Source organism: Lactuca saligna, chromosome 9 (genome assembly GCF_052625555.1).
Source record: "Lactuca saligna cultivar CGN05327 chromosome 9, ASM5262555v1, whole genome shotgun sequence".
Lineage (NCBI taxonomy): Eukaryota > Viridiplantae > Streptophyta > Magnoliopsida > Asterales > Asteraceae > Lactuca > Lactuca saligna.
Window position 1 is genome coordinate 29,405,605 of NC_136425.1, and position 72,089 is coordinate 29,477,693.

The following is a 72,089-nucleotide window of genomic DNA, read 5'->3' on the forward strand; positions in this document are numbered from 1 at the left end:
ATGATACGCATTGAAGGTTCGACTATTGACCGTGCTAGTAAACCCCCTTCTATTTTTTATGATATATCCGTACATAAAGTGTACAAATAAAATTAAATATTATAAACATTTAAAGTTTCAAATAAGTAACTCAAGAAATAGAGAGAGAAGTTTTTGCAGTGTTTTTTTTAATTTATAAGAAGGTATTATTTGGATCAAGTGTTTGCCTATTAAAATATATTTAAACGAAATGATAAATAAAAAAATAAAAAAATAATAAAATAATAAAATCTTTGATTTTGATACAAGACCAACAATCAAAATGATAACACTTCTAATAAAGAAAATGTTCTTTCATATAAAACTTATAAAAATTCAACATAGTAGAACAAATAATAAATAAGTTGGATGTGCATTATTGAAATAAGATAATATAATAGGATTCAAAATAATGGACTTAAAAGTTGTTGGAGTATTATTTTTTTTTTTATAAAGAGAGGCTTTCAATGAAATTTTACTTCCTCGTATTCTATGTTAACCACCTTGCATAACTCCTCCTCTCCATACCTCGTAGTCATTAGGTCCGCCATTCCTGGTTGTTTACCTTGATACCGGCATTTTTAGCAATATTAGAAATAAAAATGAGGGTAATAATATGTTTTGTATAAGTTAATTTCTTATTGCTACATTAAAACTTTAGCAGTTAATATACAAATTATCAAAATAGGACAAGGGTATAAAATAAAATCAAAAGTAGTTGAATGAAACTTGTTACTTTTTGGTGTAATAAATAGTGTAATACATGTAATTTAGTTTTACATATAAATATCTATGGCTAAGAAATATACCAATTAGTTTCCTCTTTTGACTGGATTTTTAAAATATAACCGGCCCCTTTAACACTTGATAACAACGAACTTTATATATATATAACTTGTTACGTAAAAAAACAAAAAACAAAAATAAAGGTATACAACGAATTAACATCCTTTGGCATAAACCATATAACTTTTCTATTTTTCAAAAGTGATTGCGGTTGAATCCTTAACTACAAATACTTATAACCATTAACCCTAGCAAATTATATAGAACCGAAACCATATACAAGTAAATCCAGAAATCTCCAAACACTTATCCCTTCCAAATTGCCATTTGGGTTTTCTTCGCTTCCTTTTGGGCCGAGTTAATTACCAAAATATCAAGCCACATGTTAACATGACTAAAAAACAAATTGTTGCACATACATTAACTCCAAAAATCCAAAATCTTTAAAACTCAATGTCTTCTCAAAACATAACTCTTCTCCAGCTTCACCAATTGCTCAAGTGTTACAAGAGACCACTTATCTTCAATCTGAGCATACACCTTCTGATTCAAAGAGTCTATAATCATACTAACTTTCCCAAATCCATAAACCTGATGTCCATCTTTCATTCTCCCCACTTTAGGTTTAAACATCAAATTATTTTGTTGTGCATGAACCTCAATAACCTCCTTCAAACTCATAACACCACCACCCATCTCCTCTGTCGCACACCCCTTTGCCACCTGTGCAGCCGCCTTCTGAGCCTCAAACTCCCTCAAACTTGACTGAATCACCTCCAGCCCTACAGCCGCTTGGTTCATCATATTCAGACCCAAATTAAGCCGATATCTTACATGCTCATTTGATAAAAGCTCAGATGGAATCAAATCCTTCCAACTCAAATACCACTTTCTCACTTCTTGAAAATCCGGCTTTGAACATAACCATTGATACAAAACCTCTTGCCATTTGTTAAAAAACACATCCATTATGTGAAGCATGTGATGAATCGGAATCACACAAGCCCAAATCCTCACCCAATAAAACTGGTCAAGCTTCTGATCCGCAGGGTTGACTTCGAATTCATGCATCACAGCCAATAATTTAGGAATGATGTATCGAACCATTATCTGTTCCCATCTTATTGGATCAAAAACCATCTTCCATGGCGATAAAATATAGTATGCTGACATGTCACTCGGATGCCACGCGTGCAGCACACTTTCTAGCCTGTTTTGTATCGTATGATATAAAGTCTCGAGCTTCGAGCCTAATAAAGGAAGCCATGGGTGGACCCACAAGTGTATAGGAATGGTTTCGCGACGTGGGTCCCACGAATCAACAGCAGATGTTAACTTAGGCATGACAATGTTGTCGAGTATGGTTTGAAGAACAGAGTGAGGCAGTAACTGTTCCCAAGAATCTAGGAACCTTAATAACGGCTCCGGGTCCCGCGCTTGCCAGGTGTCGGTGCCAGATAATCTAACAACAGCAGGGAACACAACCTCCATGAAAAGCGAATCAAATATCTCATCTTCTTCAAGAAGATCCTTCCATAACGACATAACATTTAACCCATGTGTTGGATTTTGGAGTGGGTCCCATCCCTGAAATTCCCTAATGAACAAAGGCAATGCGAAAGAGGAAGCGATAGTAGCCAAACTGAAAATCTTGTACTCATTGGGAAACCTTGTATGCAAGTCAACGAATGACGTGGCAAGAGATTCTAAAGTCGATGTTCCTAACAAGCGTAACCGTTCCATTACACTAACCATTTCTTCAATGGTGTCGAGTTGTTTCTTCTCAAGAGCAGCATTGTCTTTTAGCTTCTCTTTTTCGTTATGTAAAATGACAAATGTCTCCCTTTCGTTTCTCAAGTCCTGGAGGATTTTCTTTTTATCAAGTTTTGCCATGTCAAAGATTAGATTGATATTATGTTGGAGCTCCGGCATTGGCTTATTATCATTCTCTCTTAATTTTTCTTCAGAGTTTAAATTTTCCAAATTAGTCAACAAACGAACTTGTGGGCCCCTCATATTCTGAACTACATCAAGACCCTGTTCTTGTTTCTTCACGAAGAACTCATCTGCAGTTACGTACTCTTTTTCCTTCTTTTTTGAGCTACCTTGTTTCAGCAATGGCTTCTCTTTTTGTTGAATACCAGAAACCTTAATCTCATCAACTGATTCTTGCAATGTTGGAACATTAGCCGACTCTTTATAATGATTAAACCCCATTCCCATGTTCTTGGGGCGCAATTTGGCTTGAATTGGAGCAACGATCCCCTGTGCGTTCTTTCCTAAACCACCTCCTTTATATCCCATTTTCTCAAGCAACTTCGTACCAATTCCCTTTGTATGTTTTTCAAATGCACCGATATTATCTTCATCTTTTGCTTGTCGCTTTTTGAACAGATCATTCCTGCCTTTTTTCTCGATGGAGCCACCTTCTGAATCGGTGTCGGAGTCATCAGAAGCAAACATGTCGTAGAAGACCACATCATCTTTGCTTCGCGATCGGCGCCGTTTTGCCCTGCGCTCACCGGAGTAAAACTCTCCACCACCGAACCCGGAGGACTGTGTGACACTAATCATCATTTAAATCGTCGAGTTTCAACTTCAGGCGACCGGAGTGATAAAATCCCCCTTTGGTAGAGTGGAGAATTGAAATCAACTTTTGGAGCCTCGTTTCTGGGAAAATGGATATTTGAAAAGCTACTACCCTGATCCTTATATATATGAGAATCTAATCAAGAAAACGAAAATATCGATCTGGGAAGAAGGCGATATCATCGGAAGCTAAAACAAGAAATGGTAAAAATATGTAAATAAAGATATTTAAAGATACAAATACAGATATGTAAATATATCAACCGTGAGGTCCAAGTTTTAAGTGTATAAGTCGGCTTGGGCCTTACTTCAACGTGAAGACCAAGTAATAAGTTTTTACTAACTTTCGGCTTGTATAAGTATGTGTTTGAATATTCCCTAGCTTTATTGCAAATGAATAAATAAACACACAAAAAATTATGGTGTGTGTTTATAAAGATATTGAAAAAGCAATTTGTTTCTTTTCTTTTTCTTTTTCTTTTTCTTTTTCTTTTTCTTTTTCAGATTTCTTACCGTGAATGCATGCTTTTTCAATTACAAGTTTGAAGAAGAAAAAGAAAAAGAAATGAAACAAATTGCACAATAAGACGAATGATCAATTCGTAAATGATGATATAAAACAACAATACACTTACACTTACAGATTGTTTTCAAAATATGAAAATTCTTTTTGACCACTTATAAGACATCAACTAATATCTTTAAAATTACATTTGATATTAGGTATTAAAAGCTGCTCAACTAATATGTGAGTTTGACCCTAAAGAAATCACACAAGTATAAGCCATACATGTTTTATATATAATGGCAATTTTTGAGTGAAAATGATTAATGACTAGCCCCCTTTTAACACATGATAACCGAAACCAAGAACTTTCTATAAAACTAAAAACGAAATTGTTGCACATAACATAATGATTGAAATAAAAAATGTATAAATTAATTTCATAAACTCAACGCCTTCTCACAACAGAGTTCTTCTCCTGTGTCACCAATTGCTCAAGTGTCACAAGAGACCACCTATCATCAGTCTGAGCAAACACCTTCTGATTCAAAGAATCAATAATCACATTGACATTCCCAAATCCATAAACCTGATGTCCATCTTGCATTCTCCCCACTTTCGGCTTAAACAACAAATTATTATGCTGTGCATGAACCTCAATAACCTCCTTCAAACTCATATCACCACCACCACCCATCTCGTCCACCCGTCCCTTTGCCGCCTGTGCAGCCGCCGCCCTCTGAGCCTCAAACTGCCTCTGTTCACGCGCCTTCAAGTAACTTATATTCTCCCTCAGCCCTGGCTGAACCACCTCCAGCCCTTCTGCCGCCTGGTTCATCATATCCAAACCCATATTCAACCGATACCTCACATGCTCATTTGACAAAAGCTCAGCTGGAATCAAATCCTTCCACCCCAAATACCAATTTGTCACTTCTTGAAAATTCGGCTTTGAACATAACCACTGATACAAAACCTCTTGCCATTTGTTGAAAAACACATCCATTATATGAAGCATATGATGAATCGGAATCACAGAAGCCCAAGTCCTCACCCAGTAAAACTGGTCAAGCTTCTGATCTGCTGGGTTGACTTGAAACTCATGCATCACACCCAATAACTTAGGAACAATATACCTAACCATTATCTGTTCCCAGCTTGTTGGGTCAAAAACCGTCTTCCAAGGCGACAAAATATAGAACGCTGACATGTCACTCGGATGCCACGCGTGCAGAACACTTTCCAACCGATTCCTTATCGTATGATATAAACTCTCAAGCTTCGACCCCAACAACGGAAGCCATGGGTGGACCCACGAGTGTATCGGAATGGTTTCGCGACGTGGGTCCCACGAATCAACAGCAGAGGTTAACTTAGGCATGACAATGTTGTCGAGTATGGTTTGAAGAGCCGAGTGGGGGAGTAACTGTTCCCAGGAATCTAGGAATCTTAATAATGGTTCTGGGTCCCGCGCTTGCCACGTGTTAGTCCCGGAGATTCTGACAGCTGGAAACACGACCTCCATGAAAAGCTGAGTGTAAGGTGAATCGAAAATTTCGTCTCCTTCTAATAAATTTTTCCATACTGACATTGCGTTTAACCCGTGTGATGGGTTATGAAGTGGGTCCCATCCTTGGAATACCCTGATGAATAAAGGTAATGCGAGAGAGGATGCGATACTAGGTAAGCTGCAAATCTTGTATTCGTTTGGGAATCGTTTGTGTAAGTCGGTAAATGACGTGGCAAGGGAGTCTAAAGTTAATGTTCCTAACAAGCTTTCGTTGGTTAAATTGTCCATTATAGTAACTATTTCCTCCATGCTATCGAGTTGTTTCTTTTGAAGGGCAGCATCGTCTTTTAGCTTCTCTTTTTCTTTTTGTAAAGTGACAACTGTTTCCCTTTCGTTTCTTAATTGTTGGTCGATTTTTTGTATGTCAAGTTCGACTAAGTCAACGATTAGATTGAGATTATGTTGGAGCTCTGGCATTGGCTTATCGTTATCTCTTAGTTTTTCTTCAGCGTTTAAATTTTCTAAATTTGTCAACACGCGAACTTGTGGGCCCCGCATGTCGAACACTTTCTGGACTACATCGATTCCTTGTTCTTGTTTCTTCACCAATAGCTCCTCTGCAGTTACGTATTGTTTTTTCTTCTTTTTTGAGCTGCTTTGTTTCATCCATGGCTTCTCTTTTTGGAGAATCCCAGGAGTCTGAGGTAAAACCTTAATCTCATCAACTGAATCCTGCAATGTTGGAGCATTAGACGCCTCTTTATAATCATTAAACCCCATTCCCATGTTCTTGGGGCGTAACTTTGCTTCAATTGGAGCAACGATCCCCTGTGCATTCTTCCCTAAACCACCTCCTTTATACCCCATTTTTTCAAGCAATTTCATACCAATACCCTTTGTGTGCTTCTCAAACACACCAACATTGCCCTCATCTTTTGCTTCTCGTTTTCCCAAACCTGGTTTAGTTGACTTTTTGTTTAATCTGGACTTCTCAATTTCCTTTTCGCGCCTCTGAAGTGCACCTTCTTTGATCATTTTACCAAATGCTGTTGGAAGAAAGTCAATGGTGTTTTCGTTGACATCTTTGTTGTCATCATTGATGTTGTTTGAATTGAAACCGAGGCCTTGACCTAAACCTGGCATGCTGTCATCATCTTGATCTTGATCATCTTTTTGGTTCTCTTGTTTTGTGTTGCTATCGATCTCTTCATTTGGCATTACAATCCCACTTGATACAAAATTGAGCGGTTTAGTGAGATCTTGTTGTTTTTTGGATAAACCTTTCTTTCGTTTTTTCTTGGAGTTACCTTCAGAATCACTATCTGAGTCACCAGAAGCAAAGATACCATAGAGGACATCATCTTTGGTTTGATGACGTTTTTCTTTGCGTTTTCCATAGAATTCACTACCAATCCATTGGCCATCTTCATAGTCGTTTTCCATCCCAAATCTCTCCCTTTCCTGATCATCTTCCATGATTCCTCAGGAAAATAACCTGTAAAAAGATCCAAACAATTGAAATTTTTTTTGAAGAAGTATCTAGGTTACCAAAAACTGGATCATCAAACAAGAACTCAATAAAAAAAGCAAGAAATTTCACTTTTGGTTCCCAATCGAGGCAACTAAATGAACAAAGAATTATAAAACAACCACGCTTTTAGTTCAATGCAACCTAATCAAATTCAAATATTGTAAATTTGATCACTTCAATCTAAAATTGAAGAAAACGAAAAGGCATATGCCACCATCTAACAATTAGAAAAAACGTGAAGAAAGGGGAAACTCTTTCAAAAACTTTCAAATTATACAAACTGTTACTTCACCCTAGGAACTCCTCGAGAAGCTTTCAGATATGAAGAGTTGTACATGAAATTGAGGCACTGTTTGATGGTTTTGTCAATGTAATGTCACAGAAATATAAGATATCTCCTCAAAATTGTATGGGTGTACATATTAAGATTTGCAAATAGACATACCTTCTGAACAACGAATTTACGATGAATAGAAACAGACGATACGATGGAGTGGGATGAACAGGTGATTAATAAACAGCAGGATAGTGAAGCCGTGAACCAGATGGAGCGAGAGAGACGAAGAGAACGAGAGCCAGAGTTTTAATTTCGAATTGTGAACACAAGAACTGAGCCCTAATTTCATATTCTAAACACAAAAATTAAAGGGATCCCAAAATTAAATTATACTAAATAAATAATTATTAATAAAAATAAATATATAAAATATAAATATACACGTCTAAGATTTTTACATAATTAAAAAACATCAAGTTTTCTAAATTTAGTATTCGAATTCGTATAAAAAAATAGAGTAAATTACGCGAACGGTCCCTGTGGTTTAGTGTAAATTACACGCTTGGTCCCTAACTTATTTTTCTAACTCGGACTGTCCTCAACTTTTAATTATGTAACCCGCCTAGTCCCAATTCTCACATTCCGTCAATTGTTTCCGTTAGACACCCCACGTGCCTTGCACGTTGGGGGTATAAAAGTCTTTTCATATTTCCAACGATCTTCAAATACTAATTTTTCATTAGGATCGAACCTAATTTAGAGTTTCTTTCAATCTTCCATCGTTTGAAGCGGTTACACCTAATCTCCTTCAAATCAAGGATGGTTCAATGCGATTGTGGGCGTGCTGTTGTAATTCAGACTTCAACTACTAACAATAATCCAGGAAGACCCTTTTACGCATGTCCAATTAAGGTATGTTGTAGTTGAGAATTTTGTAATCGTAACCCTAGATGGGGATATCATTGTATGCGATTATAGGTATTGTAACCGTGGCTTTTAAAATTGACATGAACCACGTAAAGGATTTATTGCTTGGGTAGATGATGATGAAAAGGATCATGGTGACAGATTGACAATCTTCTGGCTTGTGAGGTTGAACAAGAAGCTGAAAAATGAAAATCTTTTCTTGAAAATATGTTTATTTATTAGTTGGGTATTGTTCTTGGTGATACTTGTTTACAAGTTGTAAGGTGGGGATGAGTTGTTATTGTAATGGTAAAGTCTTCTGTAATGGTTAGGTTGTAGCAATGTATGTGATGGTATCATTATCTGTAATTGTTAGGTTGTAGCAGTTAATGTGAAGGTATCATTTTCTATAATGGTTAAGTTGTCTATGTATTGTAATGCAGATGGTTAAGATTTTTAAGATCAATGAAAATGGTGTTTATGTATTGGTTAGGTTGTCTATGTATTGTAATGCAAATGTACTGTAATGGTTGTAGCAGTGTTGTATTGATTATGTTTTAAAGTGATGTATAAGCAGCATATTGACCATTAATTAGTACCAAACTATAACAGGGCAATGAGGGTGACATCATAAGAAGAATATAACAATCTAATTTAGTACCAAACTATTATGGAAAATATAAATGTAAAAATCAATATAAACCAAATTATTATCTACCCAATGGTGTATCATAAGAAGAAAACATTCCATTAATTAGTACCAAACTATTGCAGGGCAATGAGGGTGACAAACTAGTTCATCCAAAAGTGCCAACATATTGGCTAAAACAAGTATCAAAATACTGCCCTTATTACAAACTATTCATAAATAATGTACCAAAATATTAGCCTTATTACAAGCAGCAACATAACACAATCCATTCATATTTAAAGTAACAAAAGACTAGCCTTATTACAAACCATCAAGTGGTTGCCTTCCCTTTCCCTTTTCCTTTGACTTGTGATTGTCCACCACCCCCACCAATAATTGGTCTTTGCCCTTTGCAGGTTCTTGCATTGTGACTAACATTGTTACACTTCGTACATGTTACTGATCTATGGGCCCTCGATGTTGTGTTTCCTCTAACAAAGTCCTCCTTTTCCACAATTGATATTGTTCTCTTCTTCTTTGGTCTTCCTATGGGAACACGATGTTTTGGAGGCAACAGAGTTGTTGGTATAGCTGACTTCTCCCACATGGACCTTCCATTGATTGGACTAACCTTAAAAGAATACATCTCTTTCCAGCTTGATAACCAGTAACATGGATGCACAAATGATTCTGGGATTCCCACATCTTTGTCATTCCTCCCCATGTCCCAAATAGCAGCCACACCATGTTTGCGCGTAATTCCTGTTAATTCCCACCTTTTGCACGTGCAACTTTGTTGACCTACATCCACAATACACTGATCTTGCCATGGTCCAGCAACTTGATATTTTCCAGCACCACAAAATGTTGCAACATACTGTTCTGCCTTACTCTTTATCTTATCCAATATTGTTGTAGCTGTAGGAGTCAAAGGACCTACAACTTTCTGAATTTCCTTGTCAACTTTGACTATCTTCTTCATAATGTACTCTCTGATGAACTCAATGCAGTTAATAATTGGTGCATCACGACCATCTTCTATCTTGCTGTTGAATGCTTCACACAGGTTATTAGTTAGAGCATCACAATGTGCTCTCCCTGAACATAAACAAATTCTATGCCAGTATTCAATTTACCTTCTTTTAAAATTATTAAGTAGAGATCGAAAGTCATTATACCAGTAAAGTGGGAGCGAGCCCAACTTTGAGGAGGTATTTGTTTCAGCCACTCATAACCATTTTGTTAAGCTTCTTTAGTTTTTCCATTGCTTGATGAAAGTGTTGTACATTAGAGGTCGTGGCACATTCCCAAAGAAGATCCTTGAACACCTTTCCCCTCCAGTTATTTTTCATGTTGTCGTGTATGTGACGAAGACAATAGCGATGCTCTGCACATGGAAATAGTGTTGCAATTGCAGGCAACAAACCCTAGCAATAGTAACATGTTTGTATGTTAGTATAACTGCATCAATAGTATAAAATTATAAAACCTAGTTTGGATAGGTTCCAATAGCTTTTGCCTGTCACTCATAAACGTGAAATTGGAATTTGTTCCCAAACCTAAGCCATCACCCAAATTACTTAAAAACCAAGTCCAAGAATTCAATGTTTCTGATTCAACCACAACATAGGCTAAAGGATATATCCCATTATTACCATCCAATGCCTTTGATAAGAAACATAAATTACCAGAAAACATTGGTCAGTTAACACTACTTAAAATAAAGAACATACAATACAAAAAGAAATAAGATCTTACCACAACAGACAAAACTTGGCCTGGATATGGACCTTTCACGAAGGCTCCATCAAGTCCAAGAAAGTCCCTTCTTCCTACTGCAAAACCTCGCTTCAAAGCTCCAATGCAAACATAGATACGCTTGAATGTTCTTGTCTCAACAGTTGGATTCGCTTCACTTTCAACATCAAATTTAACCGTAGTATCTGGGTTACGTGCTTGTACCTCTAAAACATAATCCCTTAACAACCTGTATTGGCTGGCATAATCTCCTTGAACATGCTTTAAAGCTTGCTGCTTTTCCCTAAAAGTTTTCATATGCGAAATGTCCATCTGGTACTCACGTTGGAGTTGCTCTCGTAAAGCCCTAATAGGAATCTTTGGGTTTGTCTCAATAACTTGTACTATATGCTCTGAAAGGAACTTATAGTGACATGCTTTGACTTTCCTTGTTTGTAGACATCGATGCTCCTTCGTGTATGTCTTAACCATCCAATCTATGTCACGCTTCCACTTACTACAATATATAACCCATGGGCATTTCTCTTCTTCATTAGTAGCAAGATTTGGTATAGTGCCCTTACACACAAACCTAACCCTATTCTTATCATTTTTCTCTAATTGTATTTCCCTTCTTGTTCTTATGGAATGTAGTTTCACTTGTGTCTTAAAGTCCTTAGATGAACTGAAAGTTTGAAAAATGTAGAAGGTCTCACTAACCAAAGCTGCATCATTTTCATAAGCCCTCTGTATGGCCCTAATAGTTTTCCTTCGCTTACCATCATTTGCCTCATCTGATGAAGACCCAGACAACAAAACCTCTGTGTTGATCACTTCTAAGTCACCTTGTTGTGTATCTTCAGGTACATTACTTTCAGAAGAACCTCCAACCCATTCTACATCCTTGTCAATATTCATATGTAAATCTTTCATATCCACATCAACATCGTGTATGAGATTGTCCTCATCAATAAAAAAATCACTATCTTCACTCTCACTATCATCATCAAACTCATCATTTCCACTGCCATTGTTGTGTCCACTACCATCATAATCATCCTCATTCTCTACATTCATTTCAAATTCAATATGGTCGACCAAAGATGGTTCTTTGTCCAAATGACTATCATTCTTAACTTCTGTTAGGTCTGGAACACTCTCATGCTCAATTGGAGAGTCATTCCACTCCAAGAACAACTGTTTGGAGCAAGCTGGTGGCTCTTTAATTTCAACAATTTTAACCTTACTAAGGTTGGGGGACATAGAATAAGTATGTAAATTTGTTTTCCCATGCTCAATATATACATCTATTAGCTTATGGTTAGCAACAAATGTACCCAGATGATGAACATCCTGATCTGAACCCAAAGCAAATAACCCAAAATCCAAATTGCCAAATGGTCTCAGGAAATGATAATAGAGTAGTGTTTCGTCTGAATCAATATGCCCAAGTTCCTCCATCATCTCGTCAATGTCGTGAATGGCAAAGGTGTCAATGTCTAGTAAATCAACATAATTTTGCTTGCCTTTGATGTACTTTCTTCCAGGGAACTTTGTAAACTGTCCACCATGGTGTAATCGGACAGAGAATATCATCGGATGTCCGACTGTATATTCACGGAAAGATTGGTTAGTCACATTTTTCTTTTTAAGTTACTAACTGATTGAGGGAGTAAACACTTACCATATCTATGAGCAACGTCAATCTCGTCCATGGTAGCACGTATCCTCCAAGGCGCCATCGTCGTTTTCAAATGTAGGGTTCTTTCGATCAAGGGTTTTCAAGGGTTTTCAAAGGTTTTGTCTGTGAAGCTTGTGTCTGATCACGTTGATCAACGATACGTCCTTTTTTTTCTTGGCGGTATAACATTGGATATGTGAAAAGACTTTTATACCCCCAACGTGCAAGGCACGTGGGGTGTCTAACGGAAACAATTGACGGAATGTGAGAATAGGGACGTGGCGGGTTACATAATTAAAAGTTGAGGACAGTCCGAGTTAGAAAAATAAGTTAGGGACCAAGAGTGTAATTTACACTAAACCACAGGGACCATTCGCGTAATTTACTCAAAAAAATTATTAAAAAAAATGTAAAGTTTTCTACAATTCGAATAAAAAAACATGAATCCAAATTTGGAGTATACAAAGGAGATTGCCAATAAAACTTTAATTCTTTTGAGTTTTTACAATTTAACTTTTCGAGTAAATGTCCATGTTGCTCTGTCAAAATTATACTTTGATCTAAGATCAATGACAATAAGCAAGATGCAATACATGCAACTACTCTCTAACATTTTATCAATCTTAAAATCCAACTCACAATATTTTATTTGGTCCCTGTCTATACATAGTAATTGAAAAGTATTGTTTAACACTTATAAAACAATATAGCTCGTAGGCTTTGAGTTAATTATTAGTCGCAATAAATATTAAACTAAAACTTAGCAATAATAATGCTAGGTTTTGTCGAAGGAAAAAACAATTGTTAGAAGTAAAGCGTTGTTCGAATTTCGAGTCATCACTTTAACAAGTGAGTGCATAGTTACTTTCATCCTATACATAGATATGGGGTATTTAACATAAATTACATGCTATGTGTGCATATTATTTGTGTTCTTGATGCCTATGTTCTATGAACAAAATATACATGTTTTATTCGATTTAAATTGTATATGTATTTTATACTTATAATTATGATAGGTAAAGATGGGTAGATAAATGATGAGAAATAAAAAATGATATTGATGATGAGTGATGGAAGATGATGAACTATATGTTCACCAGATGTACCTTAAAACTCTGGTAGCTATGGACTTAAGGTCTTATGAATGAACGTTGACAGCTATAGATTTAGGGCTCTATAGATGATCATTGGCAATTATGGATTTAGTGCCTTACAAATAAACGTTGTTGTTGAGCGTGTCAAACCCAACAAATAAAGGGGTAAAATAACTCCTTAAACACTACTACTTCGTACTAGAAATGTAATACAAGGTAAGTAGGGTCGATCCACAGAGACACGGAACAAATGTTTATACCTTTTTGCGGAAGGTACAATAATGGTCACATAAATGGGGGATTGGTATGCAATGATTTAAACAAGAGGATAAAGCAATAAGTAAATGATCAATTAAATGAAACAAATTCAGGATTTGTGAGAACTCCAACTCTATGCAAGACAATTTAACAATGTGATTCCGAGGATGAAATGATATCTACTCAATGCCACCTAAGTTGGTACTTGAAAATGTTAACACGTTCTAACACTTCCCATTCACCAAGTTGTCAAATTCAAAACAAGCTCTTTGAAAATAACCTAACCTTCTAATTTATGTCTAAACAAGCTCTTAGATAGAAATCAAAAGGTTGCAATAAGATTCATGTGAATGTTCCCAACAACACACAATACTCCTCACAAGCTTGGGAGTGTAAGAGTATGTGAATAAGATTTACACTAAATTCATTCAGTGGAAATCAATTTAGTGTTTGTTACTTAGTTCAATTCACAAAACAATTACGGATTTTGCAATTTGATAACTTGAATGACCTAACCCTAATTCAAATGGCCAATAAGAATCACAATTAGAATCAAACATTAAATTGAAACAAAATCAAATTCACTAGGTAGGAATTAGAAGCAAACATCAAATCACATGATTGAAATCACAACTAAAAAGTCAAGACATGAAGTTGGAGAAACTAGGGTTCTAGCCACTCATGACTAGAACAAGATCACAAATCTAGAAAATGAAATTAAAGTTCTTACAAAATGAAATCAAATGTTCCCAAGTGTTAATCAACTTCAAAATCCTCAATAAATTCGCCTCCTCTACTCCAAAAGTCGACCCCCTAAGTAAAAAGTCGGTTCCCCCTAAGTAAAAAGCTGGTTCCCCCATTTAAGAATGGTGAAAAATTGCTTTAAAACCCACGTTTACGTTTACATGGCCCGCGTAAATTAACATTGTCATTTACACGGCCTGCGTAAACGCAAAAATATACTGCGCAGAAATCTACGTTTACACGGCCCGCGTAAACGCAAGGCTTCCATTTACACGGCCGTGTAAACGCCTGTAAAGCCAAAATCCTCATTTCTTTGATATCTTGCTCCTCGGTGTTCCGCAAGTCCTGAAATTTTGTCCGCAACTTTTATTTACCTCCTCCAACAATATCCTTCCTCCAAAAGTCCCTAAAATATCACAAAAGTATTTGAATGAAATTGCCTCATGAAAAATCCCGAAAAACATGCAAAATGCATGAGTTTAAGCCTATATGCAATGTACTTTTATAAAATAAAGCTACAAAATGGGTACATGAAATGCACCTAACAGTTGCCAGCTATGGATTTAGTGCCTAATAGATAACATCGACAACTATGGACTTAGTGTCTATTAGATAAACACTGACAGCGATGGACTTCGTGCCTATTCCTTAGGATAACCCTTAGGAATGAATGAATGAAGAATAGATGATTCTTAGGGTAGATCCTTTAGAATAAAGAAGACAATGGGGATGGGAAGTTGGGTTAATTGTTTGATGATTAAACATAATTATATTATTGTGGGTTGACAACGTTATGTACTCACCAGGTTACCCAACCTAACCCACTCAGTTTATTTGTATCGCAGGTATCGATGCGAAGCTACATTACATTGAGAGATTAAAAGAGATGTAAATCGTTAGTCTAAATGAATGTAAGGTCTGTTTATGCTGATGTTTCTGTATTGACAATGACATCCCAATGTTTTAACATAAACAAAATACATTTCTTCGGAAATGCTTTGATAATATATTTATCATGTTTTTTGGGAACAAATTGCACAATATTATCCTTTAAAATGGATACTCTGATTTTTAAATAAGCATAAATAAAAATTTTAAAATGATTGTGAATTTTGGGATTTCACATTGGACCTTTTGAGGATTTGGGCCATGAGTTGTTGGGTCAGATATGGGAAGGGTAAAATAGTATTTTTATCCATTGAAACGATAGAATATGAATTGGACCTTGGATTAAGGGAATTGCCTTAGTTATTGATTTCATTAGGGATAATTTAGATGTATTTTGTGTAAGGAGCTGGTAGTAGCAACGCGTACGCTTTGGTTATCTCTAGATTGAGGTGAGTCTCCTCACTGTACACTGGGTCGAAGGCACCAATGTTGGCCCACTAGGATATGATATGTGCTTGTTGTCTTTGTGACTCTTGTTGTATGTTTGTATGCATGTTTGTTATATATATATATATATATATATATATATATATATATATATATATATATACGTGGGGTGAAATAGACCCGTACGGTTGAGAAAATAATGACTGAGTTGAAATAGACTCTGGGGTTAAAATAGACTCGGTACAACCTTTAGCTGACATATGAGTTGAAATAGACTCATGGTGAAATAGACCTGGTATAATCTTTAGCTGCCATATGAGTTGAAATAGATTTAGAGTGAAATAGACCCGGTACAACCTTGAGCTGACATATATGTATGGTACGTGATATTTTGGGAACTCACTAAGCTTTGTGTTTACAGATTTATGGTTATGGTTTCAGGTATTTCCAGTTCGAAAGGGAAGGACCCGACTTGATCGCAGTGCATCCACCTATGTTTCCACACTTTATGATTTTGGGATTGTACTCTGATAACTATTTTTACTCTGATACTTTTGAATGGTTGATAAGAGTAAATGGTGTTTATGGGTTGAATTAAAAATGAAAATTTTACCTTATGATTTTTGGGACGTTACAAGTTGGTAACAAAGCCTTAGTTTGAGGGATTCAGGTACACTCTCGGGTGTAACTAAAATCAAACTATAGGATTGATAATCTTTTGAAAAAAAAAATTGAAAGATTTTTTTAAAGGTGTGATGCGTGCAATCAACCGAGCTCAAGTAAGTGATCCCAAGAATACCCATACATGTTGATATGATATATGTTATGAGAATTGCATGCCAGATTAGGGCTAATAACGTGCTCAAGATTTCATGTTAGAGAGATGTATTTGTATGTCTATTGCTTAAGCTTTTAGAATTGCATGCTAGTATGGATTTCAGATGATTGAGATAGAATAACCTGATTAGGTGATGTGATGGTTAGTTTTTCCGATGTTCGAATGTTGCATTCTTTGTGCTTTGTGAGACTCATACTAATGTGAGCTAATGTTGCATGACAATTTTTTCAAAAACGTAATTTAGTGGAATTAAAAAAAATCCATTTTATTTAATTTGATAAACCAAACATAAATTTTAGTAGAGTTCACATTTAAAATCCTCTTAATTCTTTTGAAATAAGCCAAGTAAATATTATCCTAGTTGTTAGAATTAGAATCCATGAAGGTGCACATAACCAAATAATATATGCCAAGTTGGGGGTGACCAATTCGGACGGTCTTCTTGTGTTTTTAACTAATATGATATTCGGATTAACAATTTTTTTATAATACGAAACAACAGAATATGATATCATGTGTTGCTTATTAACATGAAAATACTAAAATAAAACATGATAAAGACGATCAACATTAAAAAAAAGAAAAAAAAACCTTTAGTTTATTTAATTCATAATTAATCTTACAAAATACGGAAACAAAGAAACATTTTAATATCATATAACGACGTATCGAATTTTAAACACAAATACATTGTAATGGTATGTTTTTGACATTTATATATACGGTTTACACATAAATATGAATTCTTATATATATATATATATATATATATATATATATATATATATATATATATATATATATATATATATATATATATATATATATATTAAAGGAGGATACTTTTTAGGAATAGTAAACTTACGTGGCTTTTGGCAAGAATAGTACTCTGGTTATGTGTTTGTGTTCAAATCCATCTTTAGGTTATTTTATGTTAGTATCCATATTTTACGCGGACACGTGTTGGGAATACTTTAGGTTTCCCGGTCATTTTGTGTTCAAATCCGTCTTAAGGTGCAATTTTTGTTTTTTAAAACAAATATATAAAAAAAACAAACTTTTTACATCCTATAATGAAAATGAATATGTAAAAAATAGGAATTAATTTTTTTTTTTTACAGTCATTCTTAACCTGTCGCATTCGACCCCGCAACGCGGGGTTCCCCATCTAGTTCCAATTAACCTACACTCTAATAGTATTATGTTTCTTACATTTACATTTTAAAGGGAATATAACTTATCAACGTAATTAACTTTTCGGTATGTTCATATCTGGGTAATTATCTTTTTTTTTGTACATATATAGGTAACAAACTTTTTAGAAGTGTTCACATATAACCATTATGACCTGCTATAGCAGGTTAAATCCTAGATGTGAACGCTTTCAACAAGTTTGTTACCTAGATGTGTAAAAAAAAAATAGTTACCCAAATATGAACATAACGAAAAGTAAAAATTAAATTACATGAATGGTCCATGTGGTTTGGGGGAATTTGTGTATTTGGTCGCTAACTTATTTTTTTAACTTAAATGGTCCATAATGTTTATTTTTGTTGCGCGTTTGGTCCCCGTCTTACCTAAAAATACTATTGTGCCCTTATTAATTTATTTTATTTAATTAATTTTGTTATCTATGTATTTATTTTTTACATATTTAAAAAAATTAATAGACCACACATATTTGTATCTCCTCGGATGATCCCTACTATTTATTTTTTAATTAATTTAATTTTTTAACTCGGATGGTCCCTACTATTTAATTTTGTTACGAACTTGGTCTCTGTCTTACCTAAAAAGACTATTGTGCTCTTATTAATTTTTTTTAATTAATTGACTTGTTTATGTACTTATGCTTTATATGTTTAAGAAAAATTAGTAGATCCCATATATCTATATCTCCTCACCATCTCATCTTTCATCATTCTCAACTTCTATTTATTTTTCATCTTTAGTAATATCAACGCCTTCATCATCACTTCTTTTTTCGGTCCTTCAACTCCGTCGATTCAACACCACAACCCACTAAAGATGAAGAGACAGTAGGTTATGGTGTTGGTTCGCCAGAGTTGAAGTACCAAAAAAAAGGACGGTGAAGACGTCGATGTTACTAAAGATGGAAAAGAAATAGAAGATGAGGAGGATCAGAGATGAGATGGTGAATGGTAAGACTCAAATTAAATTTATCAAATGTGGTTTCAGTTACGGTGATGAGATACATATATATGGGGTATATTAATTTTTTTTATAAAAAATAAATACATAAATAAGAAAATTAATTAAAAAAATTAATAAGGGAAAAATAGTATTTTTAGATAAGACAGACACCAATCGCGTAACAAAAATAAACAGTAGGGATTATCCGAGTTAAAAAAAAATTAATTAAAAATAAATAATAGGGATCATCCGAGGAGATATAAATATGTGTGGTCTATTAATTTTTTCAAATATGTAAAAAATAAATACATAGATAAGAAAATTAATTAAAAAAATAAATTAATAAGGGCACAATAGTATTTTTAGGTGAGACGGGGACCAAACACGCAACAAATATAAACAGTAAGGATCATTTAAGTTAAAAAAATAAGTTAGCGACTAAAACCACAAATTCCCCCAAACCACAGGGACCATTCATGTAATTTAATTTTTAATTTTCGTTTTGTTCATATTTGGGTAACTATTTTTTTTGTACACATCTAGGTAACAAACTTGTCGAAAACGTTCACATTTAGGATTTAACCTGCTATAGCAGGTCATAATGATCATATGTGAACACTTTCAAAAAGTTTGTTAACTAGATATATAAAAAAAAAAGATAATTACCCAGATGTGAACATACCAAAAAATTAATTGCCTTGATAAATCATATTCCCCATTTTAAACAAATTCCAATTAACCTACACGCATAGGATATTTTTTTTAAACCGACTCCGTTACGCGATTATCCATTTTATTTTCGCGTTTTAGTTGGTATTTGATGCAGCTTGCCCCCACCAAAACTCAGAAGTAGTCGCATAATTGAAGTTTCCGATTTATTTTTAACCTCGACGACTACCGCCACTAACCTGCTTTGCGGATGATGGAAGAAAGAGGAGGAGAAGCCGCCGCCGCCGCCCCAACCACTACCACCACCACCACCGGCAACGAAGTTGAACATACTGGTGCCAGTAACATCAAGGTTCAAGTGTCTTATGGTTCCAACAATTTCGATGTCTTCGTCCTTCCCCAATCCACTTTCGGTATAATTCCTTACTTTCTTTCAAATTTCAGTTGTTTATATTACTTGTAACATGTCTGTATGTGTTTATGGTGATGTTAATCTATGTATACAACTTCAGTCTTCAAAATAGAACCGCGACTGGATGCTTACCGTGTTATATTGCCCTCCTTCCTCCAAACGTAATCCCCTTTTGATATTAGAGGTTTAAAGTAATGCTTTTTAGTTTTAAAATCCTAAAACATTTTCAGTTTGTAAAACCTAATTTATTTTTATAGTTTTAGTAGATTCATAGTAGTTTAATATATTTATCAAGTCTTTTGTTTGACTCATCTAGGTTCCGCGTTGATCTGTAACTTGTTTCACACTCAAAAGCAAAGTATGAACTTACTTTTTGCCAAATTAGGTCAACGTCGATGCTTAAATCATCATTTTTATAGCTTATTTTCTCCATTTCCCCAAATCGACATTCAATATGTTAGGATTTGACATGGGATTTTTTCTCCTCGACTTTCTTTTTTCCTTCGATGTCCCTCAAAAACGACAAACATATGAGAGTTATAGAAAAAGAATGATCTTCATTCCTGTAAGGAAGGTTTACCATTTAGCAAACATGACATTTTCGAAACTTATGTTATCACTTTCCAAAACCCTAAAAGACACTCAACATTTTCTGTTTTGGGAAAATTAACTGTATATGAGTATATCTTCATGATTCCTCTTTAAGTAGGCAAGTAAGATATCGTTTGGCTGTGCTTTTCTTTTAGAAACTTATTTATGGTTTTCAAATGTGTAATCTGTAAATGGAAGTGTTAGGTATTTATCAGTTTCGTTTTAACTTAATGAATCAATGAGAAAAATTGACATAATGGTTCATTCAAGTATTTTCTTATACTTATGAAATATGTTTATGTTAATGAAGGTGATTTGAAAAGGGAGATTGCAAAAGCAACTGGTTTAGAGCCTGAAGCTCAAAACTTGTTATTTAGAGGAAAAGAAAAAGATGAGAATGAAAGGTTGGATATGGCAGGAGTGAAGGACAATGCAAAGGTGATAGTAACTGAAAATTCACCTACCAAAGATAAAGATAAAGATAAAGATAAAGAAGAAGAAGAACATGAAGAAAAAGAAGAAGAGAATGTTGAAAAGGTTGAAGAAGAAGTGAAGGAGATATCAAAAGGGGTTGAGGCTGTTAGTTTAGTTAGAAAGGAAAATGATGAGTTTGCAGAACAGGTAATGATGAGGATGTGGAGGGCATTTTCGTCTTTTAATTGTATTTAAATTTAATAAAAACTGTATTGTAGGTGGGAAGCCTAGAGGCAGTGGTGTGTTCTGGGACTCAGGTTTCAGATAAAGATTTTCTATTTTTAACCGAGATGCTGATGAGGCAGCTGCTGAAACTTGATGGAATTGATGCTCAAGGAGAAGGGAGAATACAAAGAAAGTTGGAGGTTAGTTTTCTAATGCTACTATTGAGAAGAAGGGTATTTTGGTCATTTCACATTTAGTCAAATTATCGTATTGTGTAAAATTCCAGGTGCGACGCGTACAGGGCCTTGTGGAGACGTTGGATGATCTCAAGGTAAAAAACTCGAACCCAAACCCAAACCCAAACCCAAGTAGCAATGTTCCGGAAGCTTCTGCTACAAAGGCGACTCAAGAATGGGAAGTTTTTGAATAGTTACAGTCACCAGGGGAAGGTATTCGTTTTGAAGTGAAACCATTATTTTTGATGATGAATATAATTTTAAATTGGTTGGAATATTATATCAAATGAAAATATAGATTGCTTTATGTCCTATTTGTTTTTGTTTTTTTTTGGTTTTGTGTATGTGTTTTGGGAAGAAATATAAATATGATTGTGGGGTTTTCTTATTTCTTGATTTGACAAGAAATGAAAATGTGATTGAAAATTGATAATTTAAAAAAAATGACAGACAGATAGAACCGGCGCTTTCTTAGGTGAATAGGTGGCGTCTGTTTTCTTAGACGCTCTTCTGTATGCCGGAGGGTTGAAATTTTTACTGAAAACTGTTTTTAGAAGACCGAGAATCTAAAAAATTTTGTGTCGTATTATGTTATAACATCCACTTTTTTATAGTTTAAACTAATGTAATAAACCATAATTCATCAACACATTTGCTCAAGATAAAAACCCAGGAAAACTCTTTATTATAAACTAAAGTCAAATGAAAAACGTGAATAGAATTATATAGCAGAAGTCTTAAACTTTAAACCAAAATACTAAATGTAAAATGTCATAATATAGTAGTCTAAACTCTAAATTATAAATGTATGTACAACAACGGTCATGTCGTGCCCTTTCCTGTAACTATCCCGGAGGGTCCTGAAAAATATTAATAAACGGGTAACTATAAAGCTTAGTGAGCAAAGAAGACTATATATATTGTCATATGCACATATAAGCATGTAACTGATTCTTCTCATCCCTTTCAAGAGCAAGGCTTGTAAACTGATTCTCCTTGTCTCTTTCGAGAACGAGACTATAACTAGTTCCTATTGTCTCTTTCGAGAGTAAGGCTATAACTGATTCCCTTTGTCTCTTTCGAGAATAAGGCTGATACAACTACACATATAAACATAACGCACGAGCACATACCACATAGCATATAATAATATGTAGAGTCATGGCACTTACTTGATATGATAATGTCCGACAAAGCTGATGAAAAAAAGTTTAGGGGTGACTAAGTTCTGATTAACCTACACAGAATACCAATAGTCACTACTTTGGCCATATTCACACTCTCGTACTTGATAATACTTGTATAATATTTATTTTAGTTATATTTTGGTACACCGGTCTATTCATGGACCGAGTTACCCTTCCATTTGTTGGTGAGAGACTCTTATAGATACAATGTAAGAGAAAGGAACTGTAGTAAAATATTTTCACCTTCCCCTACAACCAATGTAAATAGCCATAATTTTTTTTAAATCAAATAAGATAAAGTTAATAAAGAAATTTTGATAGTATACCAACCCAAGCTGCCAATCGGAGAAAACAACCTCGATTCTTTGCATGCCATAATAATCTACACAAGCTTTCCGACAAGCAGTTGGTAAGCACCGTGATTCTTTTTTTGTTACAAAGTCACAAGTCCATATGATGTTCCATTCAAATTAATAGTAAAAGGACTTGAATCAACATAAATTAGAGTATAATAATATGAATCGACAAAAAAATACATGGATTTGATTTGTGAACATTGGAATCCAACCATCTCTTACTTTTATAGCATCTTACAAATTTAGTATAAAACAAACATCAAAATGAATTTTCAATAGTAAATGACCCTAAAATCCCCAAGACAAAAATACACCAAGAATTTTGAAAAAAACATTATTAACATGAGTACATGAGAGAGATGCATATTTAGTGGTAACGGGTGTGTAGCTGGAATAAAATCATAAAATACAAGAATGAAAGAAAGAGAAAGCAAGATTGTCGATAAGAAGGAATTGATGAAGAAACAAACCAATCAAATGAAAGAGAAATTGATCATAAAAAAAAATTACAAAACTGTTTATTCGGAAAAAAAAAAAAACGAACACAACGATAATGTAACGTCCCAAAAATAATAGTGATTTTTTTTTCTCATTTTTAGAGGAATAAAAGTAGTTTCTAAATAACCATGAGTCATCAAAACATTGTCTCATCAGAGTATCAAAACATAATCTCTCTCAAATCATAAGACTACTGGATGATGTGTACAATCATGCATTCACCATGTCTCCGTCCTCAAAAGTACCTGAAACATTTAAATTCACACCGTAACCCAAAGTTTAGTGAGTTTCCTAAAATACCGCACACAACAATACACATACAATGCATGTATACAAGGCCTACAACACGAGACTGGACCTCCATCTGAAGCCTACAACATCCAAGTCGAGTCGCTCCCATTTGGCCTAAATATAAACTAGACCACCCGGGTCTCTTGTCCTGCAACACACAGCTGAACCGCCTTAACCCAACTACAGTATATCGACATGTGTAAATAACAATAACAAGCAAACACAAGTATTGATAACAGATCTACCAGTCTAACAGATCACTACAACATATTAACATCCTAACATACAAATGATATACACTAAAATATAAAGTATAGTAAGAAAACTCACCTCACAAATGAAAACATAAATCCCTACAACTCGTCACATGCAATAAACCGATATCATACCCACCTAGATAAATAAGAGTAAATTCTCAATCTAAGACCTGAACCCTAAAGTGTGACCTCAATTCAAACTTAGTAAAAAAGTCAATGGTCAAAAATCAACAGTTGAGTCACCACGCCGTAGCCAACACAATGGCCATAACGTGGTGGCTAAATGCCAAAATAGTCACAAAATCCCTCGCTGCCACATTGTGGTAGCAATATTGCCACACTATGGTAACGTCCTGACCAACTTAATTCTTTACACTCTTAATCCTTATTTTCAGAGCTCCAAAGCTCAGATCTGGACCGATTAAGTCCATGCATGGATAAAGTTTCCAACTTTATTCCTTCTTTAACCTATAGAAGCCTAGATCTTAAACCCAAATTAAAAAAAGGGACGAAATGACCCTAGATAACTCATGCATGGTTGATTTATGATCAAGATACAAACTTTATGGGACCACAAGGTCCAAAAACTAGCATGTATCTCATCCAAAGTTCTGGAGTTGCTTCAACCTCCAAAGATTCATTTCCAAGAACACACACACATAGTTGACAGTGTGTCGCAACGGCTAACAAACAATTAATATAAATAAAAATGTTGCTCTAATTCACTAAGGGGTAGTACAGGAAAGCATATTGTCGAATCCACAGGGACATTTCCTAAGGTTTATGCCTCTCTTGCGTAAGGCACTCACTAAGTTGACATAAATTAAAATGGGGGGGGGGGGGGGGATTTGTTGACTGATTAAAACTCTATTTGATAGAAATGTATAAAATAAAGAAAACTCAATTTAAACTCTAAAATAAAATTCAAAAGATAAAAGCAATTTCAATTTCGCGGTGACTCTCCTAATCATGCAAATAACCTTCAACACGATTCTTGAACTGGTATTGAAAATCCTTAATAAGCTCTAACAATTTTCTTTTACTAAAATATTTAAACAAAACAAGCTTTTTGAATTAAACTTTACTTTTTACTAAATTAACCAAATAAGGTCTTAAATTAATTTAGAAAAGTAACATTAAGCAAAGTGTAAAATTCTCAGTAAATTACAATACTTCTCACAAGCTTGGAAGCGTAAAGACTTGTTTGATCAGTTTATATTAGAGTTAACCCTAACATAGAATTATTCCAATATTTGTTACTTTTACTGATTAATACAAACAATTACGGATTCAGACAAATCAGATAACTGGAATGATTTTTAAACAATTAAAGTGGCCAACAAAATCTGAATAAAAATCAAATGTTAAATTGAGTATAAAACTGATCAAACTAAATAGTAAAGACAGTCAATAATCGTGCCTAATGGTTACTTGCACAAAAAGTTGAGTCATTTGCGAAACCGAAATCTAAGGTTTTTAACCTGACATGGGTAAAAACAAGTTACAAGAAGTAAAAACGAGATCTAAATGACTAATCTTACTAAATGAAAGTAAAACTTGAACCGTGTTCATTAGATCTGTGTTTGGCACTTGAAAAGCTCTCAAAATCGCCTCTCAGTCGTTTGGGGTAACGAATTAGGTTAGTGGGATCTTTTTGGAGGCCTTTTATATGTCCAACAAAGAAAACACATGTAAATGCGATCATAGGTAGCCACATATGTGATCACATATTTTTATGAAAACGTGTGGCGGGCCAGTTTAATGAAGTACATTGCTATTCTGAGACTTTTTTGGCAACATGCGATCGCAAGTTGGGTTATATGCGATCGCATGGATTCCTTTTTTCTTCCACCTGAATTATTGACATGAAAAATCCTTGAAGCTCCTCTGCGACCAAACATGTGATCAAATTGCGATCACATGAACATCATATGCGATCGCTTGACCATCATATTTGATATCAACTTCATTATTTTGTCTTTTTTTTTTTCCGCAATTCTTCCCTCCAAGCTATTCTTGATCATTCCTCAACATCCTTCCTTAGTTTCATCTCCAAGTGAGCTCCAAAGCTTCCAATAATGCATCCCGAACTTACGTATTCATCCATGTGTTCCAAATGGCCCTGAAAATCATAATAATCGTGAGTAGTACGGGCATTATGCAAATATAATGGGAAACACACAATTTATAATAACATTAGGGAGATAGTTAGCTTTTTACATATAAATATCGAGGAAAACGTGCTAAAAGATGCATATAAAATGCATCTAACACATACACACACTAGGGATTCTCTCAAATGGATGCAGGCTGGAGTTGAGAGCAAACCCTAACCATAAAGTTGTTTAAATAAGGCTCGAGACCCGAATTCAGGGTTTCTCATGCTGTCGCCGCCATGCTTTGGCCATTGCATGACCACATAATGGTGATTAAAAACATACGTTCCTTGTAGATCTTAACGACGTCATGTTAAGCCTCATCTGATGGGTTTTGGTCATAAGACATCCTATGTGCTCATACAAACCCTAATGCTTAGATCTAGGTTTCTCTATTGTACATGCTTTGAATCCAAGACTATAAACCCTAATTCTAGCATTCAAGTAATCATATTAATATGTAATTAGGTTTAAGATCATACCTTGATTGTTATGTAGCAATAACAATCCCAACACTCCTTGTAATGACTTTGGAATGCTTAGAGTCACAAGTGTCACTCCTCTAATGGCTTACAAACACCAAGAGCAAATGGAGAAGGTATAAAGAGAGAGGAGAGAGGTTAGAATTCGTCCTTAGGACTTCTTGGGAAGGGATACACGAATTCATGTGCCAAGGGGTGTTTATATAGGTGTTCAGATAGGGTTTCAGTCATTATCCTTATCTAGATGCTTATCCACAAAGCAACCCATAAGATAATCTTTGAATCCTTATCATAGTCGAATTCTAAGGCCTTATCACCTCAAATTCGTTCACCCTATATTTAAGATAGTCCTTACCTTATTTTGTAACTATCACATAATTACAAATCAACCCCTCTAGTTTAATTAATTACACTTGATCACAAAATTAATTCCTAATTAATTACTGACCAATATTAATTAAACAAATATGATTTCTCCTTTAATATATTATTCTTATAACATATTAATAAATCATAATAACCTCTCTCTCTTTATTTATTTCTCCAATCAAGTTGCTTTGGTGAAGGCAACCCAAAAGGACCATGCACCATCGGGTCAAGTACATACCAAAATAGTTATGGACTTAGACACTAATCCAACATCATCACCATGTCGTGGCACCCCTATATTCAATAAAAACCCTCAAAATTAAAATGGTTGGGTCTCAAGAGCAATATCTGGAAATAAATGTTACAAAGAAGAAGAAAAGAAAGATTGATCCCTAATCAGACGCAAGAGAAACCGATAGTAGCTTTGCTCACATTTCGTTCTTGAGTTAAAGGATTTGACAGAGGCGATATTTAGGCTTATTTAGGATGGAGTTCTTGATAATTTGGAACAAGGTCTTCATTTTTATAGAGAGGTCCTATAGAGTATACAAAGAGGTCTGATAGAGTGGGGGCATTAGGAAGTGGGGGAGTTGAGGATGGAGTTATGGGATGCTAAAGATAGAGTTGTTGGTGCCATGGGAGGTCCATTTCCATCATGGGCGAGAAAGGGAGGAAATAATTGTAATAGAGACTTTACACGGTTAGGATCAGAAATCGAAACAAATCAAATGGTTATGATTTGTTTGCTGGTTTTTAACCGACCGTTGTTAGCAATATATATATATATATATATATATATATATATATATATATATATATATATATATATATATATATATATATATATATATATATATATATAGAGAGAGAGAGAGAGAGAGAGAGAGAGAGAGAGAAGTTTAATAGGGAACCATTATTAATCAATGAACCAATCCAAAACATAAAAATTTGAAGCGATCGACGACCAAAGAAAGGATCGTAGATATGCACATTGGACTCGCATGCACTAGATTATACCAAAAACCTACTATTTTTTTTTAATTTTAATTTTTTAGGCCATCTGTTTTGTCAAAAAAAAAACCCGAATATACCCATTGTTTATGTTTTTCGTCCTCTTTAAATAGATATCAATATTAATGTATAAAAAATAATTTTTTTTTCAAAAAAACTCACTTCATTTTTTGTTTTTTTTTTTTTTGTTTTTTTTTTTGTTTTTTTTTTTACCTAAAAGAGTAATAAATATATCAAAATTCATATTTTTTTTGGTACTCTTTAAATATAGATTCATATTAATGTAAAAAAAAACAATTTTTTTTCAAAATTTTAGTTTAGATTCACATTTTCAATCTGTTGAAAACTGAATTATATTCAACGCATATTCATAGTATGAATAATAGTAAGTCAAATTCACATTGTGAATTCTGAAAACTAATTTATACACTTTTTAGATTTACAATGTGAATAAATTCAGTTGTTGATTTTACAAAACTAATTTATGATAAATTAAAATATTATAAAATTACATTAAACTATATTTCGATTCATATGTAAATTTCACTAAACTAATTTGTAAATGATCAAAGAATTGAAACAGTAAGCCGGATTCACATTTTGAATGTTAAAACTTAAATATTTACAGTTCAGATTCACAGTATGAATCTCAACAGATCAATGTGTTTTTTTTTATCGATGTCTATTAGTAGATGACAAAAATTAAGATTTCTAGTATATGTAGTTTTTTTTGAATAAAAAATAAACCTAAATATTGCCAAAAAAAATAAAACAAAACAAAACGACTTAGTTTTTATACAAAAAAAAGTTTGTTTTTTATATATTAATATTGATATCTATAGAAAAAGGATAAATATTAAGAATTTTGGTATATATTTTTTTTTGATAAAAAAAATGGTCTAAAAAAAATTAAAGGAAAAAATATGGTGAGTTTTTTTTTGATATAATCAAGTGTGTATGCGTTTAATGTACAAATCTACAATCATTCATTTGACGATTGATCATTATGATTTCCGATGTTCATGTTTGGTTCTTTGGTTCATTGTAATAAAAATAGGATGAAATTAAATTCGTTTTCATGAAGGAAAATTCAAGATTACCATAATAGTCTTTTTTATGCCACTATCAGCCACCGTCAACACCATCACCACCACCAACCCCATCCCCATCGCTACCACCACCGCCGTCACCTCCTCCACCACCAACCCATCACGACCATTGTCATTGCTACCACCACCATCACCACCATCGTCACCACTTCCACCACAACCACCACCCACAGGGTCGACTCGTTGATTTTAAGGGCTCTGTACCAAGAAGAAAAATTGTGCCATAAATACCGTTTTTTAATATGTAAGGAAAACAAATTTAAGATGGTGAATTATTGTTAAGGAAAACTTAAAAGTAAATAAATTAATTAAAAAGGAACATATCAATTTTTATAAAAAGTTCAAGAGCTAATTATGTAATTTTTAAAAACTGATTTATTGAACATATTGGAAGGAGGGGTTGATTATGAAATATATAAACATAAAATGCTGTGAAAAAACATCGAACCCACATTGACTTTAAATAGAGGAGGCATCTTTACTAACTGGGCTACCCAAACTTTGTACAATATCTTGAATAAATTCATATATATTTAGTTGTTAAATATATAATTTAATTAAAACTCGAACCCACGTTGACTTTGAATAGAGGAGACACCTTTACCAGCTGGGCTACCCAAACTTTGTACAATATCTTGAATAAATCCATATATAATTAGTTGTTAAATATATAATTTAATTAAAATTCGGATCTTAATTGATTTCACGTTTTTATGTTTTTGAAAAAGAAAAAAAAGGTAAGTTGTACACCTCAGTGGGGTAAACCTGCACCAATATCTATATGAGAGGTTAATAAGTAGAAAACTAATAATTTTCGGACATTCCAAGGTTAGACCCCTAGACCTTCTTGTGTAAAACCATTAACATTTATATTTGTCTCATTCTGTTTTGTAGGGATTTAAAAAAAAAAAAAAAAAAACATTTCTTGGTTGGTCCTAGTTATTTTTATATTTTTTAATACTTTTTGTATTTATTAGGATTTCCATGCTTAAACATCAACCAAATTCAAAAATCCAATTAACAAATTTTGTTATTTTCACTTTTCGTTTCCATATATGCCAGATGAATAACAGTATTCTGTGCAGGGTATCTAGAAAAAAAAAAAAAGCGATCGAAGAAATAAATTGAGTTTAGGAACATGTACTTTTCAACGTCTGTGAGCTTATAAAGTTTTACTTTTTATTAGTAAACTGCACGAGATGCATAAAACTCCCAGCTGTTCTTCACCATTGTTATCCAACCACCTATATAAAAGTCCCATCTCGTTCCATCTACCAAAAGTTTCAGCAACTTCTACACGTGTACAGTCAAGAACCAATTAGCCATGGCTACAGAAGCAAAAGATCTCAGAAAACTGAACCTCGATGCACCATTATTATCAACAAGACGACCCAACGCACTAACCAGTCATGTGAACTCACGACGTGCATCTTGGGACTCACGTAACAGGGTTCCGTTTTCATGGGAACTAAGTGCAGGTAAGCCCAAGGACGCCGGAACTGATCAAGTCCCCGATGATTTTCCAATCCCACCACCACCGGGAAGAAAACTTGTGGAGAACGATCAATATGATGGTGATGACGACTTCTCAGATGCCATCGATACATTTTCATTGTCTGCAGCCATAGACATGGTGGAGTCAGCAGAGATGGCGAAACGGAGTACTGGTAACATGTTAGCAGGCATGAGTTTGGAGCCATGTGGGAATGAGTCGCCTAGTTTCATCATTCAGAGGTTTCTTTCAGATGCTAAAGCTCTTGCTATTTCATCTGGTCTACCAATTGCGAAGAACATTAGTAATCAACAGGAGAAGTCATGTAAGCCTCAAATTATCCACACTTCGCCTAAAGGGTGTGGGTTAGGACTCGATGCTTTGTTTCCTTGGCGTACGAAGCACAGGCCTAGGCCTAGGCCGCCTTGTGGTGTTAAAAGTCCGGTTAGAGTGACAGCTGCTAGCGTTAAATCTCAATGGGGTTTCAAGCCTAAGCCAAAGTAGATATAGATGATTCCATTGGTTTGTAGTTTTAGTGAAAATGGTGCGTGTATTGTTTTCTTTTAAAACCGGAAACTGAATTCATTCACAAACGAGTAACTTGAGTATAGAAACCTAATGTCGCACATCGATATGAGATTGAAAGTCCATATCTTTAGATTGACGTTATGTAAAGTCTAACAGGTTCGGATGCAACTTGTGGATGATTGTATGCAAAGAGTTTTATTTGTACAAATTAAAACTACTTACAATTGTAAATTAGTTGTGTTTTCTTTTATCATTTTTTTGACTATTATATTTATTGCTAAATAAATCTAATGTGTTTATAAAAAAATTCACTTTCATGCTTTTGGGCGTGTGCGGCGAAATTAACTTGTAGCATTTTGTTAAACACTACATGAAGTGGCATCTGAATCTGAAACATTTTGTTTAAACTAAATGCTAGAAAATTGTAGTGCAAACAAAGACTTTTTATTCAAAACAGAGCGTTTTGTCAAACGTTAGAAGCTAGAAGCTCTCAAACGCTTCGTATCGAACACGCTCTATGTTAAAAATCATTTTAATAGTGGACAATTTAACAACCACAAATTTCAGAATCTTTCTGGCTCTAAATGTTCCCATACATTCCAATAAAATGGAAAATACAACATCATCCACACTCTCTAAGCATCCACAATACATTGAACTCCATAAAATTCAATTAATTGTCACATCATCAATTCTGTATTTCATACAACTCTATTAAGTTTTACTATAATGTATGAAACTCTACAAAGCTAAATGGAACATTACAAAACCTAATTTATAATATTTGTTTAAGAACTAGAAACTTTTTTTTTCATTGAATAGTTCAATGACCATTGGAATCCAAATTCATTGAATGTCAATATGACATCTTATAATGATGGATTTTCATTAACTGAATTACAACTAGGCTTGCCACCTCATTTAACTCTCATTTTGAACTCACAATTGTGGATGCTCTTACTATTAGAGAATGAATTGAGATATTCTCATTGATTTGATAAGGATAATGTACAAGGGATATACATACAACCAAATACAAAGGGCACATGGGCTGAATACAATAAATGTGCCATATACATAAAGGATTATGCTATACATACATACAAATTACTAACAATCCCCCTCCCCCGATAATTGTAACAAGAGAAGACTTACAAATGTTTAAACAAGAACGGAAAACATAGAAAAGATATAACGATAAACCCTTCGTCAAGATGGATGCGTATTGAGCGGAGGATGGGACATGGAGAACATAAATGTGACCAAGAACAACTTTGTCCCTTACAAAGTGAATATCCATTTCAATGTGTTTAGTGTGTTGGTGTTTCAACGAATTTGAAGACATATACACGGTATTGATATTGTCACAATAAATCAAAGTGGTTTTCTTCAGAGGACACCACAACTCAAGGAGAAAGTTACGAAGACAACATGTCTCGACAACAACATTGGCAATGCCACATTATTCTGCTTCTGAACTGGAACAAAAGATGAAACCTTGTCATTTTGAGGACCAAGAAATGAGGTTGTCTCCTATAAGACACAGTATCCAGAGGTAGAGCGTCAGCTGGTCGGACATCCCCTAGTTCGCATCTGAGTACACCGTGATGGAAGTGGTAGTAGAAACATGAAGTTGTAAGCCATGATCAATAATATCAAGAATGTATCTTAGAATCTGTTTGAGAGCATGAAGATGTGGCTCTCTAGGATCATGCATGTAAAGACATATTTACTAAATATTAAACACAATATATGGGTTGGTGAATGTCATGTACTAAAAGGCCCTTACAAGATTGCTATAAAGAGTTAGGTTTACAACTGGAGTACCTGAGGCATCCAATTTATGATCTGGTTCAACCGGTGTGCGACAGGGGTTGCAGTTCATCATGTTTGCACATTGTAGTATATCAATAACATATTTTGTTGCAACAAAAATAGACCAATGGAAGATCGAGCTACATAACTCCCAGAAAAAATATACAACTCCCAAGTCAGTCATGGAGAACTCACGACAAAGCTGAGTGATAATATATTGAATGATCACATAGGAGGAAGCCATGAGAATAATGTCGTCGAATCATCATGAGTATGTGATATAAATAAAGATGGATCAGAGCGACTTTGTTAGAAGCTGATAGTAGGTGTTTGCTTAGCAAACCGGTGGTACCATGCTCTTGGGGCTGTTTAAGGCCATAAAGAGATCATTGGAGGAGACATATATGATCTAGAAGCTGTGGATCACGAAAGTCTGGTGGTTGATGCATGTAAGCTATCTCCTGTAAGTGGCTGTGAAGAAATACATTCTTCACGTCATGTAACACCATGTTCCGAATCACTTTCCTAATTTGGGGTTGTGGCCTGAAGATAGCTTATCATAAGGCTTAGGGCCTTTAGAAAAGAGAGATCTAGACCCATTTAGGTATGGATAATGTAATTGAGGTGATCCGGGAGTTTGGGTTGTGTCTTGGAGCCAATGGGTATATCGGTAAAGTGGTAGTTCGAGCTCTTTATGAATTTTGGATTTTTTTCGGAAAGTTTTAAGGTGAGGATAAGTTGATATATGTGTACAGCTTCTCACCATCTTTCTGTGGATATAAAGAATATCAAAAATGGAGTTGAAACGAAGAAGTTATAGCCGTTTGAAGTTGGAGTAGTTTAGGTGAGTGATCGTTGACTTGTTGACCAAGCTCATTTAAGGCTCACGACGTGAGCATGAAGTGCATACACCTATGTTTTCTGCAATATGTGATTTCTGGGAATGAACTCTGATAAATGTTTTATTTTAAAATGTTTTTCAATGTGTGAACCAAGTTACAAATGTGTTTTAGTTATGTTAAAAATAAAAATTTTGGTCATGAATTTTAGGATGTTACACGTCAAGCTAGTGTATGGGCCACTGTCTGGAAACTATGATGCTGAGGAAAGTACAAATAGCAGACGGTGACAACCAGACTAAATGTCTCATCGTAATCAACTTTTTTTTTGTTGATTGCATCTATTTTCAATAAGTCGTTCTTTGTAATGAGAAGGAGATCCATCTACATAAAATTTATGGTGAAATAGCCACATAGATCTGACAATATTAACGCCTTGAGGTCATGAGACTAGAGTCCAAGTTCTATTCGAGAATAAAGAATTATACTCATCATGTATAGACTGCGCTAGTTGGGGTCCTACAAGGCATGCATATGAGATTTAAAGACATGATAATGAGAAGAGGGATAAAGATTTAGGCGATGGATAGGTTTAACTATACCACTACGATCTATAGTGGTCATAGGGTAAGTGGGATTAGGTACATATGGAGACGATGAAGATGAATGATTGTTTCGGTCAGTGTTTGGGGAAACCAATAGCAATGGAGAATTGAATGGAGTGGACTGAGTAGAGGGACTGAACACTGGAGAGGATGTGGAACCCGATGGAGTAAGAGGGTTGGATGGTGGTGTAGGACCTGAGGGTATGGTAGGAGATGTAGGAGTAGGGTTTGATAAAGTGTGGAAGCTATAACACTCGCAAATTGAGGCTACACATAATAAGTAATATTATTAAAGTTAAATCCTTGATTATGATAATCTATAGCCGTGCCCATTGTAGACTATATAATACAAGTTTTGTATTAAGGAAAAATAGGAAAAAATCAGTTGAATCGTATGTAAGTCGCAAAAATAACTGCGCCAAAGCATATATATATATATATATATATATATATATATATATATATATATATAGAAAATATATGTCATCCTGATCCCGAAAATATAAATTTCATAGAAATCCGACTTCGTATGAATTAGATATGATTTTTATAAAGATATAAAAATCAGTCGGGCAAAATGAATGTGTGACGTTAAAAGGTACGAAGAGAATGATTGACTTTTGGGCAAAGTCACCAAAGTGAAAGTCGTAGTACTCTTTAAGATAGAAATTTTGGTAAAAGGAAAACCAAAATTGAAGTCCGTACGAGAGAGTTATGATTTTTGCAAAATCATTAAATCTTATGAAAGTAGGGATGAAAAATAAATTCAGAATTAGCTGATAGAGTCTAAAGGAAAGTTGTAGTACACCTCGAGAGCTACACGTGGAAAAAAGAACATCAAAAATGGAGTCTGTAAGAAGAAGTTATGGAATTTACAAAATCTACGATTTGTGCCCTGTGTAGTGCGTGACGTGCGCTTCTAAAAAGTAAAAACGTGGACCACAGAGAGGCTGAAACGTGGCAAAAAGTGGCTGCAAAGATGTAGCCTTAAAATGTGCAACGTTCATCCCTTTTGCACATTGTGCACCCAAAATTTGGCTATAAATAAAGCTTCATCCTCCATTTCATTCCTCACACTTTCTCTCTTGACTTCCTTCGATTTTTCCCCATTTTCCCTTAGTTTTAGACTGCAGCAAAGCCCTACGACACTCCTAAATACTCATTTGAGTAATAGCCTTCGAGTAGGAGATCCTGAGTCACTATTCTGCCTGCTTAGATTCGGGTTTTCATCAAGAACCTATGTAAGTTAAGCTACACTCTATCTCTTCCATTGTAACTTATATTTATAGTTATAAGTTGTTATTATGAACCCAGTGTTGTAAAACTCGCCGAGTTGGCCGATTACTCCTCCGAGTACTCGCTACTCGGCCCCTTACCTAGGCGAGTTACAAAATCCCGAGTACTCCCCAATCGGCCTATTTACTAAACTGAGTAGTTTTGTAAAACATGGTCAACTCGGTGATTAATATGTATAATATACTTAATGATTTATTATTTAACACATACATATGATTATTACTACATATATATCTTAAATTTTCAGTAATTATTCGCGAAGTAAGACCATTATGTGATTTTTCAGCTTTTGTGTATTCACATGTATATAATTTTGTTATATATTTCAATCAACTTATGATTTTAACTTATGATTTTGACATATATAATTTCCCTAAAAATATTTCTACATGAATTACCGAATCCGAGTACTCCCGAGTACTCCCGGGTACTCGCTACTCGGTAGTCGGCCGAACAGGTACCGAGTAACGAGTTCTGCAACCTTGTATGAACCTATAAATAAGATTTATCAGTAATTTCATATCGTTATACTGATTGATCTACTTATGTGGATAATGTCTAAGTTGGATTTAGTGAAGTGTTTAACGTAGGATTTCCAAACAGTATACTATATATGCTAAACGGACCCTACATCTGATATGATCCTACCTCGTTATCCCTTATAAGCCATAGATAAGTAGAATTTGGAATTAATGATGGATCTAGGATATCTTTATTCATAAGGAATATTAGTCTAATACTTAGTGTTAATTGAACCTAGGTCACGTCAAAGGAAAATCTATGTGCTAAAGCAAAGCATTGCCCGAGTTTCGAGTCATCACTTTAACAAGTAAGTGCATAGTTACTTTCATCTTATATATATATATATATATATATATATAAAGTATTTAAGATAATTACATGCTATATGTTCATGTTATTTGTGTTCCTGATATCTATGTTAGATGAACACTATATACATGCTTTATTTGATTTTAAACTGTATATGTATTTTATTACCTATAAATATATTGGGTAAAGATAGGTAGATGTAAGATGATATAGATGTTAAGAGATGAAAGATGATATAGATAATGAAAGGCATATTAGATAAATATTAGCAGCTATGGACTTCGTGCTCATTAGGTAAGCACCGACAACGATGGACTTTGTGCCTAAACACCAGCAAAGATGGACTTTGTGCCTATTCTTCAGGACAAATCCTTAGGAATAAAAATAGAAAAAAAAAACTTACTAACATGTATTGTGGAGAAATACCTATAATAGTACTATCAGCAACGATCATTAAGATGATCATTAGGGTAGATCCTTAGGAATAAATATACAAGAAAACCTACTGACAAGTATCATAGAGGAATCCCTTAACTAGTGTTGTCAACATAGATGATCATTAGGGTAGATCCTTAAGAATAAAGAAGATAATGAGAATGAGAAATTGGGTTAATTGTTTGATAATTAAACATATTAACTATATTATGATGGGTTGAAAACCCTATGTACTCACCAGGTTTCCCAACCTGATCCACTCAACTTCTTTGTATCACAGATAGCGGTATAATGTTGCATGCATGAGGAGAGATTCAAGGAGATTTAGACTGTTAATATAATGAGACATTATAAGTCTCCTCTTATGCTTATGTTTTTGTATTGATGAAGACATCTCGAGTTTTATAAATAAAACTAGGGCTGTAAACGAACCAAACGAACACGAACAAGGTCTTGTTCATGTTCGTTCGTTTAAGTTAGCCGAATAACAAACGAACACGAACGGATAAACGAACGAGATTTTCTTGTTCATGTTCGTTCGTTTAACAAATTACTTTGTTCATGTTCGTTCATTTATGTTCGTGAACATGCTAAACGAACATAAACGAACAAACATAAACGAACAAAGATAAAAAAACACAATTAAACATATATGAACATAAACGAACATACTCCCTCCGTCCCAAAATTATTGTCCACTACCAAAAGTAGATATACACTTTTACCATATTACCCCTAACATTTAATAAAGTAAACTTGAATAATTACAAATGCACATTTCCCATTGGTTTTGGAAAAAGGCAAGAGAGTCATTTTACTCAAAAAGACAAAACTAATGATTGCTTTTCTTAATCTATGTTTTTTTTGTCTGTGGACAATAATTTTGGGACAGATGGAGTATAATATAGCAATATAATAAAAAATAATTGAATATAGATGAATATAAATAAACTTAAACGAACGAACATACACAAACGTAAATGAACATCGTAAACGAACGTTCACGAACATAAATGAACGAACGAGATCATTGTTCATGTTCGTTCATTTAACTAAACGAACGATAATTTTTGTTCATGTTCGTTCATTTATTAAATAAACGAACATAAACGAACTTCCCGCCGAACAGTTCACGAACGGTTCACCGAACGTTCAGTTTGTTTACAGCCCTAAATAAAACATATTTCTTCAAAAATGTTTTGATAACATTATCATCATGTTTTTGGGGACTAATTTCGCATAAAAATCTTTTTAAAAAATACTCTGATTTAGTAAGCTTGATAATACGTTCACAACACTACTAAGAACTTTTTTTCCTTCAAAAGCAACGAAAAACACCAATATGAGATTAAAAATGGAGGAGGGAAAATTAGGGTTTCTTCAAGGGGCTTAGGAGGTGATGGAGGTTGAGGGTGAAGGAAACCCTAACCCTTCACTTCCTTTAAATAGGGTCCAAGTCCGAAAATTAGAGTTTGCCCCTGATCATGTGTCATGTTGTGACCATCATAGTGTCACGTCATCGTGACAATTAAATGAGACTTCCCGATTTTCACGGCCATGTCACGACGTGGAGATGTTTCCCTCACGTCGTGACCCACCCAAAACTCATATATTACTTAAAATTTCGTACCTCGAGGATCCGGATGTTACATACGATACATGTAATTTCCTATTTATCTATTTAATGAGATAAATCAGTTTATGGGAAAATAATATATTTCAATATTCTTAATGGTTGTTATATGTATGTTAGGTAGTTTTCAAACAAATTATACATAATACCAAGAAGAAAGACATTAGAATGAAATTGAAATCCTAAAAAAGGCTGTGTAGAGTATATATACTAGTTTTTACAAGTCTATAATGCTCTATGTGTGATGCTACATGTAGTAGCACACAAAACCAATAACTTTCAAATCAACTTAAAACTATGGTCGAAACTACTTGTAGCCCACAACTTAGGATTTATAAGGGGATTAAAGTTTGAGAATTCACATAGAAGGTGGGTCGGGATATCACAAACTAAGTATCAAACTTTCGACATCTTATTTGATTTGTCTCCAAGCCGAAACTCTAACTAATGGAATTTCTCTCCATTCCAACACCATTTCATTATGATCATCTCCTTCAACTCTAATCTTGTATGGAGTTTCTCCTTCCCTTACCATTTCTCTAGCTTCATTCCGGCTTTCCATGGTCATCCGTTCACCTTTTAAACCGAAACCCTCTTGGAAAACCATGTCTTCTCTTTGTTCTTTCCATTTTTGGAACCAAGAGAAAGATGATACATAAGGCGCAAGAAAAAGAGTCTCCATAGCTATCCTCGCTTCATTGAGATAACTAGGAAAACCCCATTCCATTGATTCGTACAGCGCTTTGTAGTGTGCCAAATGTTTGTTAAAGAATGAAGCGTAGTCTGGGGAATTCCCCATTCTTTCACTTTCTTCTCCATCTCCAAAGGTTATGATGCCTTTGTTTTTCGCTAAAATTCTTTTGGCTATATTTATAAACTCTAAAACTTGAGTTGTTCTTCTTGTCCTTCCCATATGTGGAAGGCCAACCATACAGTTAAAGGCCAGGAATTTATTTCCAGAATTTCTGCCTCCAATTCCTTTCACCATTTGTGACAATTCCATCTCTGCTACCATCAAATTTAGACAAAAAGTTCTTGCATAGTTAAGAAGCTGCCTCTTCGTCTCCTCAAATCCTGAGACATGCTCTTCTAGTTTGATACTTGTGATGGTTAATGATCTTTTTGCTCGTGCCATGGCTTCAATCACAGGAGGCCATTGAGTTCCTTCGCCTATGTCGAAGTCAATTATGTGAACTGAGTCAACATAGGTGGGAACTGCTTGAAGGATGACTGAACTCGATGTAAAATGAGCAAACCGACCATAAGGAAAGATATCGTAGAAGGCTCTGAATGCTGGATTGAAGTTTCTTATTGATTCTTGTTTAAGGTATGCTTCTCCTTGATTTTCTTCTGGCTGGAACAAATTGAGGGCTAAGCGTTCGAGGGGTGACCCAATGGTGTTGGTCTTTTCACTTATGCATTTCACTATCACTGTGGCAAGTTCTCCCTGTCCCTTTCCCATAGCATCTGCATAAGCCATTAGTAGATTATGTATTCCTTCTTGGGACTCACTTTCCATGGAATCATCTGTTTGTTCCATTGGTGACTGATGTTCTGATGGTGCACATACGGAAGACGCACTGGATTGGTCGCTTTGGTTGGGACTCATCAATACATGGTCACCTCCGATAGACCTTTTGGTTGGAATCTCTTCCATCTGTTGATCATCAACACACAACCATCCACAAACATCACCAAACCCCTTCATGTTAATTACCGATGACGGGTTATGCATAAGATCATAATCAGAGGATAACGTGGGGAAGTTGGCCGATGAAAATTTTGAGGAGTTTTCAGACTCGGAAGCGATTAAAGAAGAAAAGTCGTGATGTTCCCCTTCATAAACTTCTATTTTTGGATCATAATGATCAAGATCTGAATGAAAAGAAGAGTGAGGTCGCCAAGAAGGTGAAAGCAGAAGCTGCGACGACATCATATACTTTTATTGTTTTTATGATGATCTCAAAGTTAAGTTTTGAGAGAGTTCTCTGTGTCCAGTTGTGATGATTTTGGGTGTTCCTTGATGTGTTTTTATATATCATGTTGGTTGAAAAATGTCAACAAAAAAGTTAGAAAACGGCGTTATAAAACAAGGCAGGTTAACTACTAAAAAAGGACACTGTTGGTCTTCCTTCATGTATGCCTTGGATTTTTCTTTAAAGTAGGTCAAGGTGCCCCCATCATACTCAGATTACAATATTAAAATGGGTAAATTCCAAGACATAACCATGATTTTCTTAATATTAATCGGGCAATTTATTTTGTTTTTACTGATGTACTTAAAAAAGTTATATCCATACTACGAATGTACTTAAAAGTAGCTTTCATGTAAAATAGCAGCTGGAAATTTCAAATGTATTTTATTATTTACCGGTGATATCAATATATATATTTATAATTCTTTGCACATAATATTAACTTACTTACAATTCCTTATTCATAATGACATTATGCATATATGTTACAAATAATAGTATTATAGTAATTAATATGTAGTAACTTGCAACTTGTAGGCATTTAACAAGTTTCAAGTTATATAGTTTATTATCAGTAGATTATTCTTTGCACATAATATTAAATATTTAAATGTAACGGTGTTACTAGCTATTGTAAGTAAAAAGTAAAAATACGTTACTATTATGGAGAAATAAAAACAAATTAATTGTTAAAGAAAGTAAAATGGGTTGGCTATTCATGGGAATTTGATTGGATAACAAGCATGCATCATGGTTTAGTAATAGTATAAAATTAACAATTTGTATAATGATTAATCAAAGAAAGAAAAATAGTTTTACTCCCATTTTTGCACTTTTATTTCGAAATCTATTGAGAAACACTTTCAACGTATTCAAATATGTTTTTCTTCTTCATATGGTTTAGATTCAAATAATATACTTGGATTTGGTATTGCGAAATTAGTTTTGCTAGTCCTTTGCTTGTAAGACAAGTCTTATTGCAATGTACGAAGTTATCCCGCCCACACAAAGACGCTAGCCAGACATGGCATCTATTGTGCTTCCAAGATAACTTCAACACGCCGTGATGATCCTGAATGTCTGACAATACTTCTCGATAATGTTTGCGTCTTTCACGTTGTTGGTGCTAAACCAATGCTAGCTACGCTTAGGCATCCAATCACACGTTTAACAAGGATATAATCATTTGAATATTTGCTACTACCACCAAGATTCGTATCGACAGTCGCTCCGCCAAGGCTCACGCCTAAGGTTTTACAGCGACCGTCGCACCCTCTTACTCATCAGGGCTTGGCACGGCCGGGTGTAGGTCACGCTTTATTTCGAAATCTATTGAGAAACACTTTCAGCATAAACGTATTCAAATATGTTTTTCTTCTTCATATATGGTTTAGATTCAAATAATATACTTGGATTGGTATTACGAAATCGGTTTTGCTAGTCCTTTGCTTGTATTTTACTATATATATATATATATATATATATATATATATATATATATATATATATATATATATATAAGGCGAATGTCCGTGCGTTACGTAGAAACACCTATATAGTTGAAGTTTTTACAGATAGATATTTTTTTTAAATATAAAAACAACGTTGTTGTTAAATTTGATATAATAATTTTTATACTGAATTGATATAATATTGATTATTCTGAATTATATGATAACATATATATATATATATATATATATATATATATATATATATATATATATATATATATATATATATATATCAATCGTTTGAATGATTTCTACCTACGAGTTTACACATGAATAAAATTAAATATAATATATGATTTAATGTTAATTATACTTATAATAACTGTTAATTAATTTTTTTTAAAAATTATTTGATTGATATTTTAATTTCTATCATTATAATTATTTAAAACATCAAACATTATTTTTTGCTTTTAAAGGTAACAATATAATTATTTATGTAGAGTTAATTTTAACTATTATTATTGTAAGTTATTTTAAACTACTAATTTGGAAACTTTTAACAATTATAAAAATATCTTTAGGAAATGTTTTAGTTAAATTAAGATTACAATTTAGTCTTTTGTATTTATCACTACAATTTATCACTTTTAACTCTATATAAAATATTCTTTAAGTTGACATTGTAATGTGCAGAAACATCTATATAGTTGAAGTATTTACAAATATATGTTTTTTTAAATATGACAATAACGTTATGTTAAATTTGATATAATAATTCGTAGACTAAATTGATATAATATATTTCTTATTTTGAATTATATATAACATATGGTTTAATGTTATTTATAGTTGTTGTTATTGTTAACTAATTTTTAAAATTTATTTGGTTAATGTTTTAATTTCTATCGTTATAATTATTTAAAACACCAAACATTATTTTTTGATTTTAAAGGTAACAATATAATCATTTTTATAGAGTTATTTTTAACTATTGTTATTGTCAGTTATTTTAATTTATTTATTTGAAAACTTTTAACAATTATAAAAATATGTTTATGAAATATTTTAGTTAAATTGATATTACAATTGAGTTTTTGCATTTATCACTGCATTTGATTGCTTTTAACTATTTACAAAATATCCTTTGGTTTTTTAAGTGAAACTGAAATTTATTTTAAGTTGAAATTGTAATGTTATATTTAAGTTAACAATTTAAGTATTTTATTCAAATTGTTCAAAAGTTGTAACTTTAAACTGATAATGATCTACATATAACAACATATTCAATCTAATAAATTAAGTATAATATGACAAAAGTTAAATACATAACTTTATAAGTGGAAATAAAGATATTATTTTAAAATTGAAATTTAATTTATTTATGATTACATTTTAGATTTGATATTTATTTAACTTTATTAACCAACTTATAATTATTATTAGAAAGATACTACAATTTATCACTTTTAACTATTTATAAAATATTCTTTGGGTTGTATAACTTAAACTAAAATTTATATATATTTAAGTTGACCCTATAATGTTATATTTAAATTAATAATTTAAGTATTTTATACAAATTGTTTCAAAAGTGTATCTTTAAAATGATAATGGTTTACATCCAATAACATATTAAAACTAATAAATTAAGTATAATATGTTAAAAGTTAAAAAAACATAACTATATAAGTAGAAATAAAGATATTATTTTAATATTGAAATTTAGTTTATATATGATTACACTTTAGGTGTGATATTTATTTAACCTAATGAACAAAGAGTTTCAAATGAATGTGCTGAAAGGAAAAATACATGGGAGTTTCAGATGAATGTGATGAATAAAACTCTACATCAACCCAATTTGAGTTTATATGAATTTATATTTGAAAAGTTGCAATTGTTTTCTTACATCTTACATACTCTTCAAACCTTACAAATATAATTTATCAGTTGACATACATGCAATATACAATCTGCAAATTTCTTATATAGGCTAATATTTCATTTAACTCATCAATTAAATAACATGATTTGAAGAGTTTTAAGAGTTACAAATCATAATATTTTAAGTAATCATAAATTAATTTGTATAAGTTGAATAGTCTTAAGAGTTTCAAATGTATGAGATTTAAGGAAAAATGGTCTTGAGAGTTTCAAATGCATAACGTGTTGCGCAGAAACACCTATATAGTTGAAACCTTTAATAATATATGTTTTTTAATTATAACAATAACGTTGTTGTTAAATTTAATATAATAACTTGTATACTAAATTGATATAATATATTGATTATTTTGAATTATATGATAATATATACATCTATTATAACTGTATAATCTCAATCGTTTGAATGACTTCTACCCGCGAGTTACTCATGAATAAAATTAAATATAATATATGGCTTAATTTTATTTATAGTTTTTGTTATTGTTAATTATTTTTTTTTTAAATTTATTTTTTTAACGTTTTAATTTCTATCATTATAATTATTTAAAACATCAGACATTGTTTTTTATTTTATTTTAAAGGTAACAATATAATTATTTATATAGAGTTACTTTTAACTATTGTTATTGTAAGTTATTTTAAACTACTTATTTGAAAACTTTTAACGATTATATAAATATCTTTAGGAAGTATTTTAGTTAAATTGATATTATAATTTAGTTTTTTCATTTAGCACTACAATTAATGATTACTTTTAACTATTCACAAAATATTCATTGGGTTTTTTTTAAGTGGAACTGAAATTTATATTTAAGTTGACACTGTAATGTTATATGTAAATTAACAGTTTAAGTATTTTGTCTAAACTGTTCAAAAGTTGTAGCTTTAAATTGATATTGGTTTACATACAACAACATATTAAATCTAAGAAATTAAGTATAATATGTTAAAAGTGAAAGACATAATGTTATAAGTAGAAGTAAATATATTATTTTAATATTGAAATTTAGTTTATTTATGATTACACTTTAGGTTTAATATTTATTTAACCTTATTAATCAAATTATAATCATTATAAGAAAGACACTACAATTTATCACTTTTAACTATTTACAAAATATTATTTAGGTTGTTTAAGTTAAACTAAAATTTATATTTAAATTGGTCCTGTAATGTTATATTTAAATTTATAATTTAAATATTTTATACAAATTGTTCAATAGTTGTAGCTTTAAAATGATAATGGTTTATATTCAACAATATATTTATAATTTATATTTAAGTTGATCCTGTAATGTTATATTTAAATTTATAATTTAAATATTTTATACAAATTATTCAAAAGTTATACCTTTAAAATGATAATGGTTTACATCCAATAATATATTAAAACTAATAAATTAAGTATAATATGTAAAAAGTTAAAAAAAAAAACATAACTTTATAAGTAATCGTAAATATATTTCTTCTTAATATTCAAATTTAGTTTATATATGATTACACTTTAGGTTTGATATTTATTTAATCTTATTAAGCAACTTATAATCATTATTATAAAGAAATTGAAAAATCATGGGAGTTTCAAATGAATGTGATGAAATGAAAAATGCATGAGAGTTTCAAATGAATATGGTGAAAGAAAAAATAAATCGTTTATAATATAGTATGATATATATATATATATATATATATATATATATATATATATATATATATATATATATATATATATATGAATAAGTTCAAATGAAGACAGTAAATAAAGTGAGGATGTGAAGACACTACTTTTATGTTATTATTCTGTTATGAATCTTATATATACTGTCTTATATCTTTATTCGGTAATGAATATATGAATAATCAAATTTTAATATTAACATTATAACTTACTACAAATAAATATATAAATAATCATACTCCAAATATTCACATTAGAATAACAATAATAGAACATATATGTAAAATTATATACCGGGGGGGGGGGGGGGGGTTCAAATGAACACAGTAAATAAAGTGAGGACGTGAAGACACCACTTTTATGTTATTATTCTGCTAATAATTTTACATATATGTTCTATTATTGTAATTATAATGTGAATATTTGGCGTGTGATTATTCATATATTTATTTTTAGTAAGTTATAATGTTAATATTAAAATATGATTATTCATAATTCATTACCTAATAAAGACATAAGATAGTATATAGAAGATTAATGACAGAATAATAATATAAAAGTAGTATCTTCAAGTCGTCACTTTATTTACTGTCTTCATTTGAACTTATATATATATATATATATATATATATATATATATATATATATATATATATATATATATATATATATATATATATATATATATATATAATAGCCGTTTACCCGCGCCAAACATCGGGTGCGAATATATATATATATATATATATATATATATATATATATATATATATATATATATATATTCAGAAATTACTTTCTAGAGACAATTAATTCTTTTATGCAAATAATTTACTACATCTAAATAATTATCAATAAGAGACATGCTAGCATAAATGAAATCAATAAGAATTAAAAATGAAAAGTTGGGATTATATACAAATATACATGAACACATGATTGATTGCACATTATTAATCGTGCAACATTTTTTTATACATCACATTTGATGTATAGACTTCACTGTCGTTGAATTGTTTGTCATGATTCACTAATATATTTGTATTGGCAAGTGATATCCCTCTGGATAATACCACATAAAGTTGGTCATGAGGTAATCTGAGAGAGATTTGGTTTGGTTAATTCATTTCATTATAGTTAGGTGGAAATGGATTTTCATCCCTAATTTTTTATAAAATAATTTGTTTTTATGTCAAAAAGATCTTAATGGTCGGTAGATATCCTCTATGTAGGTACATAAATTGGAAAAAGGCAATCAATGATGAGTTGAAATTTGTTTTTCTTATCAAATAAGTTAATTAGAAATAAATGACTAAAATGAAAGGGTGTCCATTAGGAGCACATAATGGCAGATACTCGCCTAAATAACATTGAATCCGTCACAGAAACAGAAGTGATAATTCCTAAAATGTTGCAACTAGCTGCACGACTATTTAAATTTTGTAACCTCTATGAAGTCGGTCAGAATAATACTAATACAATCGGTTTGCATATCTTACGATTTCATCTTTATCTAATTTTAAGAATTTAATGCAATATCGTAATTTTATAAGCATGGTCCACCATCTTTTTTCACAATGTGAGACAAACTTAAGGAGTTTATTGTTCCCCTTCCATGATCAAGCTCCCTAAACTCCCAACCATGTTATATTTTACTTACATATACCAAATTGGGACTCTTAAAAAGGATATTTGATCTCGAAAATGACTCAATGCTCCAAATAATCATTTTGATTAAATAAAGATACAAATGAATGTGAAGTAGAAATGTGAATATCAAAATTTGAATAGGATGCAGGTTTATTGGAATTTGTTAAACCATCTTTACAACACATATTAGTTAAATTATGCATGTGCACTATACAGATAATCAAACTACCGAAAGACATATACCACAAAGTTAGGTCGGAAGTGGTGAAATACTCTTCATTTTTGTCTTGGCATCATCGATTGCAATTACCTCTTATGAAGATAAGATATGTTTCTGAACCTATCGGATACCAAATTTATAATAATAATAATAATAATAATAATAATAATAATAATAATAATAATAATGAAGATTAGATATAAAAAAATGGCATATACATATTCATAAATATAAATATACACACACTATAAGTGGTCAAACAAAATTTAAAGACTAAAATGAAATTTATCTTCCAAACACACCCTGATACCATATGCGATCAATAGAGACCAAAAGAAGCACAAAAGACCATTTAGTGCAACATTGATGTAAAATGTGGACGAATGTAAGACCAATAGGCCCACTGGATCAAGAATTCAAAGACTAAAGCCAGCCTCAATTGTAAACTTTTTCAAAACAACTCAAATCCAAGTATCATTTTTTTTATAAAAACATGAAGCACAAATCCATTCGGATTTTCGACACTTAAGGAAACAAGTTAATGCCTCCTTCCCTGCAAAATCCATTGCCGACCCTTTCCCAACATCTATCATATCACATCATCATAAGCAAAATAAAGGACAAAATTGTTATTTTATCTCATCAAATAAAGCTCAACAAAAAAATTGAATACTTTTTAATATATGCATTACAAAAATATAGTTTAATAGTAATATGCTTATGGAAATCTTACATATTTGGTGTCTATAGTATGTTGCTGTTTTTTTTCTTTAGTTTTGGTTCTAAGGACATGATGGTCATTTTAAAAAATTTAGCAGCATATACGTTTTTGATTAAATAGTAGCTTGCAAGAATGGTCCCTGTGTCATATACTTAAAAAATTAGCACATGGGTTTTGTTTTCGTGATTGCATGATTTGAACTTGGCCAAAACCAATACACTAAGTGTATAAGGAAATGGGTTTTCTGGAGGTATTAAGAGGACTACCAATAACATTTCATAAAGTTGTCTTGAAATTGGAACTTTATGAAAACCACCTAATAGAAGACATCCTAAACACATATAGATAGTTATCCTGTTAATGTTTACTGATAAATCTAAATAATATGTGGTTGTCATTTACTCTATTGATAAAGAACAACAAACCACATAACATTGGTCATGACCTCTTATAAAATAAGTCATCAATATCCCACATGATATTAAAATGACATGTATGATTAAATGAGAATGAGTTATTAATGTGAAACTTAATCGAAAGAAGACGAAATGTTAGGTCAATGTATAACCTTGATTTAGATAATAAAGGTCACATATTCAATAATAATATTGTCATCGTCTTTAACCATGAAACCAATAAAATAAACACCTGAGTTGATTCATAATTTTCTAAATTAAAATATCTTTATTTTATTGCAATGATTTATTCTTAAATTTAAACAAAACATAATAGTTTATGAAATTTTTTGTTGCATTACAAATATGTCTACATGATCCTAGTGTGTTTGGTTGGCAACAATTTACTAACTTAGCACTTAGCACCGAAAATACAAATATTTTGGGAAATAATAGCATAAAAGTGTTTATTTAATGACTTTTATTCCACTTAAAGGTTACAAAATGAAAGTTGTTATATTTTTTATATTTGTAAACCTTCAACGTGCGTCGATATGTCCGAGTGGTTAAGGAGACAGACTCGAAATCTGTTGGGCTTTGCCTGCGCAGGTTCGAATCCTGCTGTCGACGTTTTTAATTTTTCACATAAAATTCTTCACCTTATCCTAGGTCCAGGGATCTGATTATTTTCGTTTTTTACTACTCTCACTGTATAATTTTACTGATCATCCGATTTCGAAGTGGATTCAAAGCAATTTAACTCAGTGGTATTGTTTAAATTAAGTTCGTGTGTATTGTTTTTCATTTGATTAGAGTCTTTATTCGAAATGTGAGACTGTTGTAATTACAGAAATCTACTATTCTATTTGTTCATTTCCGTTTCTTCATGTCTATCAGTTATCTTTATTGTGTAATTCCAAGCAGTTGATCCTACTTGATGTTTGTATATGGTAGTATATGTATAAGTTTTGCCCTAATTTGTGTGTATTCTGTTTGCATACTTTTTGTTTGTATATGGTAATATATCCAATTATCCATCGTCTCCGCGCAGTGTTATTGAGCTTTTTCCTTCATGAATTGGCCATGTCCTTGTCTTGTTAGAATCTAAACTGAGTTGGTGTTTGGACTTGTTATATCAAAGTGATTATTGCAACTTATAGAATCAATTAATCAGGTAATCAGTCCTTTAAACCTAGACATAATTAGGTAATTCCATGTTTACCTCAATAATCAGTTTTCTTCCATTTACTCCTTACCTGAATTTGCAAATTTTGAAGAACTGCTATGTGTGATGATGTTATTATAACGTTTGAAATTTGCACAACAAATATGTTTATCGGTAAAGAAGATGCAGTTTCTGATCTCAAATTTAGGATATCATCATCATCATCATCTATTTTAAATGCACATATTACTTTCAAATACCTAATTTTTGTACACATCTATATATGCCTAACTATCAAGATTCTGTATCTTTCACTTACACCCAAGCAGAAACTTTCACTAATGGAGTTCCTCTCCACTCCAACACCATTTCATTCCCATTTTCTCCTCCAATTCCGATTCCATAAGGACTTTCTCTTTCATTCACCAATTCCCTGGCTTCATTCCAGCTTTCTATGTCCATCGACTGTCCTTTTAACCCAATACCCTTCAAAGAAAAAACTTCTTCTTGGCCTTCTTCCCACTTTTGGAACCAAGACAAAGATGATATAGAAGGTGCAATAAAAAGAGTCTCCAAAGCTATCCTCGCTTCAGTGAGGTAACTTGGAATCCCCCATTCCATTGATTCATATAAAGCTTTGTAGTGTGACAAATTCCCATCAAAGAATGAAGCATAGTTTGATGAATTTACCGTTTTGCCACCATTTTCTCCATCACCAAATGTTATGACCCCTTTGCTGTTTGTTAACATCTCTTTGGCTAACTTTAGGAATTCGATAGCTTGAGTTCTTTTCCTCATGCTTACCATATGTGGAAGGCCAATCATACAATTGAAGGCAAAAAATTCTGTGTCTAATTTTCCTTCCATTACTTTTACCAATTGTCCCAATTCGACTTCTTCTACCTTCAACTTTACACCAACATCTCTTGCATAGTTAGATAGCTGCCTCTTTGTCTCTTTAAAATTGAAGTCATGTTCTTCCAGTTTGACACTTGTAATGGTCAAAGTCAATGATTTTCTTTGTTGTGCTACAGCTTCTATCACTGAAGGCCATTGAGTTCCTTCACCCAAGTCAAAGTCAACTATGTGAACAGATTCTACATTGGATTGAACAGCTTTGAGGATGACTGAATTTGCTGTGAAATGGGCAAACCTTCCATAAGGAAAGATATCATAGAAGGCTCTGAATGCTGACTTGAAGTGTCTCATCAGTTCTTCTTTAAGGTACTCATCTCTTTGATTTTCTGCACTTTTAAACAAATTGAAGGCTATGCGTTCGAGGACTGGACCTATGGGGCTTATTTTTTCACTTATACATCTCACAATCACTTTCACAAGCTCTGTTTGTCCCATTGTCATAGCATCTGCATAGGCCTTCAGTAGATCCTCCAGTCTTGTTTCCATGACATCATCTGATGTCATGGAAAGGTCTGGACTCCATACATGAACACTTTCAGTTTCAGTAGACTTTTCCGATTGAATCTCTTCTATTTCTTGATTGTCATCACATAACCATTGGCACACATCATCAAGTGTGTTGATGTTGTCAACCATTGAAGGGTTTTGTATCTGATCATAACCCAACAATGGAGATTCGACATATGGCTCTGATGAAATCAATGAGTTTTCTGGGGAGCTATTGATTGAAGAAGAAAATTCATGGTAATAACTCTCATAAAAATCCATGTTTGGATCAAAATGATCAAGATTTGAATGAAAATAAGATTGAGTTGGCCAAGAGGTCTGAAGTAAAAGCTCAGACTCCATCTTTTTTTTAATTTTCTTGATGATGATATTGAAGGTAAGTGGATAGAACTTTGTGGCTTGAGTTTTGATGAGTGTTGGGGTGTTATCTGATACGTTTATATATATCATATTTGTTAATAGAAGTTAAGAGAAAAGTTAAAGTGGATATATGAATAAGAATTTGAATTAATTTAACTACTTGGAGGCCTCAATTTGTCTTTCTTTATGCCTTGGAGTTTTCTTAAGGTTGGTCAGCTGTACCCATCAATCTTAATATTAAATTGTTAATATATCCATCAATCATTTTGTCCGAATACTACTCACTTCAAAAAAATTCAACTTTAGTATATCCATATCAATTGCAAACTTTTCATTTTGCCATTTTGGTAAATTTTCAATCTTTAATAGCTTTTATACTCATCCTTGTCATCAAAGGTAGTGGATGATATTGATTTTGCGTCTCATCATTCTCTCTATTTCGTTATTGTTCAAAGATGTGGTAGACAATTCACCATTTTAGAACCCTTTTCTTGGAAGAATCAATTCCAAAATCCCAAATAAATGCTTTTATTATGACTTGATATGCTCCATTAGAAGCTATAGGTTGCTCTATTTTTGTAAATTGATCACTGAAAAATGATCCAATGGTCTTACTTAAATTACATGTCTAATCAAACTCATGAAAAATGTGGGAATATGCTTTTTCAAGATTGTCATTTTGATGCTAGAGGTTATGGGTTTGCTTTCATCCAATAAAAAAGCCACACCTATTTCTAGATAAATATATATATCTTATCTTTTTGGTATTAAATTATTGTGGTAATTGGGTATTAACTTGTTGGTTGAATGATATTGTGGCTGTTTGCTGTCTGTGGTTCCCCAATAATTTCAATTGTTTATTTAACAAATGTTCATATAATGTTGACATTATGAAGTGTTTGGATTCTTAAAAACTCTTTTTTGTTATAATCGTACTATTTTATTATGGATGTGATGGGTGATGGTTGTGACATCATATATTTTTATGAAGTTTAATGTGTTTTGCATTCTCAGAATTTGGAATTAGCTAAATCGGATTCTGTTTTGAAATATGTTTTTTTTTTCTCTTTCCTTTGATAAATGTTTTCGATATTCTTGTTGTATATGATATATTTAGGCACTTTGTCTTGTTTCAGTTTTCTTCCTAAAACTATAATATCTTCTTTTGATTACACTTTATTTTATGAATTATCTCTTGTTTATCATGCAGTACAAAAGACGTATTTGCCCTCCTTATCCTCATCACCAAAAATAGCCTTAGAAAGCCATGGAATGGAATCTTGATTTATTGCAAACTCTTTTTTGATATAAGTCTTGTTTATTATGAATATGAAGGTGACTGATGCAACATGTCCTTTTTATTTGGCTTATCATTGATCATTAACCCTGTTTTAAGATATGATTTTTGTCTTCCCTTTTCATTCCTCTAATTTTTTGAACCTTTTTCTTTAATATCATATCACTCTTTTCACAATCTAGAAATGTATATTTAACTGTGTTAACTGATATAAATGGATGGAAGTAGTGAGATAGTTGGAAACAATTGATTTGTATTAGAAATCTTTGTACAAAAGATATTTTCATTACGTAAGAATAATTAATTTTGTGCAGATTTATAATTCTATCTAGGCATGTATATTTCTCTACCTACATCCAAGCAGAAACTCTCACAAGTGGAATCCCTTTCCATTCCAACACCATTTCATTCTCATTCTCTCCTTCAACTCTGATTCCATATGGGCTTTCTCCTTCCTTCACTAATTCTCTCACTTCACTCCAGCTTTCTCTACTCATCTTTCTTCCTTTTAACCCAAGGTCGTTTTGGGAAAACATATTTTCTCTTCCTTCCTCCCATTTCTGCAACCAAGATGTCGATGATATAAAAGGTGCAATGAAAAGCGTTTCCATGGCTATCCTTCCTTCATTCAGATAACTAGGAAAACCCCATTCCATTGATTCATACAATGCTTTGTAGTGTGATAAATTCCCATCAAAGAACGAAGGGTAGGTTGGGGAATTTTCCATTCTTTCACTGTATTCTCCGTCCCCAAAGGTTATAATTCCTTGGGTTTTCACCAATAACTGTTTTGCTACCTTAAGAAACTCCATAACTTGAGTTCTTCTCCTTGTCCTTCCCATATGTGGAAGCCCAAGCATACAATTAAAAGCCATAAACTCATTTCCGTTGACTATTTGACCCAATTCCTTTTCTTCGACTTTCAAATTTAGACCAAAACTTCCTGCATAGTTTAACAGATGCATCTTTGTCTCTTCAAATAATCCTGAGTTATCATCTTCTAGCTTCACACTTGTAATAGTCAATGATTTTCTTCTTTGTGCCATGACTTGTATCACCACAGGCCATTGACTTCCTTCACCCATGTCAAAGTCAACTATCTGAACTGAGTCAACATGATTTGGAACAGCTTCAAGGATTGCTGAATTTGCTGTGAAATGAGCAAATCTTCCATAGGGAAAAATCTCATAAAATCCTCTGAATGCTGTCTTGAAGTTTCTAATGGACTCTTGTTTTAGATACTCTTTTTCATTCTCAGAACATGGGAACAAGTTAATTGCTAAACGTTCAAGGGTTTGACCATTGGGGTTGACTTTTTCACTTATACATTTCTGAATCACTTCAGCCAGATGTGTCTGTTTTAATCCCATGGCTTCTGCATATGCCATGAGTAAATTTTGGATTCCTGTTTCGGATTCCATTTCCATGGTTTCTGAATCACGTGACTCACTCGAGGTCATGGAGATGGTTGGGCTCCATATGTAGCTGTTTTCGGTGGATTTATCGGTTGGAATCTTTGATTCCATCTTTCGATCATCATCACACAACCAACTACACACATCATCCAAACCCTCCATATGATCATATTCCAAAAATTCATTCATGGACAAAGATGAAATCAGTGAAGAGTGTTCATGGTTTAGAACATCTTGATCTAGAACTGAATGAAAATAGGCTTGAGTTTCCCAAGAGGGTTGAATCAGAAGTTCTGATTGCATCATGTTTTTGTTTCTGTAATGATCTAAAGCTAATGGGAAAAAAAAAGAGAGAGAGAGAAATGTGTTTCCTTGAGTTATGATGATTGTGCTCCTTTATAGAAATCTGAATTTCCGAATTTGAAGCAAGTTATCATTTTTGGTCTTCCTCTCTTATATTATATTGTTTTATTCTCAATCAAGAAGAGATTTTTTTTTGGGTATTAAATTGAAAGTTGAACGATGATATGGCTGCATTTTGTCTGTGGAACCCACAGAATTTTTATATGGTCTTTTTTTTGTTTGAATAATTGTCTGACCTATTAGAAGATGACACTTGTTTACCATGTGAACTGTTTGGTTTCATCAAAGTCTTTCTTGGTATATCTTTATTTGTTATTTTATGAATATGAAGGTGATTGGCGTGTTTTATTAGGCCTATCTTTGGTTGTCCTAATCTCTTTTATATATGGTTGTTGTATATGTCGTCCTTATTATTCTTCTAATATTTTTATCTTTCATACATATTACATTCAATTCTGGATTTATGTATCGAAATATAATTATTTTTCTAGGCTCTTATCTGGATAAACATATATAGAAGTCATGATGGAATTGTTATCATCCAATAAAAAAGGAACATGTAATTGAGTAATAATTTGTGATCTTTGCCTGATTCAGTGAATTTTCAAATGATATTGACATTGTGAACAGTGTTTGATGTTTTACAAACTTTCTTGTTTTACTAGTTTATTATGGATGTGACATGATATATTATTGTAACGTTTAATGTGTTTTGTATTCTTAGAATTTGGAATTAGTTACTGTTTTGTGTGCTTTTCTTTCTTTTTATAAATGTTTAGATATGCTTGTTGATATGATATCTTTAGGTCTTTTGTCTTGTTCTTAGTTTTCTCACTTAAAATATAATATCTTCATTTGATAAAGCTTAATTTTTTTATGAATCGTCTCTTGTTTCTTGTTTGGAGCTCCTCTAATGTCTCATGATAATTAGTATATATAATTGGAAAGAAAAAATATATATTTCCTCCCTGTGTTTCCTTTGACTATCTGTGCCAATTCCATTTCTTCTAGTTTCAAATGTCAACATAAAAAGTTAAAAATGTGGGGTTTATAAAAGTTTGGAATTTGAAGAAAGTAAATTTCTTAAAGAAGTTGGAATTTACCATTCTACCTTCAAGTTTACATACTTGCATAGTTAATGAGTTGCCTAAGTCATCATCTGCTTGAAGTTTCCATAAAAGTTCTTCTTCAACATACTTGCCTCCTTGATTTTCTGAACATTTGATGAATTAAATCTCCTCTATTTCTTGATTCTCATCACACAACCATTGAAGGGTTTTGTATCTGATCACAACCCAACAATGACTTTTCTGCTGTACTATTGATTGAAGAAGAACAATCATGGTATTTACTCTCATAAAAACACATGTTTAGACCAAAATGAAATAAAAATAAGATTGAATTGGCCAAGAAGCTTGAAGTAGAAGCTCAGAATATGCATCATCTTGTTATTTTTTTGATGATGATTTTGAAGCTAAGTAGATAAAAGTCTGTGCTTTGAGTTTTGATGAGTAATTGGGTATTTCTTGATAAGTTTATATTACCGTATTTGTTGATAGAAATCAAAGAGAAACATTAAAGTGGATATTACGAATAAGAATTTGAATTAATCTACCTACTTGAGGACCTCATTTTTGTCTTTCTTCATGCCTTGGAGTTTTCTTAAGGCTGATCAGCTTTACCCTTCAATCTTATATTAAATTGTTAATATCCCCATCAATCATTTTGTCAGAAACCTACTCATCACAACAATTTTTAACTTTATTATGTGCACATATTTCATTTTGGCAAATTCTCATTGTAAAATAGATTTTATGCTCATCCTTGTCTCCAAAGTTAGTGGATGATACTGAATTTGATCCTCACCAGTCTCTCTATTTCATTATTGTTGAAAGATGTGGTTGACATTTTACCATTTTGGAACCTTTTTCCCACAAGAATCAATTCCAAAATCCCAAATGAGTCCTCTTATGAATTTATGACTACGTATACTGCAATAGAAGCGCTATCAATTTCTATGTTTTTTGAAAATTCACCACTTAAAAATGATCCAATGCTTTTTACTTAAACTACATCTGTAGTCAAACTTACAACTTCTATGAGTATACCAAAAAGATTACTTGTGAATCAGAATACAATAGTGATTGTTTCCACATGTGTGCTTTATTTTCTTATCTTTGATTGATACCCTGTTTTAGATATGATTTTTTATTAAATAGTTTTGGTCAAGAAAGTGAGGAACAATTGATTTGTACTATGGATCTTTGTGCAGAAGATATATATTCCTTATGTATGAATAATTAATTTTTGTACAGATGTATAATTCTATGATTCTAGGCATGAATGTTTTGTATATCTCTCTAACTACATCCAAGAAGAGACTCTCACAAGTGGAATTCCATTCCATTCCAACACCATTTCATTCTCATTCCCTCCTTCAACTCTAACCTTATACATACTTTCTCCTTCCTTCACCAATTCCCTCACTTCATTCCAGCTTTCCATGCTCATCTTTCGCCCTTTTAACCCAAGGTCATTTTGGGAAACTATTTCTTCTCTTCTTTCCTCCCATTTCTGTAACCAAGACATTGATGATATAAAAGGTGCAATGAAAAGGGTTTCCATAGCTACCCTTCCTTCGGTTAAATAACTAGGAAACCCCAGTTCCATTGATTCATACAATGCTTTATAATGTGACAAATTCCCATCAAAGAACGAAGGGTAGGTTGGGTAATTTTCCATTCTGTCACTGTATTCTCCATCCCCAAAGGTTACAATTCCTTGGGTTTTCACCAATAACTGTTTTGCTACCTTAAGAAACTCCATAACTTGACTTCTTCTCCTTGTTCTTCCCATATGTGGAATCCCAACCATACAATTGAAAGCCATAAATTCATTCCCGTTGACTATTTGACCCAATTCCTTTTCTTCTACTTTCAAATTTAGACCAAAACTTCCTGCATAGTTTAACAGATGCATCTTTGTCTCTTCAAATAATCCTGAGTTATCATCTTCTAGCTTCACACTTGTAATAGTCAATGATTTTCTTCTTTGTGCCATGACTTGTATCACCACAGGCCATTGACTTCCTTCACCCATGTCAAAGTCAACTATCTGAACCGAGTCAACATGGTTTGGAACAGCTTCAAGGATTGCTGAATTTGCTGTGAAATGAGCAAATCTTCCATAGGGAAAGATCTCATAGAATCCTCTGAATGCAGCCTTAAAATTTCTAATAGATTCTTGTTTCAGATACTCTTTTTCATTCTCAGAACATGGGAACAAGTTAAGTGCTAAACGTTCGAGGGTTTGACCATTGGGGTTGACTTTATCACTTATACATTTCTGAATCACTTCAGCCAGATCTCTCTGTTGTAATCCCATGGCTTCTGCATACGCCATGAGTAAATTTTGGATTCCTGTTTCGGATTCCATTTCCATGGCTTCTGAATCAAATGACTCACTCGAGGTCATGGAGAGGGTTGGGCTGTTTCCGGTGGGTTTATCGGTTGGAATCTCTGATTCCATCTGTTGATCATCATCATCACACAACCATCTGAAAACATCATCAAAACTTTCCATGTGATCATAACCCAAAAAGTCATTATTGGAGAAAGATGGAATCCGTGAGGTGTGTTGAGGAATTGAGTGAAAATAAGAGTGATTTGGCCAAGAGGGATGAAGGAGAAGTTGTGATTGCATCGTGTTTATGTTTCTATGATGATCTAAAGCTATGGTGCTAAAGAGAGAAAGAGAGATAGGTGAATGTGTCCTCTTGAGTGATGATGATGAGAGTTCTTTTATATTAAAAAAGTCAACAGAAAAGTTAAAATTGGGGTTTTTAGAAATGGGAATTTGAAGGAAGTAAACTTCTAAACAAGTAACTTATGGTCTCCTCGAAATTCTTAATCAAGATTAGATAAATTATTAATTTCTATTTCAATGGTTACTATTGAAAGTTGAATGACATTGTGGCTGAAAATTGTCCCTGGACCCCACAGATTCTTCATTTGGTCTTTTATATTGTTTGAATAATCCTTTGGCTTATTAGGAGATGACACGTGTTTACCATATGAATAGTTTGGATCCCAGAAAACTCTTTCTTGGTATCTCCATATTTATTTTATGAATATGAAAGTGATTGGTGTGTTTTATTAGGCCTGTCTTTGATTTTTCCAATCCGTTTTAGATATCTAAAAGTCATGCGATGTTTTTTATCCAATAAAAAAGGTACATGTATACATATATGCTGTGTACTAAATGATCCACAAACACCTGTATGCATGAGACCTCTTTCTTTTGATAAATGTTGTAGATATGCTTATTGTATATGAAATCTTTAGGCAATTTGTTCTTTTCAATAATGCTTTATTTTATGAATTGTTTCTTGTTTCTTGTTTCGTGTTCTTCTAGTGTGATGATAATCCTATAAAGATTTGCATGGTAACCTAATTTTTCTCCTTCTATTATTCCTTGACTATTTGTGCCAATTCCATTTCTACTACTTTCAAATGTCTTTAGAAAAGTTAAAAGTGGGGTTTATAAAGATTCGAATGTGAAGGAAGTAAATTTCTTAAAGAAGTCATTTTGTGGTCTTCCTATCTTATAGATTGAATGATATTGTGGCTGCATCCTTATTTTAAAAAAAAAATTGTATAACCCAGCTATTAGGAGGTGACACTTGTTTACCATATGAACAGTTTGGTTTTTTTCAAATTCTTTATTGATATAGCCTAACTTGTTTATTATGAATATGAAGATGAGTGGTTTGACATGTAGTGTTTTTATTAGGCTTATCTTTGGTTTCTCCCAATTTGTTTACATGTGATTGTTGTATATGACGTCCTTATCTTTCTTCTAATATTAAATTATTGATTTATGTATGGAAATATACTTATCTTTCATCTTGCGTTATCTAGGAGCAACTAGTTTATTTATTATATTAGATATTAAATATACAAATTCAAAATGAATATTAGAGAAAGTCTGTGACAAAACACGGTAAAAGATTATAAAAACTTCAGTTTTCCTCGAAGTTTAATTCCTTAACTGTAAATGTAAAATACATTGGAACACACATGCCTCGATTTCCAAACTCTAAATGGCCTTACTAAAAATAAAAAAACTTACTAGTAGTCTATGAACCAGGTACCTTAGTTTTTTTTATCCATGACAACATTGTCAAACAGAAATGAGACTTAGAAGCTTATTGGTCCATAAATGGTTATGTGTGTGGGTGTGTGTGTATGGCTGAGTGGATCTGGTGTGTGCATGGCTGTATGTGCTGATGTGTGTGTAATTCGAAAAAAATTGGTTAGGTTAAATGCATGTGTTTATTTCTAATAGCCATTGGGTAGTGAATCTCTTGGTTTTGTTTCTATAAAGAGATTGCATTGATCATGTTTGGTGGTATATTTCGTTGAGTTAATAAAGAAATAGTAGATGTTTATATTCACATTTAATATTTTCATTTAAATAATTGATAATGTTATCAGGCGTCCATTAGTTATAATTGCAATTTACACTCTGTATTTATATATCATTGAGACTTCCTTGAAACCATTAAGAAAATGCTTACATATTTGCTTGATAGTTAAAAATAATGCATGCATAATATCACTGTATTCGTTCATATATAGTTATATAAATATATGTTCTATGATTATTATTTTATTGAAATAAATATATGTTCACGAACGTGATCATTGTTCAGTTCGTTTGTTTAACCAAACCAACGGGAATTTGTGTTTGTTCGTTTAACTACCCCTAGCAACATAGTTTAATTGATTTGATAACATTATTGTTATGGTTATTAATATTATTGTTTTTGTGAAATAGTTTCTCACCACATCAATTTGGTTACCTAGATGGTTACAATCTCTTGCATTATCCGGATAGAGAGCACACCAAGCCGACCTTCTATGTCGATTATAAGTAAGGATGAGCATTTGGACCTGTGGACCAGACCAAACAAGACCATTTTTTGAACCCCTGGGCCGGTTCTCAGTGCTAGGATTTCAGCAAAACCGGTCCGGTCTTTTTACCGGTTCCAGGTAAAAATCGGTTTTGGACCGGCTTATTTTAAAAAAAAATTGTATTCTATGAAATTCTCTAAACAAACATATCTCATTTGTTTAAGTCAGATTGACATACAGTTTTTCCAACGTGTAATTTAGAGTTTGTATATGATTTTATATTATAATTTGGTTGTCTTTGGTGTTATGTTTAATGAGTTACAATCCTTCAAATATGAGATATCAAAGCTGAAATATTTCAGCTTTAAAGCAAGAAGTTTAAACTTTTGCATTCTATGAAATTTTTTAAACAGGTATATCTTATTCGTTTTAAGTTGGATTGACATACGGTTTTTTCTAACGTGTAATTTAGAGTTTGTAGATGATTTTAGATTATAATTTTGTTGTTTTTGGTGCTATATTCGATGCGTTACAATTCCTTCAAATATGAGATATCAAAGCTGAAATATTTTAGCTTTTCAGCAAGAAAGTTAAAACTTTTGTATTCAATGAAAATTTTTAAACAAACATATCTCAATCGTTTGAAGTCAGATTGACATGTGATTTTCTCCAATATATAACTTAGAATTTGTAGATGATTTTAGACTATAATTTATTTATTTTTTGTGTTATATTCAATGAATTTCAATTCTTCAAAGATGAGATATCAAAGCTGAAATATTTCAGCTTTGAAACAAGAAGTTTAAACTTTTGTATTATGTGAAAAATTTTAAACAAACATATCTCATTCGGGATTGACATGTGGTTTTTTCCGACGTGTAGTTTAGAGTTTGTAGATGAGTTTAGATCATAGTTTTGTTGTTTTTATGTTATATTCAATGAATTACAATCATTCACTTTCCCATCCCTTTTCCTCCATAAAACCTTGTCGACCACCAAAGGATCAAAAACAGGCAATTGAAAATCATTAAGTTGAGGAATGAGAGAAAGCCAATCATCGGGCCAAAACCATGAACTATCACCAATAACATCTTTGACTTTATCAGAAATTTTAAAGCCAACACTCGAAATTTCTCTAGGAGAGAGAACATAAGAAAAGGCACCAAGTTGATGCCAATCCTTATACCACATAAAGGTGTTAGCACCATTCCCAATCCATTTAACCCACATAGATTCAGAATTAGACACAATCATCCATATTCTTTTGGATAAAATGGCTTTATTCCAAGCTTTTAAGTTTCTAAGGCCCAAACCCCCACATTCCACAGGTTTACAAACAGTAGACCAAGCTATTTTAACTCTACCAATCACAATTCTAAAGGAAATTATTCATCATTTTCTCAATCTCCTTAATGGTAGTAGCAAGAATAAGCAAGCAAGAGGTCCAATACACCAGAAGAGAATAAAGGACTGAGTAAATAAGTTGCAACCTTCTAGCATAAGAAAGAAATTTATTCCTCCAATCACCAATTCTTCGTCTAACTTTGTCAACAAGCCTTTTACAATCTCTAACAAATAATCTATTAGATATAAGAGGGATCCCCAAATATCTCATCGGAAGCTTAGCTTCCACAAAGGGTAAAGTAGGGCTGCAAACGAGGTGAGCTGAGCTCGAGCTTGACCAAGCTCAGGCTTGGCTCGTTTAAATATTTATAGGCTCGAGCTCGAGCTTTGCTCGTTTCAAGCCTTGTAGTACAAAGCTCGAGATCGGTTCGTTAAGAATTGTACGGGCTCGGGCTCGGTTTGGGCTCAGCTCGTATACTGTATACTCTAATTTCCTAAAATGGTATTTATTAAATTATTATTTATTTTAATATATATAAATAAAAATAATTTTTTTATTATATATATGTAGGCTCGTTAATCGAGCCAAGTAACATAGGCTTGAGCTCAAGCTCGTTTAATAAATAAGCCTTATATTAAGCTCGAGCTCGGCTCGGGCTCGTTTAAAATCGATCTCGAGTCGAGCTTTTAACGATTCGATCCCGAGTAGCTTATGAGTAGCTTGACTCATTTGCACACCTAGGGTAAAGTATCAAGAATTCTTCTTTTCACATTGGCTTTAACTAGGGGTGTTCGCGGTGCAGTTTGATGCGGTTTATACTCAAAACCACAAACCGCACCGCATATGCGGTTTGTTATTTTCGGGAACCACAGACCGCACCGCAAAGGTTTTAAACTGCGTTATGCGGTGCGGTTTTGTGTGAACGGTTTGACGGTTTTTGTGTGGTTTATGCGGTTTCATAAAAATAAATATTAAATTTAGTTTTAAACATAATAAGTGTGTGGTGCTTTATATTCTATAAAAAAAAGAATAATTGCCTGTATAAAAATTTTCTTGATGCATAACATCAAAATATTTCACAGTGTTATAAAATTATAATATGAACTTATGGTACAGTAAACACATTTTTGATATAGGGGTGGGTGTGTGTGTGTGTGTGTGTGTATATATATATATATATGGTATGTTGCAGTGCGGTTTGAACCGCGGTTTGGTAACTATAAATCGCACCGCATAGTGTGGTTTATGAAAACTACAAACCGCACTATGTGGTGCGGTGTGGTGCGATGCGGGTGGTTTGTGCGGTTTGATGTACTCCCCTAGCTTTAACATTCCCAAAAAAAATATGACTTTTTGAAAAATTTGGGAGAAGCCCAGCCACATTAGCAAATTCATCAAGAGCATCCTTAATCACTCTAACAGAAGCTTTGTTTCCATGACAAAAAATCATAAGATCATCCGCAAAGCAAAGGTGAGTAAGTTTCTACTTCTTACATCTCTAATGAAATTTAAACAAATCTTCATTTTTTATTCTTCTCCGGAGGATCAAATTAATGGTCTCCATCACAAGGTTACCATTCATGCTAATCATAAAAGAAGGTGTGCTCACACATTGCATAATCCATCTAATCATAGTCGGGTGATAACCAAAATAAAAGAGAATATCCTGAAGAAAATACCAATTGACAGTGTCATAAGCCTTCTGAATATCAACCTTTAAAGCACAATACCCACGATCTCTATGATACCCCAGAACCAGCTCTTGAGACAGAAGAATGTTATCTATAATATATCTTCTAGGTATAAATGTTGATTAATTATCAGACCCCAAATGATTTCTAAGTCTGTTCACAATCACTTTGTTGATGCACTTGTAAATAAGCGAACAACAAGAGATAGGCCTGTAGTCACTCATCTTTCCAGACATATCGATTTTGGGAACCAAAGGAATGGATGTAGCATTAATCTCTTTGAGAATCACCCCATTCGCAAAAAACTCTTTAACAACTTAATAGAAGTCTTCACCAATGATGGACAACATGGATTTGTAAATTTTAGCAGAATAACCATCCGGACCAGGAGCCTTGTCTATGTCAAACAGGGCATTTTTAATTTCTTCATTGGTGACCATTTGAACCATCTCAACCACCTGAGAAAGATCAAGTTTTTTAACAAATAGAGAATTCGGCTGTAAAATCTCCCCACAAGGAAACTCAGTTCCGAGAAAATCACTGAAATAATCAACAAATTCTTTATACACTTCTTCTCCTTCAACCCAAACCCCTTCACTGTTTAAAATAGTTTCAATTCTGTTTTTATTTCTTTTCCCTTTAGCAATTTTATGAAAATATTTAGAAATACAATCACCCTCTCTAAGCCAATGAACTTTGGCCTTCTGTCTTAAAGATATTTCCTCCTCATCATAAGCCTTTTTATACTCTCCAAGAAACATAGCCTCCAATTCACGAAGTTGAGGATTGAACGGATCTAGATCCAAATTAGATTGAACAGCCTCAAGCTCTTTGCGAAAATGATCAACCTTCTTTGAAAAATGCCCTTGCTCCCTTAACAGTTTACATAATTGGTTTTTGTAGCATTTCGAGTTTTTGAGTAAACTGGAACATTTTATAACCTCGGACACAATTCCAGTGCTCTTCAATCAGAACCTTCAACTTAGGAGAAAGAGTAAGGACATTTGGAAATTTAAAAGGTAAAACTTTGAACTTTAACTTCAAAGGCACTTTCATAATAACAGGAGAATGGTTCGAAAGTCTATAAGGATGGAAAGACGTAAATATAGAAGGAAAGGCTTCAATTAAGCTATAATTACCCATCACGCAATCAAGCTTCTTCAACAGACCATATTCTCCTCTTGGCTTTTGGCTCCATGTAAAACTTAGCCCATTACAGTTAACATCTTAGACCTCAATTTTGTTAGCACACTCAAGAAATTCAACCATGCCTCTGGTGAATCTCGAAGTGCCAGCCGTACTTTCATTGAGTTTTAGCGTGACATTGAAATCACCACAAATAACCTAAGGATCATTTTTGACTAATATGTTATGATATTCCAAAGAAGACCATAACATTCTTCTTTCGGTGTATTTGTTAGCAGCATACACAAAAGAACATAAAATAACCTTCTTATTCTCAGGGAAAACAACTTTGCAATGCAGAACTTGATCATTATACTCAATCAAGTTAACATCAAAAAATTTGGGATTCCATCCAATTATTATGCGAGAAGTATTTCCAGAAATACCCCTATTCACAATCCACTTCCAAGAACCAAAAATCTTATCACAATTCTCTTTAAGCTTATTATAACTGACTTGAGATTCAAGAACAACAAACAAAATGAAATTATTGGAACTAATAACATCTTTAATATCTTTTTGTTCAGGGGATTGGCTCATTCCCCTAATATTCCAAAACCCAAAGCTCGCCGTCATTAGGAATTAGCATCTACTTTGGCATCATACTCCGAGATACATTTAGTAACCTCCATTTGTTCCACATCGTCCAAATAAGACAAATCAACCACACCAACTCTTTCCTTTAAATAACTCAACTGATCATCATCCTCAAGAACATTCAAAGCATCAAATTGATTATTAGAGAACGGAATCACAAGATCAGCTCCTTTTTCATTTGGATGAATCTTATCAAAATTGGAACTAACTTTTAAATTCATCCCCGATTTAGGAACATAAACAGAATTATTTTGAGCTTTATTCCTTATATCCGCCTTTGAATTAGTCACTTGATGAAAATTCTTAACTAAAGAACTTCCCATATTACCCTTGTTACTCAAAAACACCCCAGTACCACTTCCTTTTTTATTACTAATGTTACTTTTGCTGTTTTGGCCCTTCTCATAAAAAGAAACACCATTACTTCCATAGGATTGCTAATCTTTCCCATTTTGCCCTTCCTTCAAGAGTTTTAATGAAAACTATATTGGTTTTATAGAGTGAGAACCAATACAACCTTATACTTCCAATAATATATCTAATTAGAGTCAACCGACCCCCATTGGACACATATTTGTCTTTCCATCTTTTTTTTTTTTTTTTTGAAATTTAGTAACCAAAAGTCGCCATGCATCTTTCTTGTTTATAGTATGTCCCGCAGGAACACCAAGGAAAAAGGAATGAAAACAAAAAGCTTTAAAATTAATAATGTCTGCCATATGTTCAACTTCCATTAAATCGACATCGACCACATATACACAATTTTCTTTCAAGATTTAATTAAGGCGAGAAACCATGTAAAATGCCTTAAAATTCTCACAAAAGACTTCAAGAAAATTATCGACCATTTCCTAATTAGAATAGCATCGCCAATGTAAAAAGATGTACAATATTTTTACTTTATCACCGATAGATCCCCCTTCTATAATACTTTGATTAATCCCCCTTCTGTAATACATTGATTAATCATTCTAGTTAAAGCCACATGGAACCCCTCCATTACCATATGTGTGGGAATCGAAACAAAGGGTTCCTTGACTTAGACCCATAGTCATTTTGAACTTATACATTGGGGATTCGTTAACCAAAACAAACCTAATATGCAACTTTAGACAAGTTTGAATCCATCTTCTCCATTTTTCTTCGAAACCCATTACCTTGAAGGTATTTTTAAGATACCTTGAATTCATGCAGTCGAACGCTTTCTCTATATCTATCTTCAAGACCAAAGTTCTTTTTACTCCATGAAAGAACTTTGTTAAGATTAATAGACCACCAAAGATATATTTACTTTTCAATAAAGCCCTTTGAACATTATTCACTACTGATCCAACAACCATCATTAGCCGATTTGCAAGAGCTTTTTCTATTATTTTATAGATTACATATATAAAACTAATCGGGAGAAACTTGTAAACATACAAAGGGTCATGATATTTTGGAATTGACATTAAAAAAGTTACATTACATCGACGACTCAAATTCTTTTATTGCATCAACCACATCTCCACCAATTAAATTCTTTTTTTTTTTTTTTTTGGAAAAATCAATGGTGAACCTATCGAGTCCTGGGAACTTCTGCATACCACAACTCCAAACAACGGATTTAATTTCATCTTCCGAGAACGGACCCTCCAATTACATGAATTTTGACATAATATTTGTTAATAGTTCTTAAAAGCAATGAGAGAAGTGTCATTTGAGGTAAGATGGATAAAATTAATGTTATGAATGTTATATATTTATAAAATTATATAATTAACAAAAACGGATACAACATAGAAAAGGATTGAGGTGTCTACGGGTATCAATCATATGATCAACGAAAAGGACGGGATACAACCATATGCTCAATATACATTACTATTGCATTCTTGAAATGTTAGAAGTCATGTCGTGTATACTTAGCCTTAATTATCTTTTCATGTGCTTTAAAATTCCCTTCCAACCCTGTTTTAGACTTACTTAGCTCCTTGGCAACATGATAGTCAAAGTGCAAGCACAAGTTATTAGCCTCATAACACTACACCACCTTCTAGTATACTCATATACGGTTACAATAACATAGTGAGGTTCAAAATTATACCGTCTTACAATATACATCTATTTGAGTTATGTTTTATTTATAATCGTATTTGCTAAAATAAAACAAATGTTTGTGATCATCTAAATTATAGCGCTAATGCATAGAGCCTCTTAAATTCTTTAATTTGAAAATATTATATTAAAATTGTAATATAGTTATCTTCTTTATCTAACATGAGGAAAATATTATGTGAAAACAATTCTTTTTGTGGGAAACACAAACACGTGTTGAACCCAACTCTTTAATAAGAAACAATACTTTTTATTATGACCACTCAAGAGGAAAATTTCAATTTCAAAGCCAAGTGTTTAAGGACTCACACCACATTATTAATTTAGGACTTCACTCTTTTAGTTCACTTTTTTAGAGACTACTACTCTTTGATTTCTTGGATTGTTGGAGCAAATGATCTCCTTACCTATTTTATAGCCTTCCACTTCTTTAATAAAAGGTTTTAGATTTTTCTAATAACTTAGTATATACAAGTTTTTTTTTTCTAGAATGTTCAATATAATACTATAGAAATGTCTACAAGGCTACATATGTTTCTATGAAGGCCTGGAAAATTCTAGTCAAGCCTTCTATGACGTTTTAGAATCTGCCATGTCTTCTAGGACGTTTAAGAATCTCCATGTCTCTTCTAAAACGTTTTGGAATCCTCCACGACATTTTAAAACATTATAAGATCTTATAGATCATGGGCTTCTACTCAAAATGGGCTAATTAGACTTCTTGATAGTTCAGCTTTCACAGTTGTTGGGGTACACTTACGTTGGAGATCTTTTGATGTCACAGTATTTTGTGAACTAATCCCACAAAAATCTACATGAATGTCCGATGACAAGAATAAACGGTTGGTAGTTATCATTTAACTCAATTTTCAAATACGATGCATGCATATTGTCCATAACATTTGAAATCCGATTGGTTAATTATCTTTCACAGCTAAAATTTATAAATACAAACCATTAATTGATACTTATAACATTATGCATTACAAGTTATAGTTGAATGGAAGGGATTGCTCGATTTCTCCAGAATAGCAAACATGATGACTGGAATTTGCCTCTTTGAAATCATTTGTCTCGAGTACATGTTGCTCACAAGCTTTCGGTTTGTTTTGACCCCTGTATGCATTGCAGATGTATGCAACAAAATTCTGGTAGTCCTGTAGTATCATTTCTACTTATGTTAGTATACCAATATCATACTATCATGCATGATCAAATTTATTTGTTTAGTAAATTTGATTGATAATTACATAGTCTTCCACATGCTATTTATTATACGACTCTAACATTAAACATTTTCATAGTAATTTAATTGCTTAGCTTGGGACCCTTTTTTTGTATGTTGCATTAGATCCATGTATTTCAAGTATCATCAAATAAACACTCTCATAACGATGTGTTGTCAAGAGCATCCACAATTCAATTTAATGAATGGTTGAATGAGGTGAAATGTATAATTGACATTTAATGGATTAATCTCAACCATAATATGATGCCAAGTGAGCATTCAATAGATTTAAAGTTCAATGAATATTGAAGTATTGAACTTTCAATGGGAAAAAAATTACTAACATTTTTCTTAATTTCTAAAATATGTTCAATTGAACGTAGAGTTCAACGTATTGTAAACCATAAATGATAAATTTGTATGAAAACTGAAATACTATGTGACAATTGATTAAACTTTATAGAATTCAATGAGAGAGAGAGAGAGAGAGACCTCTTGAAGTGGTTTATCATTGACAAGTAGCCATGGGACAAATCTATGAGGAGGGTTGAGATGGTTTGTCTCATCAGCAAATTTTAGTTCAAGCTGCATGATCAAAACATGAATGAATTGATATGGGGACCGGCTTAATTCAATTTTAATTCTAATTAACCCGATATCTAGAGTGTAAATTGATACTAGTTCAATAGTTGATTTTTTTAGAACTAGCAAAATAACATACTCCTAAAAACCACATGTCTCCTAATGAGATTTAAACTCATGACCCTTCATTTGAAAGTGTTACTACTTACCGCTAGACCAAATGGTCTTTGGTTACTAGTACAATAATTATTTATTTATATTGTTTAAGTGATTAGAGTTTTTCAAAACATTAAAAAAAAAAGTGCAATTCCAAATCAATTATCGTGTATAATCTATTGAAATTACCAAAAGTGCATAATATTTTAATTTGTTTTGTTCTTATTACAACACTAAATTCTAAAAAATATAGCAAAATCATCCAAACGGAAACTAACTTGTATCTATATGGTTATATAGATTTCTCAAAATATAACGTCATAACAAAAAATAAAAGAAGTACAATGTTAGTATTAAATATATTATTTTGATTTAAAAAAAATAAAAAAAATAAAAAATAAAAAACTTATACAGAATGGTAACAAAACATAAAGCAAATAGTACATAAATAAATAAACAATATGATACTAGCTATTGTTAATCATTTTTAAGTACTATTTTGTCCATATTTTTTGAATGTTGGAAAATGCACTCAAAGTCACATGTTGAGGTTAAAAGGTAACGCATAAAGTAAAATGGTGAAGCATGGGAATGAAAGTACTTACATCAACACCTTTTCTACTTTGGTAACAATCCGTGATGGGTTGTGGGTCAATTTTGAGTGAATTCATACAAGATTTCCATTCACCATGTTTTCCTTGCAAATTCAATTCTTCAATACACTTGATCATTTCAAACCATAGTCCCTATATATAAAATTCATTTATGAAACAAGTATAAGTGTATAAACGAGGTCTCACATTTAAATTATAGACATTCAAGTCAAAGTCAAGGGTGTGGTTTATGAGGGTTAAGGCCCAAATTAGCTAAAAAAAACTAGTTTTTAGATGAAAAATAGGTAGTAGTTGATAAACTAGTTTATTAATTAATATTGATTTGTAAAAAGCAGTTTATAAACTAAATTACAATGTAAAATGATATAAATAGACATTTACATGTATAACTAAAATAAATAAATAAATAAATAAAATTAAGGACATACTTAGAATATTTATAAGAAAAAACTTCATAATATTGTCAAAAACTATCTCTAGTTTATCAAAAGAGGACTAAATGCTCATATTAACAACATATTAGGTCATTTAGCATTTTAGACAATTCAATGATTTTTATATATAATAGTAGCATACTTTAATCTTCATCTATTTCATACAATGTAATTCTGGCATTAAATTTTGACAACAGTTCTCAATGTTGAATGTGGTGAATAAAAAAGGCATATGGTCTAAAATGGACATAGGCGGTTGGAATTAGCTTAAAGTGTGTCAAATATATTTATGTATTTAACCATATCTAAAATAATTCACTCATTTTGAAACATTAGTCATTAGTTCCATTTTTTAGGAATGGTATCTCCATTTATTAACTTTATGAAAGTTGCAATACTTTCTTTTATATATATATATATATATATATATATATATATATATATATATATATATATATATATATATATATATATATATATATATATATATATATATATATATATATTATAGGGTTGGGTTCATTTGAGACCACCTATATTTTGTGAGACCGTGAGACGCATTTTTTTATTTTTATTTTTATTTTTATTTTTTTTTAGTTAATTCATGTTCCGAAAATAATATTTAAAAAAAGAATTTTTTGATTTTTCCATTTATTTTGCATTTTCAAATTATTTTTAGAATATGTACAGTGTAATATTCTATTTAGAATATTTCACGTATTTTTCAAAAAAAGTAGAATTTTTTTTTTATTTTTTTTAGTTAATTCAAGTTCCGAAAATAATATTTAAAAAAAGAATTTTTAGATTTTTCCATTTATTTTGCATTTTAAAATTATTTTTTAGAATATGTCAGTTTCAATATATATATATATATATATATATATATATATATATATATATATATATATATATATATATATATATATATAATCGTATCGTTTCAAATTAATTAACTCATGATATTGACTTGAATTTATATATTTGAACAAATTATAAAACCCTTTCTTTAAATCATATATAATAAATAATTGTTAAATCGAATATTACTTTTATGTTCATATAAATATTTGATTACTATTTATTAGATAATTATTTGGAATATATAATCACATGTAGTAGATGTTTTAAATATCTTTTTTTTAATGACAAGAATTTTAGTCATGAAAAAATAAAAAAATATTGTGCATGGAAATGAATACATTCACAGATTTTTAGCGTTAAAATGCGGATAAAAAGAGTAAATTTAACATTCAACATCATTAAAAAAATAAAAAAAATAAAAATATATCCATTAAAAAAACTCAAAAAAGTAATTAACGATACAATATTCCAACAATGTATTCGATCATTTTGTTGATATGCATGTATTTTCTTTGAGACCCATAAATTATATAAACAATGAAAAAAAAAAGAGAGAGCTTAAATCATACCGAATGAGGCAACAACTCGATTGCACAAGCCTCCACCATATCAATCAAACATTCATCAGGGCCATGCTGCAAAACAAGTAACATGAATACATGATCAGTGAAATTTTTACAAAATAATTATTTATTAAAAAAAAACAAATAAACGTAAAAATCTTGTATCGGTTTAACAGTATCTTATAACTTCAACTCTTCAAACCACTTAATAAATGTATTCAACTATTTCTCTGCACTAACAATTAAATTAGAACTATAACGTGTGTATCACACAAAACACGAGCAGTAATTAAGACACGACATACAAGATATTTCATTTTCCAACATGTATAAATCGAAAGATCCAAAGCATTAACAACAACACAGTGATAAGTACTTCTTGCAATAAAGGTTGTACTTTACCTGGCAAATCCAAGCA

The 72,089-nt window shown here is 32.5% G+C and overlaps 8 protein-coding genes, 1 non-coding gene and 1 pseudogene across 10 annotated transcripts in view; 3 read left to right on the top strand and 7 right to left on the bottom strand.

Moving 5' to 3' along the window:
- Positions 1 to 968: 968 nt before the first annotated feature.
- Positions 969 to 3,760, bottom strand: LOC145017315 (septin and tuftelin-interacting protein 1 homolog 1 pseudogene; annotated as a pseudogene).
- A 490-nt stretch (positions 3,761 to 4,250) lies between these two features.
- On the bottom strand, positions 4,251 to 7,559 carry STIPL1 (GC-rich sequence DNA-binding factor-like protein with Tuftelin interacting domain-containing protein). Its single transcript, XM_078973546.1, has 2 exons — positions 7,385 to 7,559; positions 4,251 to 6,903 (listed from the first exon to the last, which is right to left on the bottom strand). The coding sequence occupies exon 2, from the start codon at positions 6,882 to 6,884 to the stop codon at positions 4,347 to 4,349; it is 2,538 nt and encodes an 845-aa protein (XP_078829672.1). The 5' UTR covers positions 6,885 to 6,903; positions 7,385 to 7,559; the 3' UTR covers positions 4,251 to 4,346.
- An 11,865-nt stretch (positions 7,560 to 19,424) lies between these two features.
- LOC145018630 (BAG family molecular chaperone regulator 4-like) lies at positions 19,425 to 21,532 on the top strand. Its single transcript, XM_078976502.1, has 4 exons — positions 19,425 to 19,679; positions 20,580 to 20,890; positions 20,962 to 21,108; positions 21,195 to 21,532. The coding sequence occupies exons 1-4, from the start codon at positions 19,517 to 19,519 to the stop codon at positions 21,336 to 21,338; spliced, it is 765 nt and encodes a 254-aa protein (XP_078832628.1). The 5' UTR covers positions 19,425 to 19,516; the 3' UTR covers positions 21,339 to 21,532.
- Positions 21,533 to 30,184: 8,652 nt separating this feature from the next.
- LOC145016143 (uncharacterized) lies at positions 30,185 to 30,856 on the top strand. The gene has a single exon (XM_078974549.1). It carries the CDS (start codon positions 30,185 to 30,187, stop codon positions 30,854 to 30,856), a length of 672 nt encoding a protein of 223 aa, XP_078830675.1.
- Positions 30,857 to 38,640: 7,784 nt separating this feature from the next.
- LOC145018625 (protein NODULATION SIGNALING PATHWAY 2-like) lies at positions 38,641 to 39,956 on the bottom strand. The gene has a single exon (XM_078976498.1). The coding sequence runs from the start codon at positions 39,941 to 39,943 to the stop codon at positions 38,747 to 38,749; it is 1,197 nt and encodes a 398-aa protein (XP_078832624.1). The 5' UTR covers positions 39,944 to 39,956; the 3' UTR covers positions 38,641 to 38,746.
- An 8,970-nt stretch (positions 39,957 to 48,926) lies between these two features.
- Positions 48,927 to 49,008, top strand: TRNAS-CGA (transfer RNA serine (anticodon CGA)). Its single transcript has one exon. It is a non-coding gene; the product is annotated as a tRNA-Ser (tRNA).
- A 721-nt stretch (positions 49,009 to 49,729) lies between these two features.
- LOC145018293 (protein NODULATION SIGNALING PATHWAY 2-like) lies at positions 49,730 to 51,401 on the bottom strand. The gene has a single exon (XM_078976196.1). The coding sequence runs from the start codon at positions 51,308 to 51,310 to the stop codon at positions 49,859 to 49,861; it is 1,452 nt and encodes a 483-aa protein (XP_078832322.1). The 5' UTR covers positions 51,311 to 51,401; the 3' UTR covers positions 49,730 to 49,858.
- Positions 51,402 to 52,858: 1,457 nt separating this feature from the next.
- Positions 52,859 to 54,421, bottom strand: LOC145018294 (protein NODULATION SIGNALING PATHWAY 2-like). The gene has a single exon (XM_078976197.1). It carries the CDS (start codon positions 54,344 to 54,346, stop codon positions 52,976 to 52,978), a length of 1,371 nt encoding a protein of 456 aa, XP_078832323.1. The 5' UTR covers positions 54,347 to 54,421; the 3' UTR covers positions 52,859 to 52,975.
- Positions 54,422 to 56,612: 2,191 nt separating this feature from the next.
- On the bottom strand, positions 56,613 to 58,246 carry LOC145018295 (protein NODULATION SIGNALING PATHWAY 2-like). The gene has a single exon (XM_078976198.1). It carries the CDS (start codon positions 58,103 to 58,105, stop codon positions 56,768 to 56,770), a length of 1,338 nt encoding a protein of 445 aa, XP_078832324.1. The 5' UTR covers positions 58,106 to 58,246; the 3' UTR covers positions 56,613 to 56,767.
- A 9,819-nt stretch (positions 58,247 to 68,065) lies between these two features.
- The window catches only part of LOC145016669 (gamma-interferon-responsive lysosomal thiol protein-like), a 4,384-nt gene continuing 360 nt past the window's right edge, over positions 68,066 to 72,089 (bottom strand). The window contains exons 1-5 of one of the 2 annotated variants that reach the window (XM_078974908.1): positions 72,074 to 72,089; positions 71,678 to 71,743; positions 69,805 to 69,945; positions 68,954 to 69,046; positions 68,066 to 68,390 (exon numbers count right to left, since the gene is read on the bottom strand). The exon at positions 72,074 to 72,089 is cut by the window's right edge and continues 351 nt beyond it. In XM_078974908.1, coding sequence (XP_078831034.1) covers positions 68,217 to 68,390; positions 68,954 to 69,046; positions 69,805 to 69,945; positions 71,678 to 71,743; positions 72,074 to 72,089 — 490 coding nt within the window. In that variant the 3' untranslated portion in view covers positions 68,066 to 68,216. The remainder of the gene's footprint in view (positions 68,391 to 68,953; positions 69,047 to 69,804; positions 69,946 to 71,677; positions 71,744 to 72,073) is intronic. The other variant, XM_078974909.1, reaches the window with a different exon arrangement.

What these genes read in the sequence shown, in the direction of transcription:
- STIPL1 (XM_078973546.1), bottom strand. Translation starts at nt 6,884, where the DNA reads ATGGAAGATGATCAGGAAAGGGAGAGATTTGGGATGGAAAACGACTAT.
- LOC145018630 (XM_078976502.1), top strand. Translation starts at nt 19,517, where the DNA reads ATGATGGAAGAAAGAGGAGGAGAAGCCGCCGCCGCCGCCCCAACCACT. An exon ending in ATGATGAGTTTGCAGAACAG is followed by an intron (nt 20,891 to 20,961) that starts GTAATGATGAGG and finishes ACTGTATTGTAG; the next exon opens with GTGGGAAGCCTAGAGGCAGT. An exon ending in GAATACAAAGAAAGTTGGAG is followed by an intron (nt 21,109 to 21,194) that starts GTTAGTTTTCTA and finishes GTAAAATTCCAG; the next exon opens with GTGCGACGCGTACAGGGCCT.
- LOC145016143 (XM_078974549.1), top strand. Translation starts at nt 30,185, where the DNA reads ATGGCTACAGAAGCAAAAGATCTCAGAAAACTGAACCTCGATGCACCA.
- LOC145018625 (XM_078976498.1), bottom strand. Translation starts at nt 39,943, where the DNA reads ATGAGTCCCAACCAAAGCGACCAATCCAGTGCGTCTTCCGTATGTGCA.
- LOC145018293 (XM_078976196.1), bottom strand. Translation starts at nt 51,310, where the DNA reads ATGGAGTCTGAGCTTTTACTTCAGACCTCTTGGCCAACTCAATCTTAT.
- LOC145018294 (XM_078976197.1), bottom strand. Translation starts at nt 54,346, where the DNA reads ATGATGCAATCAGAACTTCTGATTCAACCCTCTTGGGAAACTCAAGCC.
- LOC145018295 (XM_078976198.1), bottom strand. Translation starts at nt 58,105, where the DNA reads ATGCAATCACAACTTCTCCTTCATCCCTCTTGGCCAAATCACTCTTAT.